Raw genomic sequence first — 72,089 nt, 5'->3', positions numbered from 1 at the left:
GAGATTTGACTGGTATTCAGAAACCTGCATAATAAGACTTGTGACCCATTTCCTCATTTGGTTACTTGTTAATGCTGTCAGTGTTGAAAACATCATTCTTTCTACAATTCTCTGTATGGCTCGGAGGTAAAGTGACTCACTGGACAAATGGAAAATCCAGCAGCCCAGTGTTTATCTTTTTATGCTCCCTAATGATAGTCTAGAGGAAGATGAAAGATAGTTGTGATGGGTTTAAGGCTGGGGCTGGTGGTTATAAGCTTTTATGACATGGGTGGCTTACTCACCACAATGACAACAACAAAACTCTTAAGATACCCAGGAAATAGGATAAGTATAGTTTGTGGACTTGGAAACATTTAACATCACATCCAAGTGACTGAGCATTTGCGTGGATCATGAGGCTTGCATTGGGAGTTTGACATAGGTTTGGCCATGCACACATTATCTCCTGAACTTATAAGAGGCTCATATCTAACCCAGGAATTGTCAACTGAGTCTGGAATATATGTCAAATGTTCTATGTCAGTAAGACAGTGCATTGTGTTGGAATATACTTACTTTCTTCCTGTGATTGTTGATTAGAAAAATTGGCTAATTTTTTCTCACATATCAACAAAAACTAGTATCCTGGATTTATTTAGATTAAAGTAGGCTGGTGTGTTTGAGCATGTGTGGGGGGCTCCTGATACATCATTCTCAAATGCTGACATCTCTCACTTGCATGTTCATGGAAACAGACCTTTAAGTTAGAAGAAATACGATAAGATTTGGTTATTCTCAGTTTGCTTGGCTCACAAGAGGACTTACAAGTTGGCATCTACTTTAATGACATTACTTGCGGCCAACATTAGCCCTGCGTCTAGTGAAAATTTTTTTAAGTTACTGCTTCTAGGTGGGTGCCACCTCATGTGAAGTTATACCACTGGAATAGGCCTCTGCTCTTCACCATGGCAGGGACCCTCGGGCAGCACCCAACTGTGTGGTGGTCCTGCCTATACTGGTCTGCATTTGGTCTTTGGATTAATAGATATATTAATCAGTACTCTTGGCTGAAACTAAATGTGAACTAGCTTAGGTCTAAAAGGAGGATAATGAGATACTTAGCTGAAGGTAGAGGATGGTGCCCCTGGGGCAACAAACAACTGCCATTCATGGTAAGTTGATCTCATTCTTTCATTTCTGCTTTTTCCCCATGTGTAGTTTTGTTTATTACTTTAGACCGATCTTCCTCACAGGATAGAGACTGTGACTGCCTACAGCTCTAATATTATAGAGCACTGTTTGAGTGAAGACCATGATATGCCCTCTACCCCTTAGTTCCCAGGTGAACAGTCCTAGGAAGAAGATCTGACTGTCTCTATTTGCAGTGGGTTCTGATTGTCTCTATTTGACTCACAGTTTGGGTGGATTGGGTACTATGATAGGTCCATTTGGGGCCAGAGCTTGCGTATGGCCAGGGAGTTAAGTTCTGCAAAAATCTGGAAAAGTCTATTCAAAACACAAGCTTAGAATACGAGGAAAGGAACATTTCCTCAGTAAAGAGGTGGTAGAAGTTGGTTCCTGATCCAAAATAATAAAAACAGTAGATGCTTATTTCACAGCCCCTTAAATTCAAGCTTGTTAGTGTCCCATTTCTGAAGGTATATAAACCAACACTCTAATAATGCATAAGAGTCTGCAGCAAATAATTAAAATGCCAATAGATTCAAGAAATTATTTCCCTGTAGGAAAGCTCCAGGAGACACCAAGTTATTAAGGCTCGCTGGTAAGCCTGGAATTGGAGAAGGGGCAGAAGGGGCTGTGCCGACATAGTTTAATGACTCCAACCCAGTGCAGGCTGCTGTGTCTCTTTCTGCAGTAAGAAGGTGCCTTCCAGGGAGAATGGTGATATTTTTCAGGGTTGCACTACCTTGCACAAATTTACCAGCCTATGCCTGCCTGAGTTTCCATCAACTGGGCTTCCTCCTGGATTGAATACATGACCTGTTGTGGTTCTAAAGGTTCAAGTTCCAGTTCCCATTTACTACCTGTGTGAACTTTGGGCAAATAACTCATTAAATGGCTCTAAGCCTCTGTTTTCTCATCAGTGAAAGAGAGCCATGATAATATTTTCCTTAGAAGGTTTTGCTAGAATTAAACAAAATAATCATAACAAGTGCTTTTGTGCTTTCATAGTGTCTGACACATAGGGTGATTGATTTCAAAATTTTCGAATTTGTTGCTAATATTATTGTTACTGATATTGTACATTATTGTTATTGTTATTGATATTGTACGTTTACTCTTGATACCCAGTTTTGCCTCTCTAAGATAACCGTATACTTTTGCTTTGCACTGATTATGTGTATAGTTTAACTCTCAAATGGCAACTTTATTTCCATCTTTTCCATTTGCTTAGGAAGCACTAAGTTCTTGCCCCATGCGGTGAATGCAATTTCATATATTTCTTAGATAGAGCTCTACATTTCAGCTTCTAAATTTAAAGACGGTTCTGTGGAAGAAATTGTTTCACCCAAGAGTCCTTTCTGTCCAGCACAGAAGGTTTTGGATCTGTGGGGTATTCAGGATAGACAGAACAGAGGTCTTCCAGAATAAATGTGAGGCCATTTTTGTTTCTGGTATAGTGCCAGAGATTTATATAAAGGAACAAATGTCATTTCTGTTTCAAGAAACTCAAGCAAAGGCAAATGTAAAACTCCCCCCTTCCTCACCAAATAAAGGTAACACACGGGGCTGGCTGGATGAAAAGCTGAAAGCACTTGAATTATTGATAAGATAAACTAGAGTAGGCATGATCACAGTATGAGACAGAAATTACTGTAAGGGGGAGGGTTTGAAAGCAGGTATTAGATGGTGGCTTTATTGAAAATGCAGGCAGTGGTATACGGTCAAAGTGAGGGGAAAAACTGAAGAGACTTGTTTTTATCAACAAAACCTATTATGGAAACTCCAGGTACTTTCTTCAAGGAGGAATTATTATCAGTTCAGCCTTTGCACAGTCCCCAATTTTATGTGAACAGCAGCTGCCAGGCCAGACGCGATTCGGTGAAGACAGAAAAGCCTTTCAATAAACAAGAATGAGGACTGACTGAGGTAAGCTGCCAAAATAAGGAGCTGGGAAGACTGTTGAGGATAAAAATGCCAAGGCTAAGAAGTAAAAATTTAATAACACTCCAAAATCTTTTTGTCATTAGAACACAAATCAGTGTTTACCTCTACTTCCTATCCCCCATTTTATTAAGTTGAAAGAAAATGCATTTACTTATAATGCCCTAAGGTGCACACTTTCATTTTGGAGGAGTTCCTTGAGTGTTCTCCTGGTCTCTTCCTTTTGTGATGGAGGTTTGGCATTCCAGGCATTCAGACTTTATCATGACGAAGTGTGCTAGATGTTTTTCACAGGTCCTGCCAGATCCACTCTCTGTTCTTTTTAAAATTAAATTTATTGTGATAACATTGGTTAATAGCATTATATGAACTGCAGGTGTACAGCTTTATAATACATCTGTATACTCTGTTATGTGATTTCCTGTCACCGTACATTTGATCTCCTTTACCCTCTTGGTCCTCTCCTCTTCCACCTCTCTTCTCTCTAGTAACCAGCATTCTGTTGTTCGTGTCTGTGAGTTTGTTCTCTATTGCCCTGTGCCAGGAGACTGATTGATCTTAGTGCACTGAAGCCACAGTCTCTTTTGCCCATTGGTTTTCACTTGGGTGTAGCAGGAAACTGGTAGGGAGAAAAAAGTGAAGCTAGCAAATTTTCCCCTCAGCTTGCTACCTGCTAGACTCAGGTTGATTATTGCAGTGATTCGCTACCCACTAGACTCAGGTTAATTGTTGTTGTGATTCTCTACTGAAGTTCACATCTCCTAGTGGATGCTGTGCTCCTGTAGATAGAGACCCATGCCTGGATCTGAGTTCAGTTTATGTCTTTCCAATACATGCAGCTGAGAAATGGATAAGGAGAATGGATAAGGAGAAGTGCATGCTGGCATGGCACCTGCAAGTATTTGAGATAAAAATCAAAATTCTGAGTCTCAGTGGAGAAATTAAATCTCAAGAGATTCACAGGGTGTGTGGAGTTACATAAAACATAATAAAACTGGAATTCAAGACTATATTTTCAGATTTTTAAGGCTGTACCTTTTTAAAGAGTATAGCCTTGTTTTGAATTGCAGTGTACCCATGTAAGGGTTCCAAGTATTTGTTTTTTTTTTTTTTTGAGGGGGGGGGAAGGTAGTACAACATCCAGGTAGACTACTAGAACCAAATGCTCTGGATTGAAATACCAGATCTTAGTATCTATTCCATTTTGTTGTTATAAGGAATAAATGAGATAGCTCAATTTCTTAGAACAGTGTCTGACACATAATAAGTACTGAGAGTTAACTTTCTTACCAGTATCATCAGCATCATCACTATTCATTCATAAGGTTGTTGTGAGGATTAAGTGATCTAGTGAAGGTTGTGATAAATTATTGCATTCAAGACAAGTGACGAATTTCTAGTTATAAGATATGGAATAAAAGAGAAATAAAAAAATCAAAGATTACTTCACGAATTTTTGGATGAGTAACCAGAAGAAATGAGATGTGGAGGCTTTTTTTTAGAAATAAAAATTCTGTAGGATAAAGCAATCTATCCTCTTTTGTATATGAGAGAATTGAAGCTCAGGTGGATGAGGTAACTTGTCTACAATCTCACAGTCAAGAACATTCCAACCCAGGTTGGTCTGATTTTTACAGCCTTTTCTTTAGATTTCAGTTTTGGATAGAAAGGATGATTCAAAAGTTTTCCTGGTAGTTTTTGTAGTTTTTTCCAGATCTAAACATCCACCCTCTCTTTTGTTTCTAAATTGGTAAGTAAATTCATTTACCCTGAATTTGTTTCTGTCAGCTATTATGTTAAAGAAATGTCATTACTCCTCTCTTCCATGCACATTTTGGACATGAGAAAACTAAAACTAAAACAGGGTAAGTGATACCACCTGGGACATACCACCAGTTTATAATTGAGCTGTATTTTGACTTCAGGTTTCCTGCTTCTGTGCCCTATTGAGTATTTCTAATACAAAAGGACAAAAGCAGTATGATTTGGTCAGAAATAAAATTGTCCTCATCTGGTTGAGAAGAAGTATGAGAAAACTAATCTTCTGTATTAGGATGGAAAGAAGTGTCATGTGGACCCTTCTAACATGATTCTGGGGCTCTTTAGTGTTAACTTCTAGATGAAGTGAAGGACATACTGCTGGGGTTAGGATAATGTCATATTGAAAACCCTGCAAAAATAAACATGGTAGAAACCTCTTAAAATTAACACAATGTGCACCAGGTACTCAAATAAATGCCACTGATATTTAATATAGACACTAAAGTCAAATTAGAGACCAGAGGGATAGTCTCCAATTGAGATGATGCTGTCTACCACATACCTCAACTTTTTCCCATGGGTAGGAGTACTACTTTTATTATGAGAGGACACACTAGTAAGGAGATAATAGCATTTTTATTTCAGAGAAAAATCAACACATTCCACCCAATTCCTTTTTCTCTTCCTCTTAGTCATTTAAGCAAGAATTTTTTAAAAATCACATGTTGGCATGAAAGGAGAAACAAGAGAAAGACCATGAACTCATTCATTGTTTCATGAATTCTACAATATCTATCTGACATCTACTATATGAAAGACTGGGTGCTAGAGATCTAAAGATGTTTAAAGCATAATAGTTTGCTATCACAGAGCTCCTGCTGTGAAAAATGTCAAAAAGCAATTGTAGTAAGGTTTAATATCTTATATTGATGAGATACAAAATAATTGGAACAGAGTAATTATTTGGGTGGGCCAGAGAAAGCTTAGGGGAGAAAGAGTACAAGGAGTTAAGTTTTGCAAATAAGTGGGAATGACATTGTAGATATTATAGACGTAGAGGCTGGGGATAAATAGAATTCCAAGAAAAGGAAACGTTATGAGCCAATACAGAGGTTAAATATCTTGGGGAAATGGAAGAAGTGTAGCTATATCCGTTTGTCTGTAATGGGTAGAATGGAAGGCAGGAGGCGAGGCTAAAGAAGAGTCAGGGTCTACATCCTATGGAATCTTCAGCTTTGACTTTGCATAATAAACAGAGGAGAACTTTGGAAATATGTGAAGTAGGGAAGGAACTGAAAAAAAATGGATAGAGTATGAGCTATTTCAATCTATCAAGATATGTATATAGTCAGTTTACATTAGGTTTTGTTGCAGTAACAAAGTGCTCCCAAATCTCAGTGCCTTCCAGAAAGAGATTTTATTTCTCATTAAGATTACATGTGAGCTGTGACTTTGCTCAGTGCCTTTTCACACTAGGATTCAGGCCAAAAGAGGAGTCCCTATCTCAGCTTATGGCCCTAGAAAAAGAGCAAAGGTAGAACATGCAATAGTGACATTTGTTGCTTCCTGTTCCAATTTTATTGGTCATAGCAAGTCACATAGTCAAGCCAGATGGCCATGGGACAGGGACATGTCATCTTATCATGGGGAGAGTGAAAATAAATAATTAGGAACAATTATACTATTTCTAAAAATGTGGGTATAATTTCTAATTTTTTATTTGTGTTCATATTTTTAACCCACAAGAACTTTGTGTGAGAGCATACACGTATGTGTGTGTGTGTTTCTATTGTATATTATGGTGCTGGCCATGACCACGTTCATGTGTTAAACTCCTTCTCTCCCTGTGGCAGTGATATGTACTTGGCACAATGATCAGCATATTTGGCTTACTCAGAAAATTGACTGATTGCTTGCTTTACTGCTATTATAGAGGGAGAAGTAAGGTAAAGCCAAAACATCTTTGTCCTCATGATTCCTCTAAAAATATTTTGTTCACGAACTCTATTTTCTCCCTTCACAACAACTGCAAACCACTTGGCAAGTAACTTACTCCTTTACAAAAGCCACGGGACTTACTATGTTGCCCAGAACCTGCTCCCTTTCAATCACTAGTCTAGTGTAGCACCAAAGCTTCTAGCTGCACACTGTTCCCTTCCTCCTTTCCTTTTGTGGTCAGTTATGCAGCATATTACTCAAGAAGTTGCAAACCAAAATGAAAGAGAAAGATATAAGTACAGAGAAAATAAGTTATTTTCTGCTTGAGAGAACCACGAGCTTGTGGATTTGGGAATGTCAGAAGGGAAGTAAAAGGCGGATATTTATTACTGCTCAACCCATTACTCATTTTGGAGAAGAGAAAGCAGGGTGAAGATATTAATCTTTTAACTACTGTGTCTCTTCCAGAACCTTAGCTACATGGACCATCATTCTAGACATACAGATTAGTGTTTGGCCTTTGCAAAAGCAGAAAACTAGTAGACTTGTTCTAGGCAACTTCATAGCAGTTTCCTGCAAGTGGAGTAGGAGGTTACCCTGGAAGAGGTAGGAGAGAATGTTGCTTAAGGCCAGTCCTTACTCTGTTGCATGATCATGTTAGTCACTTTAGTCCAAGTATGGTTTTCTACTCCCTCTATGTCTTCAGCCTCAGTTGATCTTGGGTGATATGCATTTTGAACACTATTTTCTGTTTCAGTGGTTTAGCCTATTCACATAGCTTACTCAAAGCAATCTTTAATGTCATCGAGTATTAGTAAATAGACTCTTCATCTAGATGTGCTGAGTGCCTACTCTGTCCCAGATCTGTGTGAAGTTATAAGGATACAATAGTAAACAAAACAGAGTACTTTCATTTATGATGTGTATGTCCTAGTGTCCACTAATTTATTTAACTCGACACTATGTATTGTTTACTGTATGCTAGACTCTGTGGTATGGGAGCAGGAATGAATGAAGTTCCTGACCTCCAGGAACCAATATAAAATTCATGCCAGAGAAATTTAATGTATACAGGGTGGGGCAAAAGTAGGCTTATAGTTGTTTGTATGGAAAAGATAATAATTAATAGACAATACTACAAGAATAAAGTCTTGTTTTGCATGCTCACAACTGTAAACCTACTTTTGTCCCATTCTGTAGAGTTAGTGCTGTCAGCAATAAACAAGTTCACTTTCAAATGTTTCACACGTATTTAACACGTACTTCTAAATCTCAAGGAACTTTGACAGGGGATGGGTATAAGCAATAGTTTGTTATACTTGCCATTTTGGGGATTATAGTCCTGATTAAAATTAGTCAAAATATTTTGAAGGTAGTATGACATACATCCCATTACAGAGATATTATTATAATGATGATGGTCTTGGTAATGATAGTAGTCAACACTCATTTCACTCTTATTATGTGCTAGACACTCTTCTAAAGGCATTACATGTCTTAACAACTTAACTACTACAATTCCAATGCAAGGTAAGTATTAGTGTTTCCATTTTATAATAGAGATAACTGATAATATCTCAGACAATTGATAGGGTAAGTGCTTTGCTTGAGCCCACCTGGCTAGTGGGAGGTAGGGCCAGGTTTTCTCCAGCAATAAGGCTGCAGGGCATGGACCCTTAAGGAACCCAAGAATAAATAAGAATCGCATTTTGTAGAAATAGGTAGGGGCTTTATTGAAATAAACATGAGCAGGTTGCTTATGGGAACAGAGAAATATGGGTTATTTCAGACTGAGGTTATCAAGGATGCTTAGTGGCAAGAATGGGGTCTGAAGCAGGCTTTATAAAATGCTCTGAAACTGTGACATCAGACAAATTACTAAGGTGATCTCCTAGGCATGTTTTTCTCTTAAATGGCATTTAAAAATTCCTTCATACCTATTTTCATGAGTAGGAAGGTCTAATTAAATTTGCAGAATGTTTTCAGGAACATCTGAGAGTGAAATATGAATAGTCCTACCTTCCAGAAGGTTTTCTGTTAGGAGGCTCAGAGTGTGAAGAGATTTCACTGTAGAGAGAAGACATGATTTCAGGTTTGGCAAATTTAGAAATCACATGAACTGCTGGATGTAGAACAAATTTTCATCCCTCTTTGGTCTTTCATCCCATTTTCTATTAGATCAGTGTCCACTTTCCTTGTCTTCTCCCGTCTTTCTTCTCCTCTTTTAAAATGTTTATCCTTCCCTCTCTTCCTTCTCCTTCTTCTCTGTCTTGCCTCTTCTACATGCATCTTAAACATGAAATTACATATAAAACAAAGCACACTGTTTGCCATAGTTAATCTGGGATGGTTCACATCTGATTCCTGGATTTCATTTTCCTAGAAATGAGCATTATTAAAAAAATAAAGTCAGAATAAACATATAACTTCATAGAGCCTACAATATTTTGAACAAAGATTAAATTTATGTTCGATTTGGTGAGAATTATGTTCGGCTAAATAGGCCACTGGTTTCTGTTAATTATACTTAATGTCATCCATTTCTTCAAAAGCTCCAAAGAATAAAAATAACTGTTGAGTTTGGATGTATTTGCCTGACTACACTGCATAGGATTTTCTCTAGATGACACGGTACCATACTTGATATTTATGTAAGCAGTGTTGTGAGAATATGCATTTCTCCCTCCAGAATTGCAATGTGTTTAACAGCTTAGGCCTGCCTGCTTTGGGAAAATTTAAGATAGGAGCAAATGAACTTTTGGTGCAGAAAAACTAAAAAGTTTCAAAACAACATTTGGCTTTAGGAAACTCTATAATGGAACAATTTTGTATGCAATGAAATATTCATAATATGATTCAAATTCCTAGATATTTTTTACATACACATTTTTAGTATCTTACCTATAATCAGGATAAAAACAAAACTCTTTATGAAACTTAGTGTTTTAAATGTGATTTACATGGGTGAGGAAATAAGATACATAAATGGAAAAGTTTAATCAGGGCCATGGGTGCAACAATCTAACACCAATATAGGTCCCGCGGATTTTATTCCAGGAAAGGGAAATGTAGCCCTCAAAATAGGATGTGTATTCCCAAACCAATAATTAACTTAGAAAAAATAGTTGAGGCGGATTTACTGGGTCATTGGGATATGGTCTTCGAGTCATCTTTCTCATTAGCTGGGGGTATCCATGAGCACTCTTTGCTGTTAAATGATACGGTGCAGTGCTGGGAGTTTGACAGCTTATTACATTTCAGTGGGATATTTTGACAAAACAGTGCTTTAAAAATAGCATTTTAAAGAGTGGATAAAATGCATAACTGTTCCAAAGGTCCATAGCCATGCTTATTGAAGGAGAATGACTGCCTTCTGAAGTGTTGTTTGAAGTCTTGACTTTTAATACAGGCAACCACTCTAAATGGGTATTATTGTATCAGTTCATAGGAAGGAAGATGGTGGCTGTGGAATGAGGATGATTGTGGAGCATCTCTCAGCCTCTCATCTGCCCTTTTACTAAACTGCCCAGTTCCTTGGTGCCTCTGATGTCTCTTTTTCCCATGAACCCTCCAAGTGGTGGCACTGCAGCAAGCAGGGACAGAGAGTGGCAGTGGAAGACTGGTTTATACAAGACAGGTTCCTAGGCATATCACTCAAGAAAGGATTACTGGAGTTGATTCCAGAAGTCTGGTGACAGTAGAGAACAGCTGTTAAGGAGGCATGCTACAGGTTCAGATGAACCTGGGGTCCAGTGAAGATATATAACACTTCAGAGAGTTTTTTTTTTAGAATTAAATTAAATAGGTATAAGGTTACTATTAATATGACCTTTAATACTTTGCTTTCATCTCAAATTTTACTTGCATACAACTGAGGTTCTGAAAGCCTAACACACAAGTCTAAAGTCATTATTAAGAATTGATAATGAACAGACACATATTCCTTGGCTTCCTCTTAACTAGCCAAGAGAATATTTATGCTATAACCATCTCTTCTTGCTAGGTAAATAAATTAGCTTATGACTGCACCAAGGGAAAAAAAGGCCCCTTGGTTCTCTAAAAGAGACCCAGCTGGATTCATTCCCTGGCTTCAAGGCTTGTTTCTGACAATGGACTTGTGTTGCAGTTACCCTGCTGCGTCCTGTGTAGCCACTGACACATCAGAGGATCTGACCCCTCATCCTGCAACAAAAGGAGCAGGAGAGACTAACCCCAGTCCCATGACAACAGACTGTATTCTCTAAACAACTGCCTGCTCAGCAGAATTGCCACCGTGGTGAAGATGTGGGTAGTATGGACTAATGTTCTGCAGTCCAAGTTCATCTGCCCTTTGTCACAAGGGGAGGAACAAGACAGAGATAAGCAGCCCCCACCACCCAGAGCCTGGTCTGATGCTATCAGCTAGGATTTATTGCTGCTACGAGCTGGCCTAGCACTCCCAGCTGGTTAGGCTTTGTATTCTTCCGCTGAACATCAATAATTTCCCAGAACATCAACATCAAACAAGGCCACTCTGTGATCTTTGTGATTCAAGACAGAAACAAGACCACTCTGTAATTGTGTGTGAACCAAGACAAAACACGAACAGTGTCCAGACCACAAAAGTGACCAAACATTTTCTTATCCTGGCAGATATAAATGACTGCTGCTTCTTTATTCACTGAAAAAGTGTAAGTCTCAACCTAGTCCTTCCTCCTTCGAGACGGGATTTATTAAGATATCCCAGCATAGAGTTACCCCTATTTCTAAACACGTACTATCCAAAGCAAACCCCCGTCTCCTTATACTCTCCGTAAAACCACCTAACACAAGCTTAAATCTGTGTTTTCTAACTTTCTAACCTTGAGATGCCCCAAAGTTTTTCACGGTGTGTGTTTTCCCTCACTACAAATTGTAATAAATCCAATTTTTTAAACTTAAGGTATATTCCCAGTAGTCTTTGGCTCTATTGTATTGAAAAAGGTAAGCAAACAACTTTCTATGTGATTTCAAAAATGCAAACGTGAGTCATGGAATAATTACTTTGCTTTCCTGAATCTTTAAACAAAGTTAATCTCTTTTACTTTATTGGAACCAACATGCATTAGCTTATTTTAGGAAGGAAAAATGCAAATGGATTTTCCATGAGAGGATCTGAGCTCCCTTTGAGAGCACTCTGCACCAGGTAACCTCAGGGCAAGTCTTTTTCCAAAAATAAAGCAAACAAACCCCCCTGGACTCCACACTCCATTTGTAAAACATGTCCTTCTAGAGCAGTACAATTTGGTTACCTGGATTATGATAAGGTTATTGTTAGGGTGGGGGAGTGGAGAGGAGTTCTGGTTTATTGAATGTTCTAATTAATTTGAGTGTTCCGTGTAACAGAACAAAACAACATTGAACTTGCCAGCCTTAGGAGCGGGGACACAGAGTGGAATAAGGAGGAATAAAAGGAGTGATGATGTGGATTGTTCAGCAATATTATAGAAAAGAGAGGGACATTATAAGGGTTGGAAGGTTTCTATGACTAGCAGAGCAGAGTTAAAAAAGCTCACAGAGAGTTGTAGAACAGGCTGTATACAACCCTGCCATTTGGGAGAAAAGTAATGATATCCATATGTATAAGTGTGTAAATTCATGGAGAAAAATCTTTTCCAGGGCTCTTGAAATTCAAAAGGTAATTGAACATAAACGTATAGTTAAAAATGATCTCAGCCTTTATGACTAACTTCAGTCATGCTGTCAGAAAATAAGAAAATAAAAACGGTTTCTACTATTTACTTAGACTTCACCTATAACCATGAAACTGATTTCTTTGGCATTGGGATATTAGGAACTCCCATAATTACCTAAATATTATGCTTCAGTGAAATTCTCAAATTACTCTGATTTCCCAAAGGATTGGATCAGAATATTCCACACATTTCATATTTTGATGGGGGAATTTTTTTCAACACTTACATTGTGTATAGCATGACACAGACTGGCCCATGGCAAGATCTAGGGTGAAGCAGGAAATCAAGAAATCATAGGTGAATTAAGTCAACCTAAATAATAAACAATGCATTTGATCATGTATTTATGCATTTTATCTTAATAAAGTTGAAAATAGAGTACACAGACACATACAGGAAAAGTGAGAGCATCTGAGTCAATACTAGAAAGGAATAATAAGAGGGGTGAATGGTTAAAAGATGGGCACACAATTTGAAGCCAGCTGTGAATTCCTTGCACAATCTTGCCTCCAAGTTATTAACAATCAAGGGAAAGACAGAAGTATAATCAGTTACATGAATCATAGCAATAAAAACACTAGTTCAGGAGGAACACAAGCAACTTTGGTTCCAAGACTTCTTGAATGAGTCCTCACTGAGTAGAAACTTACATTCCAGTGAGCAGTAGATTGGTGTAATGAGACAATGCAATTTCAAAGGGCATTTCTTCTATCATCCTTCTGTGGACTAAAAGCACTATGACCAATGCAAAATAGTAAACCATCATGGGCATAGGTGAAATATGGGAGTAGCAAGGTTCGCAAAATACACATTATTGCTCATTATTGACAGGCTTTTTTCTTCTTAAGGTGTTTGACTATGGGATATAGTTATTTGACATTGTGAACCATGGCATGATTGTTTTTAATTGCCAGAGCATTCAGGGAACACAGTCGTGTTAGGCATTAAAAGAATTGCAAACAGAGGATTAGAGAAAAGCATGTTAATAAATCCATTGAAAGAGCCTCTGTCACATTTCTTTCTGTTTATTTCAGACAACGGGTAAAACTTGGGACCCCCAGACAATTGGCCTTTGCAATTGCTGGTCTTGGTATTTTCTGTGAAGAGGAGATAAGGTCTCTCTGGTAGATTTTGATGTCATTTCTATCATTTAATTTTCTTGGTGACCAGCTATGGAAAAGATGCTCTTCATTAAATTGCCCTCATCAAGACACACACAACATGGTATGGTGGAAGAGCTTGATCTTGGGATCAGATATGCTTATCACCATTGCATACTAGTTATGTGAACTTGGACAAGTTTTGCACCTTTGAGCCTTAATTCCTCATCTGCAACATTAAGCTAATGATACCTATTGTGATAGGATACATTAATTGCTAGCAAATGACAGTGATTAGTAGCCTTAACAAAAAGGGAATTTAGTAGGAGAATGTTGAGGAAATTTACAGAATACTCATATGGAAAGGCAGTAAAACCAGGATTATTGATGGGCTAGAAGCATGACTGCATTCAGAGTGGGATGGAGGTGGTTCAGGAGACAGAAGCGCTTTATAATCTCCTTTGACTCTGTGCCTGTTATGGATGCTGCTGCTCACTATTTTTCCTTCCACCTTTGAGTTACTCTCATCAGGTTTCAGGTTCCTGGAAAGAGAGTCCATTTGGCCCAACCCAACCCTTTGATTTATAGACTTAAAAAGAGTACACACAGCAGAAGTAACTCCGCTAAAGAATGTTTGCTGCAAGAAGGGGAAATAAGTGCCAATCACTCAAAAAATGAACAAAAGGAGTATCTCTGCAACATCTACCACCATGGAGTGGGGGGCGGGGGGTGGAGTGACATTCAGAACGACCTTGGCATGAAAGTTCCACGAGGGAAGACACTTTGCTTTATCCAGTGTCGCATCTGAGGTGCCTGGTATAGTAACTTGCAAAGGTAGGTGCTGAATTAATAGCGGCTGAATGTGGGCTCCTGGTGTAAATTCCTTTTCTTCTCTATTTCTGCTATTCTAATCTTGTTTTCCAGTTAAATCTGATTAGAGGCATCAGTTTTTGGTAAGGTATCTTCTAAAAATGGCACTTGGTAGCATATGCTGCTTGCACTGCCTGGTCTCTACACGACCGTCGGATTTTCCCTCGTGCACTGGGGAAACCATCAGCAGGACATTAGCGGGTGGTGGCGATTCCTCCAACACCTTCAGGAAGGAAACCTTATCCACTTTTCAACTCGAACGTCTGGTTCTGAGCATCAGAATGTTTTTGCTCTGTCTTCTCTTACTTTTCCCCTGATGTTAAGCCACATTTTTTTCCTCTGGATATTTCACAAGACTCCATGATCATGACTTTATTTTCCTGATCAAAGCTGCTGAATGGAACTGGTGTCACATGAAGATCCAACCTGGAAGACTGGAACTAAATAAAGGAAAGCATCTTTAAGTTGTCTCTTTAAAAAGATGGCACCATTTACCTCCATGTTATTTTGTGCTGCTAAACATTGTGACAAGTTTCCTGCCTCTTCATGGTGCTGGGCAGGTAAGAAGCAGGACTTCAGGAAGAACGGAAGTTTACCTTGACATGTCTAAATTGGTATTGGAAGAATGTTCCACATTGTATTATCCAAACTGCTTGTGATAAATGATGCTAACTTCTGCACAGACAAAAGCATACATGCAGTCTTAGGGGAGACTTTGTATGTTGAGGGCTGCTGGGAAGAAATGAAATAACACATAGAAGGAATCTTGGTTTTTCAGTCTTGCCTCTACCTCTTGCTTCTCATTTCAAGTTGTATGACTCTGAGTAAGCAATTCTTTACTCTGAACCTCAGTTTTCTCTTCTGAGAAATAGGCCTATGACTGCCTGGGTGGGTGCTATCATGCTCCATGCATTAATAGTTATAAGTCACCTAGAAAAGTGACACTCATGGATGGTATTAAGTGATAGTAGACTCATGACCCTGCAGAATAGAACCCCTGTCAGTCTGAGAGATATTTTCTATAGATAAAGAAATTCTTACTAATATTCAGAAAGCTTAAGATTGAACGCTGTCTTTGTCACAGAGTCAGTGTCTGAACTTGGATGAGTTGTTTGATCTTTTAGCCTCAGATAACTCATATGTAAAATAGACATAAATATCCCCATTCTGACTATCGAGCAGGGTTTTTGAGGGCCTCCTAAAATATGAAGAGTATTAAATGGTGAGTTCTTATTAAAGTTAACAGCATTGAGTTAGAACATCTTTCTTCTATTTTTGACCTGTTTGCTTCTAAACTCAGTGTTAAACCTAATATATTCATTGTCCCAATAATCAAATGAGGCTGGTAATCATATTCTTCCATTTTGTGTTTAAGGAAACCGGGGCTTAAATCACACAGGAATCTTCCCTGTATTAGGGTCCTAGGGCTTTTGTAACAAAGTACCACTGACTGGGTGGTTTGAAACAGAAAATTTCTCTCTCACAGTTACTGAAGCTAGAAGTCCAAAATCAAGGTGTTGGTGAGGTCCTGCTCCCCGAGGGAACTTCCTGGCCTCTCCCTCGTTTCTGTCGGTGGCAGTCAGTCTTTGACATAACTTGGCTTATAGATGCGTCCCTCTAATTTCTGTCTCTGTTTTCACGTGGGTTTCTCTCTCTGCCTTTCCGTGTCTCTGTTTTCTTTTCTCACAAGGACACTAGTCATACTAGATTAAGAATCATTCTAATGACCTCATCTAAATTGTTTACATCTGAAAAGATTTTATTTCTAAATAGGGTCACATTCACAGGTACCAGAGATTAGGACATCAACATATCTTTTTTGGGAGCACAGTTCAACTCGTAGCATTATGTAAGGCCAGCTATCTAAAAACTGTTACGAATCTGATCTCAGGCATACTCTTTGTAGACCTTAAATTCTTAAAAACAGCAAGACTTGTAGAAATTCACTTATTCAGGTGGTAGCTGAGCCAGAACTAGTACTTGAGCTTCGTAATGCCCTGACTTTCATTTCATATAAGGCTGCCTCTCAGAAAAAACAAAACAAACAAACAACCCCCACCCCCGAAAGTTGCAGACGTTTCTCCCTATTGTCACAGATGTTGGTTTTCTGTTCTGTTTTGAGATCTTTAAGAAGGTGGAGTGAATGGTGGGCTATTTTAGTGACTGGTGAGGAAACATATATCCTTCTTCAACTCTCAGCCCATTTTTAGGGTGGTGCTGGTCTGTCCCACGTCTTGTTTTGAAGGCGGGCATATGACGCAGACTTGATCACTAAGAATATTGTAGCTCCCTGGTTTCACTGTTAGGTTGAAGTATGGGGCAAGCAAAAGCAACATGGTCAATGGGACTCAAGTCCAAAATTTATAATCTAAAAATTTTCAGAAGAAAGCATTAAAACATTTCTCGTCTCCCCTCCCAATTGGAGTTGCTGAGCTGTGAAGGGGAAAACCTGGAGCTGGTGGTGGCCAGCTTCCTACTACACTGGGAGAGATGTTCTGGGATGTACAATGCCCACAGGAGCAAAAGCCATGCTGAGAAATGGAGAGCACCTGGATCCACGTGTTGCTGAGGTTAACCTTTCGTCATGTGAGACAATAGTTTGATTTGTTGCCTAAATCGCTTTCCTCTTATTTGCAAGCAAAGGAATACAGTGGTCTACTGGAATTTAAAGCCTGCATATATTGGTAGGTTATGATTTAGAGCTTGTCCCTTCCTTAAGATTCTTTTCCTATATGAGGGAATGAAAAATTAGACTGTCGTTAGAAAAATGTCTGATCTTAATATAATAAAAGCAGAAGAAAATGCCATTATCTGGGATGTAACTTGAATATTCTTTGAGTTACACGTACCCCGGAGAAAAAATTCAATGGCATTCGCAACTTGTAAATGTGCTTAAGCAGGCCAGCCGGCAGCCACCATGAACTCATCCAAGCAGGTTGATCCCTTTATCTCAGACACGGATAATTCTTGGAGCCTCCTTATAATGGCCATGTTTTGGAGTTAGACCTTTTGTAGAAGGTGCTTCTTTTCCCACCCATTCTCTGTTTATTTTCTGAAAGAATGTAAAGCTACATGATTTCAGAGTCACATTAGTTTTACCTCAGAAAAAAACTGGAGAAAGATGATCAATGGATATGTGCGTCAATGGTTATTATTCACTACATATCAGAGCTGATAGATACGAGGCAGGCTCTCAATTGCCAACCAGGCTGACAAACTGTAATAATAATACTCAGGCAGTACGAAGGGCCTTCTGAGGAGATATGCATGGCTATTAGGAAGATTTATAGCCCGTAGTTTTAAATTACAGATGAACTGTTCATAACAGTGAAAAATATGAGCAGAAAGATAAAAGTCTTGCTACAATAAAACTGTAGTCTTTCTTTAGATTGGAATAAAAGCAAGACAAATAACTAGATGAGTGTTCATTTGAGATGGGTGTCGTTAAGGCAAAGCCCTGCTCCCTTTACAAAATAACTTAGCCATGTTTCATGTTGTTAGTCTTTCCAGTCACGTGGAATAAGTTGGAGAATTGAGGTAAAGATTTAATAGCTCAAATTGCTTCCAGTATTGGAGTAATTAAGAGCATAGGCTCCATAGGAAGAGCTGCGTGAGGTGTAGTCCACTTAACTGGATTCTGCCACTTGTGAATTTTGTGAGCTTGGGCAAGTCATCTAATCCCTATAAATAACTATCTTTGTTGGGAAATAAAAAATAATCATAGCACCTACTTCATAGGGTTCTTGTGACTTTAAAATGAGATAGATTGTGGTATGTTCTTATAGTGTAATTTCTATATTAATGATAAGAATTGTTTAAATTAATATCATTAAAGATTCTGGTAATTGTGGTAAAGTTTGTTTTAAATCATATAAGTAATTATATTTTTGCCTTGTACATTATATTTAGAGGATATAGTTCATTAATATACTCAGCAAATATTTATTCAGCACCCACCTGTGGCAGGCATTGTTTGGTTGGTGTTATTCACTGGGACAGATCAGTGAACAAAATTCACATAATTATTTGCCTTTATGGAATTTTTTTCTGGTAGGAGATAGGTGATAAATCATAAAATAAAAAAAAAGAGAAGTAAATTGAAGCATATGTTTTAATGTGAAAGATTCTATAGGGGAAAATTCTCACCTAATATTTGGTTGATTTTGTTAAACTCTTTGATCTGTAGTCTGCCAATGCTTGCAATTCAATAGTCATCTGAAAAAATCAGACTACCAGTAAATGTTTGATTACTCTCAGATTTGATGAAGGAATAACTCATGACATGGACAAATGACTGTAGACTTAACACAAATGTTGATTGACATTTTCATTTACATTAATGAGTAAAATAAAAGTGAAACAATGAAGACTTTGGTTGCAACTTTATTCATTCTTCAGTCATGCCAGTGTTTTTTTTTTTTCTGGAATGAATAATAGTTTTTCAATACTGGAAGAATATTTTCTCATTTTGGTGGTAAATTCACAATATAATAGCTATAACATGATCCACTTTAAATATGATCTTAATTTTTAACATTTTTCATCACTTTAAATAGAAAGAATTGTTGTCATCAAAGTGATTCAAATACTGTATTTAGCAAAGGGTTATAGGGGAAATCCAAAACTCTTAGTCCTGGATGCTTAAGATATTCTCATTTCCGAAAGTTCTTAATAGAATGGCTTGGTTTTTAAAGCATGAAAATTGGTAATGAGATGATTGATAGCTAAATGAAAACATTTGGTTAAAATGCTAAACTATTTGATATTAGTTCAAAAAGGTGAGACATTACATTCCTGTATGAAAAATATATTGTTTGTCTCAAATGCACTCTCTGCCCTAGTCAGATTGATTGCTTTTTTTTAATGGCTGCTTTTATACTCGGTGTTAATCCCTTACTAAATTATGTCCAATTAACTCATTTCTCCAGATCACTCTGAGCCCAGTTTCAATCCTGCTTTTTCCAAAAAGGCTTTTCCTGAATAACCTGTCCCAGCATTTTCTCTGTCCTCTCTGGAATCAGACAATGCTCTATTAGTTTCACTGTTTTCATGCATTTTATTGCTTAATTAGCAACCCCCTTCAATGGACTCCTAGCATGTCTTCAAATGCCTAGACTGCTAGGGCTGTGCATTATACCTTCTTCCTCTTTTTCTCCTTCTCCTCTTCCTCCTCCTTCTTCTTTTTTATATGCCTTCATATGATAGCCAAGTATTCTTTGCTTCTAGATATGATCAGTTTAAATCTCAGCTGACTCCATGCTTGAGAAACTCAGATATCTCAGGATTGCTACTTCTTTCCATGGAGTTTTGCTCTCATGTTCTTCTCCCTTTGACAAATACATGTGCTTATCCTTTATTGTTTACTCCAGTTCTGATAGAAGATATTATTTATGCCACAGATTTTGTGGATTAGTGATATGAACTGAAGATGCAGGAGCAGGGTCCCTGTGCGTCATTCCGTCACCCACCATCCTGCTGGCGTGCTCACACCTCTCCCTTCTTCTCCTCCCCATGTCCATCCCCATGAACACCCCCAGCTCTAATTTCTTTCTTTTGAACAGAATTCTAGTTCTTTTTAGCTCCTGAGAAAACCTTGCAAACCTAAATCCACCAAAGTGCAGCAGAACAAGAAACTTCAAATTACCAGAATCCATGTTCTTTAGAAAGTACTTGAATGATAAAATAGCTGTTTTTTTGTAGGTTTACTCTCCTGTGTAAGCTGTGTACTAGTTCAGTACCAAGAGATGTGCCATCTCAGGCTATGGTTAGGGATGCTCTAGGCACCTGAATCGCCTACTGCATTTGGCATTCTGGAAAAATAAAAGTACACGTTCAGTTTGGTTCAATTTAATAAATATTTTTGAGGCCGTGTTATTTATTAGACACTGAGGATGCAAAAATAATAAGAGAAAGCCCTTGATTTTAAAGATTTCCCAGGGGAAAAGGCTGGCAGATGAACAGATCCTATGAATATAGTATGGTGAAAATAAATAAATTAGATGAAATGATGAAGTTCTAACAGGGGACTGAATCAAATGTCAAGGTTAGTTTTCTTCTGTGAGATTAGAACAGAGCCAGATTTTGAAGAAAGCAAAACAGTTAACTAAGCAAATAAAGGTTGAGAGTGAGGAATAAAGGGCATTCTAGGCCATTGGGAGTCAATTCACAAAAACGTGGAGGTCCAAGGAAACGTTAGGTATGTGTGGAACACGGCAACAAATTTAGTATTTCAGGAGTGTAAGGTTAAGGGGGGTGCTGGGAGATGAACCTGGACTTAAATAATAAAATGTGTATGCTATTCTATGCGACAGAGATCAAACTTTATCTTAAAGGCAACAGTAAGCCACAGAAGACTTTCAGGAATATGTGTGTGGGTTGTGATCAGAGATGCCTTTTAGATATATTTTTATTTATTTATTTTTAGAGAGAGGGGATGGGAAGGTGAAAGAGTGGGAGAGAAACATCAATGTATGGTTGCCTCTCATGGGTCCCCCACTGGGGACCTGGCCCGCAACCTGGGCATGTGCCCTGACTGGGAATCGAACCAGCAACCCTGTGCTTCACAGGCCTGTGCTCAATCCATTGAGCTACACCAGCCAGGGCACAGAGATGCCTTTTAGATATACAGCTCTGAGAAAGACAGATGGGAAGGAGGCAATACAAGGAGGGGCTAATGGCAGGCACTGAGATGAGAAGTGGTAAGCAGTAAGTTAGGGAAGTAAACATAGGCACAGTCACTGAATACCAGTCCAGACAGACTGTGTTCTGTGACTGTCAGAAGGGCCACCATTTACAATGTGCAGTGTGGCACAGCTGCAGGACAAGTGAAGGGGAGGGACAGACCGAGGCAGTATTTAGGGGTGAAGTTCAGTAGTCCTTAGGAGGAGTTAGTGTTTGGGTAAGGATGGACAATTCTGGGCAGACTATGATGTTACTGGTTTAGAGGAATACAAAACTCTGAAGATTATGCTCCAACAGTATTGTTGTAGACAGAAATTCCAATCACCCTACTTTTACTCTTTTAAGCTGGACTACGTATAAAAACAGAAAAATGCCTTTGACTTTGAGTCTATGGGGTAAGGGTAAATAGCTCAGCGACAGTGAGTAAATGGGATGTTATTGTGCTTCTAAGAAACTTTCTGTTATTTGAATAATGCAATAATCCAGTAGTTTCTATTTTTGATACACCAATATAGTTAAAACATTTTTGTGCTTACATCAATATTTGCACATTGATTTTTAAAGGAAATTGTGCATATTTATTACTTTATCAGTAGTTTATATGCAGATAAAAACATGTATAAGATAACATTTTGGTACAATGAAATAAAAGTAGGAAAAAAGCTCTAATAATTCTTTCATATTTTAATGGATAATTTTGTCTTCTCTTTGGACAGAGCTGTTTTCATCTAAAAAGCCTGTCCCAGTCAATGTACATCATCTGCATTCATTTCAGAATTTCTTTTCGACCCAAAGTCCAGCCAAAAGCTAAGCTTATGCCACTTTCTCTCTTTCTGCCTTTCTCTCGATTAAAAGAATGCTTGTATGGTGCAGTCTAAAATAACAATAATAAATGGCTGGGGTCATTTGAAGCAACATTCTTCCAGTAAAGTAACAAACTATAAAACTGACCGAAATAATACACATGGTGGCAGTTGTTTTTGATATGAACAGTAAGACTCTATGATGTGGTGTTATCAGAACTCCGGTTCTGAGTTCCCTTTCTCAGCTATGCCTGAGAGACCAGAAAGGCAGTGGTCTGAAATGCAGGTTCCGTCTTAGAAGTGGAGGTCCAACAGGTGGCCAAGCCCTTCACAAGCTGAAGCCATATTGTTGCTGATGAATATGATAATCCTTGTTGCAACGCATTTCCTTCTAGTTGAAAGGAATTGATCCCCTCCAGAGTATATGGCACAGTGATGGGGATTATTTTTGCTTTTGACAAAACACTGAAGTGGTAAGGTAAACTCCACAGCATCTGGTGGGGAATTAGCAGAACAAGTAGCATGAAAAGGACCTGAATTCCTTATCTTATGGGCCGGTGTTAGGAGAGGGGCCAGCAGAGTCAAATAAAGGTCTTTTGAGTCGCAGTGAAAGTCAGAGATCAAATGGGGCATGAAGCACTTGGGTCATTGCTTCATATTCCATTTCCCGTCCTTTCACCGACTCTCTGTTTACTCCAAAGGCAATTGGCTTGTTTGGGGACCAAACCTGAGGAAAGCTGGCAGAGGGAAGGCTACTGACAATTAACTTTTTACTGTGGTTAAGATAATTGGAGTTGTTTCTAGAGAAAGGCATATCTATTGCAGAAATCTGTTAAATTTAATTTTCCCCTTCTGTCCACTTAGTCTATGCAGAATATTTTTTATTTCTCAGGAAAAATGGTAGACCATAAATAGGAAATGTCTTAACAGTATATATCTTTTGAGGTTGGAATATCAGCATTTGTTATTAGACTGGCTTCATTTTCCAGCCAGAATGAATCAAGGATATTATCTTTAAGCATTTTAAATTTGCCATGAAATGACAAAAGCCTAGGACTTCAAAACAAAAACTAGTTATTTTTCCTAAGCTTGTGATTCTGAGGTGGAAGAAAATGCTATTTAAAAATTGAAGTTGCATAACATCTTGAATTTTCTGGTGCTAGTTAAGCACAGAAATTGTCTTCAATTTTTTTCCATTACAACTTCTGTTTTAAATAAATGAATAAAGATGATCATAGAAATTGAATTTCTGAATGCTACTGTCACAGGCCAGTAATGAATGGATTTCATTTCTACTCTTTGTTAAAGAAGCAGATGAGATTCCTAGGATTAGGTGATAGCCGTGGGCTCTGTGGGTTTGGGCCTCAGGCTGACAATGGAAAGCTGTGGCTTTCAGTCCTGGCTTGGAGACCAACTGGACCCTAATCCTCACCATCTTGTTCAACCTGCTGAAGACTCAGTATTCCCTGGTGTGCAGTGGGAGTCCTGAACCTTTCTCCCCTGTCACTGTGGTAACAAGAGCAATAACAACAGCAAGAAGGAAATACCGCTAACATTTGCTGAGCAGTTATGGGCCCAGCCACCATGTTACATACTTTACTTAGCTTAGTAAATATTTTTTAAAAAGTGAAGATCACAGAAGATAGATAGTGCGACTAAAAAGGAATCCTTTTTTTGAAGAAATTATTTTTTTCTAAGTTTTATTTTGTCTCAAACACTATGATCCCTAGGCAAACATCTAAAAATGATGTACCCCAATCTTTATTGAGCAGGGATTATATGCCCAGAGCGCTGGTGGGCATTGTGTGGGCTACAAAGTTGGACCCGACTCAGAACTGTTTTCCGTGATCTGGCAGTCAGTTTGAGACAGCAGGAGAGTGGAGCATGGCTGAGGGATTCTAAAGTCAAACTGCCTTGTTTGTGGGCTAGTCTTTCCACCAGTTTGGCAAATATCTAATTGGTTTTGCCTCAGTTTCTTCATCTGTAAAGTGGTACATAATAGTTTTTAACTCACAGTGTTGTTTTGAGAGTTAAATAAGACAATTCAATTAGAGTGTTTAGCAGTGCTTGACATAGGATAAATGCTGAATTGGTATCACTCTTTTACTATTATAGGAGAACATTTTTATATGAAACAATTATATGATTTTAAGTATTAATTCTAGAATAGGGTAATTAATTATACAGAATAGGCTAAGTGGCCAGTGGAAAGAATAGGTAGATTACAAATCAACTTCAGAAAATAAATTTTATTGCTACTAGGAAGTATCAGGAATTAGGACTGGGTGAGGGTGGTTACATTTACTTCTGCTGAGTATATATATATATATATATATATATATGATTTAGATGTGTGAGAATTAAAGAGATATCCCAGGTACAGGGAATTAAAAACACAGAGAAGAAGAGGGTAGGGCCATTAAGAGAAAACAGTGATTGGTCCAATTTGGCTATAAGACAGGGTAACAGAGAAAAAGAAGGCAAGATACTGAGTTAAAAAGACAAGGTGGATCCATTGCATAGAAATTCTTGACTGTGAATTTATTGAAGGAATCTGAGCTTTGGTTTGTAGACAATGGGGAGTAGTGGAAGTATTTTGAGGAGTGATGGGATGTTTAGGAAGATTAACTTAGTGTGCTTAAGGATAAACAGGGTGGACTTGGAAGAGAACAGGAAGCTGGAAGATAATCAATTAGAAGAATTTTAAATTGAGTCTGGCGAGAGACAGTAAGTCCAACAGAGGTGACTAAATCCCACTGACTTAAAAATTTTTTTTTAATTTAAAGATTTTTTATTTATTTATTTTTTAGAGGGGAAGAGAAGGAGAGAGGGAGAGAAGTATCACTGTATGGTTGCCTCTCATGCATCCCCCACTGGGACCTGACCTGCAACCCAGGCATGTGCCCTGACTGGGAATCAAACTGCGATCCTCCAGTTCACAGGCCCGTGCTAAATCCACTGAGCTACACCAGCCAGGGCAAAATCCCACTGACTTTTAAGTTCTGGATGCATTTTGTTAGCTGTATTCTCCCTGATGCATATGCACTAGTCTGGTCACAAGATGGGAAACACAAGCCACCAAAGAGTCCACAGCTCAGCAACTTCAAAATTACGTTCCCAGGCAGAAGCTGACTCAGCCCGGAATTCCAGCTCCAAATTTATTAAGAAAGAGTCTTACAGGCTCATCTGGGACCAGGAAAGGCTCTTTGTCCAATTTCTTCTGAAAAGCTCTGGATGCCATACAGGAAAGTTTGGATTATATTTTATGGAGCAGGGTTTCTTAAATTTTTGTGTGCCATGTACTTCTCTGTCAACCTACTGACACCTATGGACTTCTTCTCAGAATAATATTTTTAAATGCTATAAAACAAGACCATTAGAATTTCAAAGAAGGCATTTAGATTGAACCAAATTATTTTTTAAATCATCACATAATATGTATTGCTCCCTTAGTGCATTACATGAAAAGATTTAGTGGCAGGCCTAACAACTGATAAAATCACCAGAATGGCGATGACAATAAATACTATTTTGAGATATTTTATAACTATAAAGTGGTGTGAAAACATCTGTGCTTTCTATTAGCGACAAAGTTGGAGGCACTACCAATACTTCTCTCGCATTTTGTCTACTTTCATAAACGGAGGATCTGATCTGCTAAAGTGCAATGGAGGTTAGTGAAAATAAAGATGTCATTTTTTCTCTCATCCATGTTTAAAGGCACCCAGAATTCTATCCACAGCCAACTTGCAGCAGAATGAGGAACTTTGCTACTATCAAAAGACCATAATCAAGGGAGCAATGCCATTAGAGCGACTCTACATCAGAATGGTTAAGAGCACAAAATTTGGCATCGGAAAAGTGTAGGATTTTATCCTAGTTCTGTAACTTTGCTATCTTTGTGGAATGATTGAACTGGTATCTTAACTGCTCGAAGGACTTTTTTTTAGTCTACTAAATAATTATAGCTGTAACTAATCTCCTAGTCAGTGTAAGGGTTAGATTGAAATGAGATAATGTCTGTGAAGGTTTGGCAGGAACATTTTAGGGTGAAAATAATCATTGTGGGTATTGCTACTCTTTTTTACCTGTTATATTCTTGGATATTGACATGTTTTTATATATATTTGTAGAAAAAAGTCTTTGGTTATCTTCTTGGAAAGAGTGCTAGACTCTTGCACATTAAACCTTTCTTGGAAGGAGATGGAAGAGAATGATATTTCCTTTTCCTGTTACTTCAGAGTTACAGAGATAAATTCAGTGACATCGTGGAAAGAGTGACTTCTCATATGGATGGCAGATGGGGCTGTCATATTTCTTAAAATACCAACAGCATAACCAGGAAAGGCTCTATTTTAAGTTTGGGATGTAAGCTCCATCTCTTGGGTATGGCAAGCTGTGCCTTCCAGACTCCTGAAACGATTTCTGCTAGCTAAAATAACACTCAAGTCGCTAAAATTTAGTTGATTTTTCATCCAACACCTGGCTCTTGGTTGAATTGTTTATACTCATGGGTTTAATTTTAGATTGAAGTTTCATATTTTTCCTACTACTCTAGATATTCTTGATTTTCTAACTGAATTTGAAATGTTTATGATTTACCAGCAGTGGTTTTAGCCCTTATTGTAAATATGTAAAATGCTACAGCAGTCCATTAGTATGGACTTACTGATTTGCTCTCTGTCTCTTTTGCCATCACACAAATCTTTAGATGCTTTACCAGTTCCTTTTATATTCAACCCCTGATTCACTGACAAAGCCAAGAGGGATAAAGGTAATGAAATGGAGCTGTGTTTATTTTGTTTGTTTGATGAGCTGGCTTTCGGGCAGTTTCTGTTTTTATTCTGTCTATTTGCAAGACGCTTAAATATATTGCAGCAAGGCTTGGTGTTCAGACTGAAAGGCCTCCTTGTTATTCCATAAACTCCCTCCAAGTTTCTAGCAAAGCCATTCACTTCTCAGGGATTTCATCTTATTTTTCCTGCTTTTTGAAGTCTTGATGAATAATGGCAAATACTGAAAGTAGCATTTTGTACAGGGCATCTGGGGTCCTTTTACATTTGAATGTTTATTCCTCCTGCTGCCCTCCTAGCCTGAGGTCAGGTCTGACCTTCTCCTTCACTGTTTCAATGTAGGAGGGGTTTCTTTCTTCAGCTGTCTAAAAACAGCACTCAGCTCACTTTCTGTCCTGAGACTCCTAAATCAGAATGTTAATTAGGCTTTTCTTCCTCTCAGCTTCCTTAGTTCTCTGCCTTGGTATCACTATTGCCACAAATAGTGATGATTACAGATAATATAATTATCTCCACCAAACTCTGAATTCCTTACCACCAGAGACTTTTCAGTCCATCAATCAATTTTTTAAAAGTCATTTATTTATTGAGCACTTCTTGTATTAGGTAAATTAAAGACAGAAGAGTATGTTATTGGTGATAACAGGTCCTGTTCTCACAAAATTTAACATCTAATGAACTATTATTCATTCCATACCCCCAACATTTTCCACCAAGACTGTCATACAAGAGGTAGTCAGAACACGTGGACAAAATAAATAATGAAAAACTAAATTTGTAGTCGACATGTCTGTTAAATAAATGATAGAATTTACTGATATCTAGTTGTAATGGAAAGAAACTATCCTCAGAATATTCTGGGCAAAGGGAAAAATGGAAGACAGATCAAGTGTTGTAAGAAACATATCCTCCTTCTCAGGCTAGACTAGGTTTAATTTTGGAGAAGACCACTGTATTAGCAACAAATTTAGAGGGAGCAATACAGCATTTCTTCAACTTTCCCCTGCTGACCTAGGAAAGGCGGCTGCAGTATTTTGGGCCTGTGAAGCTCTCGTTTCTAACAATTACATTCTGACAGGTCCTCATCAACGTGCACTGTCATCTTGTGACAATGGAATGCACTTCCTCTGCCTGAGTAGATTTCAGTGCTTCATTTACTTGATAGGTTTTTTCCGGGAGACATACAATATTCAACAACTCTCCTCCATTTCATTATTGTTGAAATAACTTATAAACAAAGATAACACAGAATGGATATTACTAATAGAGCGTGTTGTAAGAAATGCACTGAATGTCTGATATGACCGGGAGATTGCGTATTTTATTATTTAAGGCCAAAATGAGGAAGGGACACATTTCTTAGGATATATGTAGATAAAACAAGGGCAATGCAATTCACGTTGCATGGCCCAGACCCCAGGGGTTTGGGGTCAAAAAGAAAGTGGAGCAGAATGAGAAAGAGGATCACGGGTAGGAAAAGGAAGCTGTTCAAGCGTAGACACAGACATTCTGAATTCGATGGAGCCACTGAGTAAGATGATTTGCATTTCCTATGGTCAGTTAGGGAAACTGACAAAGAAATCTGATTTTACCAGAATGGAAGTCACTGACTCTGAGGGATTATAGGCAAATCCTTAATATCCCTGACAATGGTTTTCTCATCTACCTCATCAGGACATAGAGAGAGTAGTTTTTGAGGTCCTTTGTTATTTAGGAATCTCTATGTGTTTCAGAGCACTCAAAGGCATTAAATACTCACTTTGGCTACAATGTGTTATCAATAATAAAACCCATATATAAAAATGTTTCTAAAAGATTTTAATTCCTTTTTTACATATTTAGCTATTAATGTATCTAGGTATCAAACCTGCCATGGCTGTGGAGCATGGCATCCGTCTGTCAGTCAGCAAAGAGAGCCACTGTAAGTTTTATGGAAATGGAGGGTTTATTATAGACATTAGATTTTAGACAAATGAAGGGGGAGGTAGGGAAGTCTGAAAAAGGTAAGTTGGAGCGTCAGAGCAATAGCTGTTAACCAGTCCATCTGACGCACCGGTGTGAGTGTTCAGGTCCGAGCCAATGTGGACAGCGTGGGGGAAAACTTTAAGATATCTCTAGAAGTTGCTGCCTCAGGAAACTGTCGTCCCCACAGAGCAGTGACCCCTTTGTGAGTCTACAACCGTGTCTCTGGAGTTGGGCCTGGTATTGTTGTTGATGTGGATCATTGGAAGGGACTTAGACCCCTTAGGAATAAAGGTTTAGGTGACACTAGGTAAGCTACCAAACCTGCAGAGGTGATAACCGAAGGTGAGGGAATGTGGAATGTATAGTAGAGGAGGGGAATAATCACCAGTTGCAAGTTCAAGACCAACGGCAATAGCAGAGGATGTAGTTAATCCTATTAACCTTTCAATTTTAAGTTTCCTTTTATGTGTGAAGTGGCTCTGTGCAGAGAGAGGGGAGAACTATGGCAGTGATGGAATTCTGCTGTTCAATATGTTAAGACAGAAGCTCCTGTGAAGAGTGTGGAAGCTGATAGTTTCCAGCTACATTGCTATTGAAATATGTGTCCTGTTCACACCAAATCCATGATCCCTTTATCCAGTGACTGAACCCTGCAGGGCTACTAGCCAATGGCTCTGGCCATTTACGCTCAGTGCAGGGCTCCTCTAATGGGCAATTGCTTCTCTGGGCTCCTTTGAGCTGGCTGAGACTTTCTCAGAACTACATGCAGCACCAGGCTCTTCTACTGCATTATCTTCCCTTCCTTTCCCCTACCTGGAGAGAGCTTCCTGCAGCAGTCACAGACCAGAACCACTCTAGAGGTAGTCCCTGCCTGCTCCGTTCTCTCTCACCTTAATTTTGCACTGACCCGGCCCCACTAGCTTGCACTTCTCATTCTGTCATAGTATTTGCTTTCCGAACAGACAGACACACAAAGCTCTACTTTAATTCCTCCCCCTCTTACAGACTATCTTGATGAGATGGTATCTGTTTACTGAAGAAGCTGAAGTAGCAAAGAACAAGACAGTGTCTTTGAAGGGTATCTATGACCTAGTGCTGTGGACAGGTCTGATGTCTTTAGTAGTTTTGCTCCACTAGCTGCTTAGTAGTAGCTTTTCGGTTCCTAGCAAATTAGAATCAGAGTAGGTTTCCAGGCATAATTTGCTTCTCCCTCCTCTCCTGACAACATACACATTGACTAGATCTTAATCTGTTTAGATTATATGATGATCCTCCCTTTTCAATTTGACAGTCATTCCTTCATATGGAATTATATAAATTTCTCATATTCTAGCTTCTTCCGCTTCTAGCTCCTTCAGCTGACCCATTTTCATGCGTAGGCCCTTGTAAAATTCTATCATGCTTCTCTTTTTTCTAGGCAAATTCTGCTCACCAGAAACCACCCCAAGACTCTTTGACCTTGACCCATAGCAGTCCTTTTTAGCCAGTGTTTCAGCACAAACTCAGACTGGATTTAGCCAAGTCATGACATTCACCCAAAACATTATTGCAATTATAGGTAATATATACAATATTTAGTATTTGTCCTCCTTTATAATTTTGGGGTGAATTGTGACTTGCCTCGGCAGAGAGACATTCTTATTTTTCTAAACACAACACAGCTGTGTGACATTGTTTTAAACATTCCTTTCATAGTGACCAAGAATATCCACCAATTCTGGATAATGACTTTAAAGAAGCTGAAGAGCCTTATTTTTTTTCTTACACTTATCTCATTTTATGCAGTATTTTGATGTAACAGCCCAATATCTTAATAATTGTTCGGTAGATATTTAACTAAATAATTCAGTTATTTGGGACTCTGAGTCTTCCTACTCCAATAGTCATCTTGAGAAATAAACAGGGCTCCCCTCAGATGTCCTACCAAAGATATTTCAAAGGGGTCTTAATCTATAAGCACAGTGCTCATCAGAAGTATAGGAAGTCAAGTCTTCTCTTCCTTGGCTGGGAAAGCCCAGGCTCAAATATAATGATAACTGTAAGTTCCAGAGAGCAACACTGATTTTTAGCAAACACAGTAACCATCACCATATCCCAGAATCCACTATGTATTCCATAATTGACATCGATGCCATGAAACCTGCTAAAATTAGTTGATAGTAACACATACTAGGATGGTGAATAAATCATTTATGTAAATGTGACTAACTTTCTGCTGGTGTTTGTAATGAGGAGAGGCAGCCAATTTAGCACCTTGTTTTTCTGAACATTGATTGAAAAGTTAAAAACTCCATCTTCCAGCTGTCTTGTTTAGACTATTCATGTCAAACAGCTAATTCACAGCTAGGTTTCCTCCCATTCTAACCTTTCCCTGCTTAATTGAATCTCATCTTCCTGTAGATATGCTGACATTGAGGTGTTTTTTTTAGACCAAAGCTATAAAAGCCTGTTGGTACCTATATAATTTCCTCTATCTGGGAACCACTCCAGGTAGTTTGTTTGATAGCAAAAACCCAAGTATTGGGCAACTTTTAAAATATAGAATCAACTATTGATTTTGGTGAAAAGATTCAAACTAGATGTGGGTATTAGCATGCCCTGTGTTAGGAATTATAAGCCCTGGCCATCCTCAGGCATAACCTAAATCACAGCACCTGGAATATTTTTTAGAAGGAAACCAGAGTTTAATAAAAGTGTTTAAAATATGTTCAAAGACAACACTAAGTTTTGCTGTGATGGACACAGCTGGGAGATATGGTCCAGTTACTGAGTGAAATATTTATTATTTATTTGGGGTGTATCTTTCTTAAACTTCTGATTATACTTTTTTTCATAAAATCTTAAATGTTTTTCTGACCCATACACTTCACTAGTACTTTGAAAATTTCTCCAACCATAGTCAGCTTCTCTTCCTAGGACTCATTCTTGCATATACCCTTGTTACTCTTATTGTTATTTTAAAGTGTGGGTCATGGGATACCTACAGTGTCTCCTAGACTGATTAATAAAAGTACAAATATAAGTATCCTGCTCTAGACTTATTAAATCATAATCTCTATATGTAGGACCCTGGGCTTCACATGTAAACACATTTTCACAACTTACAAAGCTTAGAGAAATGAAAAAACTGTACATTTTTTCATTTTTTGGTATCTATATGAGGTGATGGATTTTAACTAAACTTATTTATATCTCAAAAAAAGTATGTAAAAAACTTTTAGAGACATGACTATGGTTTGAAAAATGTTACTGTAACTTGTGTATCTAGTGCTGAGGGTTTTATCCTAATTGAGATGTAATTATTTTAATAACAGCTCTATTGAGATACAGTCTTCATTTACCATAAAGTTGACCCTTTTAAAGAGTGTAACTCAGCCCTGGCTGGTGTAGCTCTGTGTATTAAGCTCAGGCCTGCGAATCAAAGGATCGTGGTTTGATTCCCAGTCAGGGCACATGCCTGGGTTGCAGGCCAGTTCCCAGCAGGGGACGCATGAGAGGCAACCATACATTGATATTTCTCTCCCTCTCTCCTTCCCTTCCCCTCTATAAATAAATAAATAAAATCTTTAAAAAAAAGAACCTTAAAATGGGACTTAAAAAATAAATAAAGAGTATAACTCAGTAGTCTAATTATATTCAAGTTGTGATGTTGAATTTTTAAAAATAATTCATTATGCTGGAGACTTCTATTACACTACCTTTATATATCATATAGACCCCTTTATATTTAGTGGTTGAGTCTACTGTATCCCTGAACATGTAGACGGCAGATGACCCACCTTGGGGTCCAAGCCTACTGCTGAGAATATGCCCTTGAATTCATAAACATATATTTTTTATTCCAAATGGGATTTTTCCTGAAGAACTAGCAAGTCTTAAGAGTCAACTCCACTGAGAATATTTCGTGAGATGGTTTATAGACAACCTTGCCTAGAAAAGCAGACAAGTGTTTGACATAATGCACCATTAGGCTGGGTAAAAAGTATAGGGCCATGCTGATAAAATGAGGAACTCGAGATTACACTGGGTTTGGTAAAAAAAAAACATAGGGGTACATTGGGAAGTCAGTGAAATAATATAAATGAATATGTTATGGGTGTTTATGTAAAATTATCCTGACAAGGGTGTACCACATGGGTCAGAGAGAACTGAGCCTAAAATCAGCACCAAAAAGAAGAATATTGAACCAAACCAGGAACTAGATGATTTGGCCTGGATTTGAGTATGATCAGTCAGAAAGGAGAAGAAATACTGCTAACATGTGTTGAATAAGTGGAGCTGCAAAGATCGAACTACACAATACTATGGCGTGGTGGTTGGGTCACGGTGATGCTGCTGAGAATAGAACAGAGTTGATAGTAGAGCTGATAGAGATAAATGAAAACTCCAAAGCCTGGACCTCACAGCTGAGCCCAAGTTGCTAGTGTCATTTCTCAGCTACAAAATGTGATTGTACTGGGATGGAGAACCAGAAGGGGATGACTGCTGGATGTCTGGATAAGCTATATAATGGCAAATAATATTACCTCTGGAAAGTGAAGTGAATGGTGCTAGTGTGTGTTTGTTCAATGAGTAGTGTTAGGCATTTATCCAGTATTTTATACAGAGCATACTCTCTCCAACGAATTCAGTTTCACCTTCTTTACCACATTTTCCCCTAATATTTTTCTTTGTCAATTCTCTTTGCAGTAAGGAATTGTAGAAAGGAGATGCTCATTATATATTTGAAATATATTTTCATATGAATCAGGCCACTCGGCTACAAATACTCCAAACACTTTTTGGGTGATACATGTAACATCTAGGCCAAAGTATTTAAGAAGACTGCGCCATCTCCAGCTGTCTCTTCCCCTCTGGTGGTGACTGTGCAGGCTACAGGTTAGATGAGCCTGGGTCCTTGACTCATCGCGGGGAGAACTTTCCTAGAGAGTTGTCTGATCCAAATCTGAATTTGTGTGAGTGAGAAATAAATCTTTGTTCTCTTAGGCCACTGTATTTACTTGTTACTGAAGTCTTGCTTTTATATTCGGCCTGATATTCTAAGCCAAGGTGGCCTACACTAAATTAATTCATTTATTAAGGTAACAAAACAAAAAACCATATTCTAAATTTCTGAGAGTAACTGACTTTATGAATAGTAGGATTTAGGTGACTCCTTGTTTTTGTTTTGTGTTTCTCTATGTTGACTTTATTCCTAGACAAGCTCTTACTCTAAAGTATCTCTGCTCCTTATATTTATAGTTTAGCAGACTAATAAAAAAGAGTTTTTTAATTTTCAATATTTTCCTCTCTCTGAACCAAAAAGACAAACACACACATACCTGGAATTAAATACCACTGCATTTGTTTAGATCGTATATTTATTTCTCTGTCCATGAATATAAATCATGACTAGAGATTTAATGTGTTGTGACTGACTTGTCCAGGGCCCAAGAGGTATGATTAATTCCACCCAAATCATACAGACTACCAATGAGTGACAAGTGGTTCCACAAAATCAAATAGAATTGTTATTACTAAAAAAGGGTGAATTGATATTGGGAGGCAAAAAAAGGCCACATTAGTTTACATATTTCAGTATAGACATTATCTTTTAATAACTAACTCTAGCCCTGGCTGGTGTAGCTCAGTGGATTGAGCGCGGGCCTGCGAACCAGACAATCGTGGTTCGATTCCCAGTCAGGGCACATGCCTGGGTTGCAGGCTGGTTCCCTGCAGGCCAGTTCCCAGCAGGGAGCACACAAAAGGCAACCATACATTGATGTTTCTCTCCCTCTCTCCTTCCCTTCCCCTCTAAAGATAAATAAATAAAATCTTAAAAAAAATAAAATAACTAACTCTAGGCAACATCGCACAGTTATGCCCTATGGAATGTCTCTTTAGTTAATATTTCCTGATGAAATGAGGTCTTTTTGTGTTTAGTGTTCACTCTTCATGGAGCTTATAGCACTCTCATTTGCAACATTTTCCAGATTAGCTTCGCATCAGAAAATTTATATTTTTGTCCCTAGACTTGAATAAAACATTTCAAACAAAATGATGTAGGAAATGCCTTGAGTTATACTGCAAAAACAATGAAAAGAATGTCAAAATCATGATAAATGTTTTGAAAAGTATAAAGAATGATGAGTGTCAACAAAGAGAAAATGAGGGTGGACGTGTGTGGTGCTAAGAAAAGCATCACAGTGTCACACTCAAGGTGAGCCACTCTCTGCCACTGGGCACTGGTCCTAGATATCTTTCATACTGTTGCCAAGTTTTTGACAAAAAGTACTTGTCGTGTGCTCCACAAACACAAGGAAGTATTCATGACAATTGTGGAGAACTTGCAAAGCAAATGAGAAAGTGATTGCATTGAAATTGAAATGTTACTGCATAAAATTTAATTTTGAAAAATTATTATTCTATAATCACAAACCTAAAGCCTGGGTATTTTATATTCTAACAAGACAATTTGTTAATTTCCTAGAGGCATTTGTGTTTGTGTGTGTGTTTTAGTTATATTTAGAAATATGTTGAGAGTTTTGTGTTGAGCCATAACATAGTTTTTCCTATAAAATAATGGGGAGACTTGTGAGGTGTTGTTTGGGTTTCCCCCCATAGTGAATTTGAGTTTCAGAGGTGAATTACTATCCATAAGTAGGAGATCTCTATTTCTAAGTATTTGTCTTGGTCTTCTTACATGGCTCTTTGTTAGTTTTTTTCCTCTAGAGTCATCTCCTCTGCTGCTCTTAATTTTCTAGGATGATGGAATAACTAGAACTCTTATTCAATGAGAGGTGCAATGTAAAAGTGAGGGCCAAAAGTTAGAAATGGCATTGAATACTAGCATCTATTAGCCATGCTCTTAGGCTATATAGCAACACCATTAACTAACCCTGAGGCTCTCATGGTCTGGTTAATGATCAGTTCAACTTGTGAGTACCATGTAAAGTGTTGGAAAAAAATGATAAAACATTGAGTATATGAAATTACTGCTTTTCTCATTTTTAGGTGAACAACAGGTGTGCCTTCTGGTTTGTTCATTTATTCATTAATTCAACAAATATCCGTTGACTTTATACTGTTTATAGGGCTTAACCTGACCAAAATATTTTCATTTTGAAGAATGAATCTTAACTCTTTGATAGATACTGTCTTCAGTGATCAATTTGAAGCCACAGTTTGAAGAAATGGAAAGGAATTCATTCACATCTTTGGGAACAGAATTCTGGAAATGAGGAATCACTCAGATAAACAATATGGAATGGGTGAAGAAAACAGGCTATTTAAATACTGGAAATGGCTTTCAACAATAGCCTTTGCTGGATACTTATTGCGGGCCAGACACTATGTTAGCCCTTTACATGCAATATGTCTTCTAACTTTCCTAATAAACCCTGTGAGGTAGTTACTATATATATTCTATAAATATACTTATTTATAAATGCATATAAATAAGAAGAGGGTTAGGGAGATGAAACAATTCATTCATGATTATGAATTAAGACAGGAGAGCTAGAATGTGTAACGAGTTCTGTCCTGAAAGATGGTTAGAATTTGCATAGGTACATAAGCACAAAACTTTTGTCACAAACAAAGGCATAGAAAATACACATAAGAAATCAGATTAAAAACCTATTATTATACCAATTTGACTGGCATGAATAGTTTGCATAGGGAAGGTATCACAAATTCACATGCTATTGAAAGATAATGTATGTTTTGGTTATTTACTGCTGTTTAACAAACAACCCCAAAACTCGGTGGCTTTGAATAATAGCAAGCATTTGTTATCACTCAAAATTTTGTACATAGACTGGGCTTCATATGGTATCAGTGGAAGCTATGGTAGTCCACAGGCTTCAGTCAGATGAAATGTAAATATTGACTTTGTATCCTGCTGTTTTGCCAAATTCACTTATTAAGTAGAGTAGTTTTTTTGTGGAGTCTATAGATTTTCTATGTACACTATCATGTCATCTGCAAACAATGACATTTTTGCTTCTTCCTTTCCAATTTGAATGCCTTTCCTTTTTTTTTCTTGTCTGATTGCTGTGGCTAGAACTTTCAATACTATGTTGAATAAGAGTGGTGAAAGTGGACATCCTTGTCTTGTTCCTGATCTTAGTGGGAAAGTTCTAAGTTTTTGCCCATTGAGTATGATGTTGGCTGTAGGTCTCTTGTATATGGCCTTTATTAGCTTGAGGAATGCTCCCTCTATCCTCACTTTGCTGAATGTTTTAATCATAAATGGGTGCTGTACCTTATCAAATGCTTTTTTCTGCATTTATTGATATGATCATGTGATTTTTGTGTTTTGTTTTATTTATGTGATGCATTATGTTTATTAATTTGCAAATATTGTACCACCTTTGCATCCCTCCAATGAATACCACTTGATCATGGTGTATGATCTTTTTAACAAATTGCTGGATGGGGTTTGCTAATATTTTGTTGAGGATTTTAGCATCTATGTTCATCAGCAATATTGGCCTGAAGTTTTCTTTCTTTGTTATGTCTTTATCTGGTTTGAGGATTAGAATGATGCTGGCTTCATAAAAAGAGTTTGGGAGACTCCCATTTTCTTGGATTTTTTTGGAATAGTCTGTGAAGGATAGATGTTAGCTCATCCTTAAATGCTTTGCAAAATTCTTCTGTGAAACCCTTCAGTCTAGGGCTTTTGTGTATTGAGAGTTTTTTTATTACTGCTTTAATTTCATTAGCTGTTATTGGTCTGTTCAGGCTTTCTGCTTCTTCTTCATTCAGTTTTGGAAGATTATACATTTTTCTAGAAATTTGTCCATTTCACCTACATTTTAAAATTTCTCGACAGATAGTTATTTGCAGTAATTTCTTACAATCCTTTGTATTTCTGTTTGTATATCAGTTGTAATCTCTCCTCTTTCATTTCTGATTGTGTTTATTTGGGTCCTCTTTTTTTTTTGATCAATCTGCTTAAAGGCTTGTTGATTTTGTTTATCTTTTCAAAGAACAAGCTCCTGGATTTATTCATCCTTAGAATTGTGCTTTTAGTCTCTATGTTGTTTAATTCTGTCCTGATCTTGGTTATTTCCTTCTTTCTATTTATTCTGGGCTGTCTTTGTTGTTGTTCCTCCAATTCTTGTAGGTGTAGGGTTTGATATAAGTTGTGACACCATAAAAGTCTTAGAGGAAAAAACAGGCAGGAAAATCTCAGATATTCCACACAGCAGTATTTTCACTGATATGTCTCCTAGAGCAAGGGACATAAAGGAAAGGATAAACAAATGGGACTTCATCAAATTAAAAAGCTTTTGCATGGCTAAAGAGAATAGCATTAAAATGAAAAGCGAACCAACTATACAGGAAAACATATTTGCCAACGATACCTCGGGCGAGCGTTTGATCTCTAAAATATATATATAGAACTCTCATGACTCCACTTCAGGAAGACAAACAACCCAATTAAAAAATAGGCAAAGGACTCGAACAGACAATTCTCCAAGGAAGACATACAAAGGACCCAGAGATATATGAAAAGTGGCTCAGCATCACTAGCCATCAGAAGGATACAAATTAATGAGATACCACTTCACACTGGTGAGTATGGCCATCATAAACAAATCAACAAACAAGTGTTGGAGAGAACCCTAGTGCACTATTGGTGGGAATGCAGACTGGTGCAGTCACTGTGGAAAACAGTATGAAATTTCTTCAAAAAACTAAAAATGGAACTGCCTTTAGATCCAGCAATCCCACTGCTGGGATTAAACCCTAAGAACCCTGAAATACCAATCCAAAAGAACCTATGCACCTCAATGTTCATAGCAGCACAATTTACAATAGCCAAGTTCTGGAAGTAACCTAAGTGCCCATCAGTAAATGAATGGATCAAAAAATTATGGTACATTTGCACAGTGGAATACTGTGCAGTAGAAAGAAAGAAGGAGCTCCTACCCTTTATGACAGCATGGATGGAACTGGAGAGTATTATGCTTAGTGAAATAAGCCAGGTTATGAGGGACAAATACCATATGATCTCACCTTTAACTGGAACTTAATCAACAAGACAAACAAGCAAGCAATATATAACCAGAGACATTGAAATTAAAAACATACTGACAGTAACCAGAGGGGAGGTGGGAGGGGATAATGAAAGAAAAGGGGGGGAGTGTTTTTAGGAACAACCATAAAGAACATATGGACAATACCAAGGGCGGGGGGTGGAAACGATGGAGGGAGATGGGAATGGCTGGGGTGGGGGAGTAAATGCAGACAATTGTAATTGAATAACAATAAAGTAATTTAAAAATGTGAGATTTCTTGAGTAAGTGAGAAACATGAGATCAGGTAGTTTGCAGAGGGAGTTCTGGGAAGACTGGTAGTCACTGGGAAGTCCACAAAAAGGGAAGCACCAGTGCCCATAGTGGCCTCTGTTGAATGTTGGTGAGGGCAATGGTATTGTTGATAAAAGTACTGGGTACACTGACTGGTGGGAGATAATTTTATAGCTTGGAATTAGAGCAGAATTCAGTGGCTTGAATGTAATGGTGCATATATTCTTTTGAATTGGTATTTCATAATTCTTAGGAAATATTTCCAGAAGTAAAGTTGTTGGGTCAAAAGGCAGTTCCATTTTTAACTTTTTGAGGAATTTTCATACTGTTTTCCACAGTGGCTGCACCAGTCTGCATTCCCACCAACAGTGTGCTAGTGTTCCCTTTTCTCCACAGCCTTACCAGCACTTGTTGTTTGTTGATTTACTGATGGTACCCAGTCTGGCACGTGTGAGGTGGTATCTCATCTTGGTTCAAATTTTAATTTTTCTGATGATTAGTGATATTGGGCATTTTTTCATGTTTATTAGCCACCTATATATTCATGGCAACATTACGTACAACAGCCCATATCTGGAGGCAGCCCAAGTGCCCATCGGTAGATGAGTGGATGAAAAATGCTGTGGTACATTTACATAATGAAATACTGTCTAGCTATAAAAAAAGGAGGAAATCTTACCTTTTACAACAGCATGGATGGACCTGGAGAGCATTTTGCTAAGTGCAATAAGCCAGTCAGAGAAAGGCAATTACCATAAGATCTCACTTATATGTGGAATCTAACAAAAAAAATAAAAGCAGACAAAATAGAGACAAAGGCCTAGATACATGGAACAGTATGACAGCTGTCAGAGGGGAAGGCAGAGTGGGGGCTGGATGAATGAAAGTGAAGGGATTAGACAAAGAATGTGTATGCATAACCCACAGACACAGACAAGAGTGTAGTGAAGGCCAGAGGGAAGGGAGCAGGGCCTGGGAGGAGGGGGGCCAAGGAGGGGGAGTGGTGATATCTGCAATAGTGTTAACAGAAAAAATGAAATAAAAGGAAAGAAAAAAAGAAGCTAGTGGCTTGAAAAATCTACATCATGTGTCCAGTTGATTGGGTTTATATTAAAATCAGTAGAACATGGTTGAAAACCAGAGCCAGGAGGGAGGGAAGGCAGGTAAATCCTAATAGGTCAGGATCTATATCAGTAAATTCTGGATGTGTGTGTCAGTTCAAGTCCTCCAAGAAGCAGATGCCAACAAGAAATTACACTGCAGGGAATTTTATTGGGGGTGAATCTCTGTGAAGGATGAAAAGGTAGGGGAGGCCAGAGGATGAAGGGGAGCCTTCGCTCTGTGAATCACATGTATCACATGAGAATAAGAGGCAGAGGAAGGACAGGGCAGGAAGAGTCTAGGCTGGAGGCAGTTCTCACAAAGTTCTGGCCAGACTGAGCTCAGGAGTCCTTGAGCAAAAGGCACTTGTTAAAATAATACTGGGTCTTACAGGAGGGACCTACATTACTATTCCCGCTATGTTCAGCCATTGACCGGGAGCAGCCCACAGGAAGCAGGGCTTAAATTGGGGCATCAATTCAGAAGGGCAGCTGCTAGGTCTGTCAATCAATTATACTTCCCACAGATCTGAGCTGGACCCCAGCATGCCTACTTGGAGACATATTGGGTTGAACAATAGAGAATATACCCCTTTATGATAAAGCCTCTGGATAGCAGATTTTTCTAAGCTCTTGGGGAAGATGGGATAATGACAAATGCTACGTTTTGAATTAGCCCCAACCTAGGAAGTTTACGTGCACTATCCCATTTACATTGTATAAGAAAGCAATGATGAAGAACTCCTTGAATTTGATCTTATCTGAGAAGCATTTTATCTGTCCTTCCATTCTAAATGGAAGTTTTGCTGTTCACCAAACCCTTATTATACGAAATGTTAAAGGGACTTATCTAAGAAAAAGAAGATAAAAAATATGAACAGTGAAAGGACAGCAAACTCACAGATATTAACAACCACACCTAAAACAAAAGAAAACTAAAAGGACAGCTAGATCAGGAGTGGAGACATAGAAATGAAGATCTCAAGGAGGGTTAGCAACAGGGGAGTGGGAGGAGGAGAAGGTACAGAAAATAAGTAGCATAGATGGTAGACAGAAAATAGATGGGGGGGCAAGAATAGTATGGGAAATACAGAATCTAAAGAACTTGAGACACATGGTCATAAACTAAAGGGGGGTAATGGTGGGGACGGGGGGGTAGGGTGGAGGGGAATGAAGGGGGGAATAGAACAACTGTAATGGCATAATCAATAAAAAAATAAATAAAAATTTTAAAAAAGGAAGCAATGAGGTAGACATTAGCATTTTAATACTTATTTTATAGATGTGGAAATAGACTTATTGAGATTATGGTTTTTACTCAAGGTTGCATCTGTTAAAAATGGCATAATTGTTAACCACTGTCACAAACAAAACCTTGTTCAACACCGCTAAATTCCAGTTCCACCTAGGAATTTTGAATCTCATGTAGAATTTTTTACAGCAGAACTTGACTATTGAGGGTTGTGAGACCTTCACAATGTTGTGACCTTCACTACAGTCCAAGGAAATCATTTTTTCATATTGTAGTTCTCCAGTGTTTTCCCCGCTAGTTTTTATAAAAAGATATTTTGTTCCAGAATCATTATATTTTAGTCACTCTTCCACCTGTGCTACACCTTCTGATGTTTTCCTCACTATATTTAGGCAGTACACACATGAGGCTCTTGGTAGATGCCATGGTATATAAGAAGGAAGGGAAACAGAATTAAGACACCTGTGCTTACAGTGTTTTTTAAAAATTTATTTTAATTGTTCAAGTACAGTTTTCTGTCCTTTACTTCCACCCCAGCCCATCCCCCCAGTGCTCCCCACCTCCCTTCCATTTCCACCCCCTTAGTTTTTGTTCCTGTGTCCTTTATACTTGTTCCTGTAAACCCTTCCCCTTACAGTGTTTTAATGTAACCAGTGCGTCATTTCCGAAAAACTCCTTGAAGTAGCTCGAAGTTTTAATGTCTACTAGATTTTACATTCTTTGAGATCTGACACTGTGTGTTACTCAGAATAACACCCAAGAAAGACCCTTGTCTAAAGTATGTGCTCAATCAGTATGTTCTTGATGCCCCCCCAAATGATGAAATTAAGGATTATTTTTCCTACATTCTTTAATAAAAATAACTAACATTTTTTGAGTTTTCTTCCTACACCAGGTGCTTTTCTAAGCATTTAATATAGCTATATTAGCCCATTTAATCCTTACCAAACTCCATGAGTTTAATGATTATTCTAATTTTATGGATGTGTAAGCTGAGATACAAAAAAAAAATACAAAAAACCAGACCACTTAATTTGTCCAAAGTCAGCCAGCATTTGAAGCCAGGTGACCTGACTCTGGAGTCCACTCACTGCATGACAGAGCCACCTCTACGCTCAGTAATGGCTAATTACTTAGTAAGGAAGTGGTATACTATGTGTTATCAATGAATTACTCAGCAGTCTGTGCAATAAGTAACAACGAGGTGAGTTTGTCAGAATTGTTTTCACTCTCCTGTTGGGATGGTCATATAGGAATTTCAGTCTGGAAGAAAAAATATTTATTTTTCCTTTCTTTATTCACAAAGAATGTAAAAGAGTGAGCTGAAAGGGGTTGGAACAAATATATTCACTCTGACCCTGCTTTTTCCAGGCTGATGGTCGTGAACTAATATGAAGGTGGACCCTCAAGAATGGAATTATCTATCGTCTGGAGGGCGGGCCCCTTGTAGTATAGGCTTCCCCCCACTAGGTGAGTGTTCTGGGAACCCATCTGTATCATTGTACCAGCTCACCTTGTTGTGAGAGGCTGCATTTGGCTTCAGTTAAGTTTTTTGAAGACTCTTTTAACACTTTTGCCCGTTTCACAATGGGTGATTCACAAGCACACTGACCCACACTGCTCTGAGTGTTCAGCAGTTTTTGACCAAAAATGGCATGACCCCCATACCCCATCCTGCTTATTCTTCCAATCTTGCCTCAGTGAGTTTTTATTGTTTCCCTGGATGAAAAAAGTCCTCAAAGAGAAACATTTTGCCAATGTGGAAGAGATAAAACAGAAAACAGCAGGAGCGCTAAAAGGCATCAAAATCAACCAGTTCAAAAACTGTTCTGAGCAGTGGAAAAAAGGTTTCCAAGGTGTAGTGCATCAAAGGCAGATTACTTTGAAGGTGACTGAAGGTGGAATATGTACGAATAAACACCCAATTTTTTATAAGTAAATTCCATTTTGGGGGGGGTCTCCCCTCGTATTTTACTGGCTTCACTGGGAACAAGAGTAAATTTGCAACTTCTTCCTTCAGGCTGCCGCCATTCCCTGGGGCCAAAGGAGAAGCCTGGCAAGAGGGTGCAGGAGGCAGAACTTTCTTTTGTGAATGAAACACACGTAGTGTCAAATGTATGAGAGGACATTGCTGGTCACTCGGAGGAATGAAGCTCATGCACGGGGCTGACTATGCACCTACTTCTGTAAATGAAGTTTTATTGGCACTCTGCCAAGCTCCTTCATTTATCTATTGTCTATGGATGCTTTTGTTTTATACCAGTGGAGCCGACTGGTTTCTACAGCAACATCATGGCTCATGAAACCTAAAATAATTACTGTGTAGCATATATAAAAGAGTTTGTTGACCCCTGCTATTGAGCATGACAGAGGGTAATTCTATGGCTCTGGAACTGGGTTGTCAGTGTTGAGATGCTGGCTATGTCTCCGCTCGCTATGGGATCTCAGACACAGTTCTCACACTTTCAGCATTGCAGTTTCCCCCTTTTATAAAGTGTGCTTATCATATTTACCTCTTAAGGTTTCTCCAAATTGTTTTATTATATGTTAATCCATTAATATGATAGGGGATACATAGTGAATACTAAGTGTAAGCTATAATCATTTTTATCATCATTATTCTTTATCATTATTAAACCTTAAGTTCTTCCTTTGCTTAGCCAAAGCCATGATCCTTAGAATTAAGCGGGAAAAAACATAGAAGCAGCTCTCTTTTGAATTAGACTTTGTATCAGGGACAAATAGTATTTATTTACTCAGCAGCCTGTAAACTGCCAGTTCATATCTGCCTGGGCTGTTGTCTGTCTCTACTCACAGGAAGAAAAACATAAATTTTTTAAGCAGCATACATTGGTTTTCAGTAAGTTTGTAAGCTTTTTATAATTAGTTACTTCCTTGAAATGAATAAATTGATTGATCAGTAATCATAAGTGTGGTGGTTTCTATGGTCTCCTCCTCTATAGATAAGAGTGATATATATATATATATATATATATATATATATATATATATATATATATATATATATATATTTATTAGTGGGGTAGGAAATATAAAGAATAAGGAAAGCTCTGAGGGATATTTGGTCTGATGTACCAGCAAGTGGAGTGAAATTTAGCCCCTGTGGTCCTTTAAGGGGTCAAAGAGCAAGCAGATACAGAGGTTCTGCTGAGCTGTCTGTGGCTTTCGGCGAAGCTGCTAATGGAATAATGATAGTTCCTGACAGAAAGCAGAAGGTGTTCTATTTTTAGGCGAGAGAAGCTATGCACTAGAGATAATCCAAACACATTCTTATCAGAGAGGATACTGAAAAATGCCCACAGTTTCCTAACCCCTGTTGCCATAAGTAACATGACAGTCTCCTGGAGAAGAGCCACACAGACAGTGCTAATGATACTACCATTTGTCAAGCATTTACTATGTACCTTGAACTGTGCAAAGCGCATTATCCCAGTGAATCTGAAAATAGTCCAACGAGGAGGTGCTAATATTGTTTCCATTTTACAGATGAAACTGCTACTTACAGGAGTTAAATAAGTTTGGGGGTGTGAAAAGCAGAGCCATTTTCATATCCATTTGTGGTTGCCTCCAAATTCCAAGCTCAATTAGAAAAGGAAAATAAGATATCATTAGTTTAAACTCTCAGCTCTCAAATCAAATTAGAGAAATGATCCCCTTGCCTTCCATTATTTTCAAGGCATATTGCTCTGTCTTCCATGGACTGGAAATGTATGAAGCAATTTAGAATATGATAATAGCCTTCCATGTCAGGGAAAAATTCAGTCAACAAGGGATCAGAATCTGAAGTTAGACCTGTGGGTGGTGGAAGGAGCTAGGACATGGTATTCCAAGGAAATAGGAATAGACGATAGGATCAAGCCAGCAGTTGCCTTCAGTGAGGTGTGGTGGGTTTCCCAAGAGCAGACACTATTTGGGTTCTGGGAAGGTGGCTACAGTGGGGTCAGGCAGCAGTGCAAAGTTAACACCTGGCTGGGTGTTGGCCTCTCTGAGGATTTTGGTGAAAGATCGGCAAGTCCTTATACAAGGGGACTAGAGTCATGGAAAATTTTCAGGACACAATATTAACTAAAGCCTCAGTTATCAAAACAGAGGCCCAAATACTCAGATTATACCAGGAAATAAGAAATAGACCAGCAAAAATTTCAAAACAAAGTCTTTCAACAATTTCATGTTGACTGCCTACTTTGTGCAAGGAAGTGGGTCTGTTACAGAAAACAACTCAGCCACTTTCGGGTGTACGGAGTGGAACTTTATTTATGCATACGGACCCAGGGAGGCAGTCTCCCTGGGTCCCGAGCTCGGGCAGGGGCTTGTTTATATAGTGTGGCATGCGGAAGCGATTTTACTAAGCCTACGAGGCAGAAGCAGGTTTACAGAAGCAAGAAAGCAGGGCTGCTGATTGGGTCATACAATGTTCTTTTGTTCTTACTTCTTAGTTACTTAGTTGCTTACCCTTCCTTATCTCAGTGGCTCAGCAAAGGGACCATGTCCTTCTGACTTGTCTGGGCTTGTCTAAGCAGGTTTCCTGCAACAGGTCCAGGGTGCTCGGCCATGTTTCTAAAATTGTCCTTGACTCCAGTTATGCAGGGCTGGTTGCAGAGTCTGGGAAGAAAGATCAGTGAACTTAGTGACAGTGAGGGAAAATGAATAACGTGTTTGTACCTAGTAATTTTAGATGGTATATGGGTTTAGCTCCAATTACGGTGGATATACAGACTACAGCTGTGACGGGTAAGACCTGGGAGGATTCAAACCTTAGAACTCTGTGTATGTCATTTACTCATAATTTACCCTCTCATTCTCTCATTTCTTTCAGAGAAATTATTGATTCCCTTATGTATGAGACACTATATCAAGGCTGGGGATACAAGATCAAGTTAGATTTTGTTTCTTTTCCCAGAGAAGCCTAGAATATATGGTAGAGGTTCACGGATGTTGGTAGACATAAGGATGACTTGCGGCCCAAGTTCAAGCTTCATGTGTACACACCCATTCTGAGATGCAGATTGGGTCAGTCAGAGTAAATAGACCAGGAATACGCATTTTCATCAAACACCACCAAATATGCTGATCAGCTTAATTTGAAGCCAGTATTTGGAGAACTCTGATTTAGATACATATGCAAGTCTTTGATGCAACTCTTCCTGTGTGGAGTGTCATATTCCAGGGCAAAAGAGGGAAAATATAGTATTTTAAACTGCACTGAGATAATATATTAGGTAGAAAGCAAACTATTCATTCCTGGGTTCAAACAACCATAGGTATTCACTTGCCTAAATTCTGTATAGGAAGTTGAACTCCATATCTTTTAAAACATTTCCAGCACTGAAATGCGTGCTTCTGTGCCACCAAAGTTTAACTCACCTCGAATTTTATACTTCCGTAAAGAAGTAATAATTTTGCCTTTCTGCCTGTGGATGCTGCTGAGTTAGCAGCGTTGAAGTCCCCCCTCCTGCAGTCATCACATGTTGGTTGGAGTCTCCCAAAGAGCCCGAACCGCTACGGAAGCAATTTATTGGAGGCTCAAGCTTTGAAACAACAGGTGAGAGTCGGAGGAGCCATTCTGAGCAATGGGGAGCGTCACAGACTGCGTGGTGATGAGAGATCCAGACACCAAGCGCTCCAGAGGCTTTGGGTTCGTTACCTACGCCACTGTGGAGGAGCAGCATGCAGCCAGGAGTGCGAGGCCTCATGAGGTGGGTGGAAAAGTTGTGGAACCAAAGAGGGCTGTCTCAAGAGACGATTCTCAAAGACCTGATGCCCGCTTCACTGTGAAAAAGAATTTTGTTGGTAGTTAAAAAAGACACTGAAGAACATCACCTAAGAGATTATTTTGAGTAGTATGGGAAAATTGAAGTGATTGAAATCATGACTGACTGAGGCAGTGGCAAAAAAGAGGCATTGCTTTGGTAACCTTTGATGACCATGACTCTGTAGATAAGATTGTCATTCAGAAACATTGTGCTGTGACTGGCCACGTAAGGGAAGCCCTCTCTAAGGAAGAGCTGACTAGGGCTTCATCCAGCCAAAGAGGTCAAAGTGGTTCTGGAAACTGCAGAGGTGGTCATGGAGGTGGTTTTGGTGGGATGACAACTTTGGTTGCGGAGGAAACTTCAGTGGTGGTAGCGTGGTGGCAGTAGATTTGGTGGCGAATGGGGTTGGCTATAACGGATGTGGTAATGATGGAAGCAACTTGGGTGGTGGTGGAAGGTACAACGATTTTGGCAACTACAACAATCAATCTTGAAATTTTGGACTCATGAAACTTTGGAGGCAGCAGCTCTGGCCCCTATGGTGGTGGAGGCCAGTACTTTGCCAAACCATAAAACCCAGGTGGCTGTGGCGGTTCCAACAGCAGCGGTAGCTGTGGCAGTGGGATCGGTTTTAATTACTGGCAGGAAACAAAACTTAGCAGGAGAGGTGAGCCACAGAAGTACAGGGAAGCTACAGCAGAGTTGTGAGCTCAGCCAAGCACGGTGGTGGCAGGGCCTCACTGCTGCAAAGACTATTTTCGACAGAACTGCTGTGAATGGGCAACACACTGGAGGACTGGGTCTGTGACTAATTGCATAACAAGTTATTTTGTTTCTGTTCTGTGGAAAGCATACAGCATTCCAACAATGGGTTTTAATGTAGGTTTTTTTTTTTGCACCCATGTTGTTGATTGCTAAATGTAATAGTCTCATCATGACACCGAATAAATGTGTCCTTTTAATAAAACAATGTGCTGTGTACAGTTAGTCTATTCTGAAGCCGTCTTGGTAAATTACCTCAACAGTGTGATGTTAGAATTCCTTCAGAGTGCTACCAGGTGCCATTTGAAATTTATTTACAACTTACTTGGGCACACAAGTCATTGTCTTCAGAGACCTCAGTGTAGTTGAATTAATAAGTTACTGTGTTGTGACCTGGAGTTCACCATTAAAAGGTTCATCCCAGCAGAGTCATGGAGTTTATTTGGTTTTTAAAGATCATTGGCACATTCTGTACAACATATCTAAACTGAATTATGGTACCAGATAAAACGATAGATGGGAATAAAGCTTGTAAATTATCCATTATCATGTGTATTCAATAAACAATTTAGTATCTTTTGCAGGGGGAAAAACCAGAAAGAAATAATTCCTTTTTATTCATTTCAGTGGATACTTCTGGCTTGGTTGATCCTTTGTGTTAATTGCATTCTTTTGTTTTCCTTTTATTATCTTCCTTCTCCCTTTCCCCCTTCTTTCTCCTTCTTCCTTCCTTCACCTGCCTTTGAGTTAGTTACCACTTCCCTACTACTGTAATTCAGATGTTTCTTCTGAGAAATTTCTAGCCAAGATTTAAATATATGGTGCAATAATATTACTTGAATGTAAACTAATTTAGAAAGATATGAAGTAGCATAAATTAAAGCGTTATTATTAAGCTGTATTTAAATACTCAGAATCACCTTTAATTATCTCAATATCCCTGGATAATTTTATCCCTGGAAAGGGGATGAAATTGACATTATCAATTCCCCATCACAGATGGGTTAGAGATAGATGAAGGTTGAGTACTTTCACAATGAATTTCATTGTTTCAGTGATTTGTGGATGTATAACAAACCACCAAACTAAACTCTCCAATTTTGGCTTAAAAAAACCGATGTATTGTTTCTCATGATTCAGTGGGTTGACTGGTGGTTTTTCTGCAGATTTCATGCAGCCACTGTCACCTGGATCATATGGAAAGGCTGGAATAGCCCAGGTGACCCATCTTTTTCTACTCCCAGGGTATTTCATCATGTTCTTTTCCAAAGTATAGAAGTCTGAGGTTATGAAAGGAAAGAACCCACAATGCCAATTGAAGCCTTGTCCTAGACTCACTTCCTCCTCTTTGTTTTGGTCAAAGCTAATGGCCTTGTGACTACAAGACCAGCCAAGACGCAAGAGACGAGAAAGTAGACCTGACTCCATGGCAGGTTTCTCACCTCAAATGTCTTGGAGCCTGTTGGTGTATACTCATCATGCTAATTATACCTCTCACTTTTATAGTGAATGATATTTTCTCCACAGAAAGCAAAAATAAAATTATTTCAAAAGAAAAAGAAAAGATTTAATTCTCCTGTAACTATGCTTTGATATCACTCTCGGGCATGGAAGATTGTCTCTATGGACATTCTTTCCAATTGAGTTTTATAATTGTAATTATGCATGCTGTGAAGTTCTGTCTTAATCATTTCATGTACCATTTTGTGGAGAGCAGGACCAATAAAATGGCATTGGTCCAGTTAAGATAGCATAAAGTATATAACACTAAGTTGAGTCACTCATGTCAACCAAGATGGTTGTGAGTCATCCATAACACTTCAGTTCAAGGGGGAAACTATCTATCATGCTAGACACACCTGGTAAGGAGACATACCTAAGATATCTACATACATGACCAGGATGGCTGTGCCTGAAGAGCAGGACGACCCATAGATAGGATCCTGGGGAAAGTCCCCACTTGCCTCCAGGGGTGCCGAGACACCCCAGGAGGATGGAGTACATCACTCTCAAGGGTATAACTGAGGCAGGCTCCAGGCCACTGTGGAGACAGCCGAGAGCTCCACATACCAGAGTGCTGCTCCATGCCACGCTGAGCTCCCTTAACATTGGCCACTGGAAGCTCTGCCCTGCTGGACTGAGGACTCTGTCTGTTCCACTGCCCACCTGGCTCCAGAGGTCCTTCCCTGCAAGACTCTGGCAGCTCCTTTGCACATGGTGCTGTCTCCCAGACTTGTAGACTGAGACTCTGGGACTCGGGTTGATTATCCCCAATTTTCTCATGTGATGTTATTATTGATTATTTCTGAGTGATTAGTATTGTATTAGGTTAGTATAGATTTGGATTAAATCTGCATTAATAAAAGCTGAGTGAACCTGCATTAATAAAATCCAAGTGAATGGCACAGTCACCTGTGTTGGCTGCCTGTTATTTCTCAGTGACAACGTCTCCTGGAGGACTGATGGTCGTACAGGTGACTCAGCGGTTCCAGTTTTTAGAGCCCAGATCAGACATCTGCCCAGGGACCAAAGGCTGAGTTATACAAAGACTATATCGCTAACATATGCTTGCAACGTACTTTTTGTCAAATAGCTCTCCCACTGCTATTAACTTCTCCATGCTTTGTTTTCTTAGTAGTTACACATTCTATAATAACATTCGTAGAGTTGTATGTTTACTATCTGTCTCTAAATCACACTACCTTGTCATCACCACTGGCAGAATGTAAGGAAGTTTTCTACTTTGCTTTCCTCCAAGTCCAGCTCTCCCGTTAATGTTATTGTTAGTTTTGGTGGTGATATTATTATTCTTACTAGTCACGTGCCAGGCACTTTATTGTGTGCTTATCCACATATCCATGTATCTTTAACCCTTATAATAAAAGTTCAAGGTAGATATTTCGACTTCCACTTCTGTACAAATAAAAAAAAAGCAAAACTAAGTCTCAGAGTAGGTCATTTGCTTTGTTCCTGAAGTATGGCCAGTGCAAAGAAATACACCTGGCACATGGTAAAGTGGAAAATTGGAAGTGTTCTTCAGCCACTGAAATTACTATAGAAGGGGGGCGGGAGTGTTAGTTACAAACAGTTGCCTCTTAAGGCCAGCAAGCTATAGTATTTAAAGGACTGTTTGTTCAGGTGAATGCCTTGATACCTCGGTGAGTTATTTACTGTTTACTGTGTGAGACCATCATGACCATCATGGTGCTTGGACTGGACTGTTTGTGATTCTGTACTTTATTTTGGTCAAACTATTTGGGAAGTATAGCTTTAAGAGATACATCGAGAAGCAAAGCATTAGAGATATCACCAAAAATCTAGACTGAGTTTTAACTTGTAATAAAGCAGTCATCTTTTTTGTGTGTTTTGCCCTGAAGTTTAACAGGACTCACCACTCTCAGAAATCTCATCCTTCACAGCAAACACCCAATTATAAATTTTGGTATTGCAGGAGGTCGTCAAGAATATGTGACCACGTGTTGACCCTCAAGCTGGACTTGGGCACTTGGAAGGTCCTCACCCCTCCCCTGTCTTTAGGGTGTACATTGTGCCTACTGTTTCCACACTAACACTAATTTTCAAGGACTCTGCCTTGAGAGAGCCATGTGCTGTGATGACCATCTGGACAGTATACATACTCAACCCTGTTAAAGCCTCTGTACAAACTGTTAAGGTTCTGGTGGGTAGGTGCAGAGAACTACTCCTTTTACAACCACCAAGACAAGCCTCGTATATAAGTTTCCTTGCTTATTAAACCTGCCACCTACTGATCTGGAGTGGTTAGCTTTTCTCTTTGGTTTGTCCTTGCCCTCTATGTTCAGGGTCAGTTTCACCTGAGAAGCTCCCAAGTTTGCAAGGCAAACTATCTCCAAACTTGGGGATAGCTTTGCGGCACGGTGAAAAGCACATGAATCTCTGTGTCAGGAAAACAGGGTTCTAAGCCACACACCACCATTTGCTTACTCTGTAGCTTTGTCTTTAATGAGACAGTTGGTCATTTATACCACACGTACGTACTGAACAGCTATTAGGTGTCGGGTGTTGTGGTATAATCAGGATAAAAAGGAGCATAAATTGAAACAGTTCTGACCTTGAGGAGTTGACCGGATAAGGCTAGTTTGGGACATACAGCACACACAGAGAGTGTGTCTTCCACACAGTAGAAACTCAAAACATTGTGTTTTCTTCTCCTTGATTCCATGACACAGTAACTTTACTTTTCTTGTCGTTTTCTTCATCTGTGGAGTGGAGGTGACAGGATGTTGGGGGTGGTAACATAATGAAGAGGATGATTTCTAAGATCCTTTCTGGTTCCAAATTTCAAAAATTCATCAATTTCAGGATGATAACCAGGGACCCATCCAACATTTAATGTGTTCGTGATGGATGTTATTTGGCAATAAGAAAGCAAGAAGTTGCTTTTTCTGTTTAATTTTCACTTCATTGTCATAATTTAATGCCATGAATTATTAATCCGCCCAATATGCAATCCAGTTGATTAGTTTAACTTGTGAAGAATCTAAAATATGAGACTTGAACACACAGTGAAACACCCCTGAAAAAATTGATGGGCCTGATCCACCTCCCCCAACTCCTTGCAAGTGTCCTAGCCTTTATCAGTGGTAAGAGGTGAACTTCACTTGCTCTTGATAAGCAATCTTATATAAGAAGCATTTTATTTTTGGTAATGAGCTTTTGTACATAAACTGTAAACTATGAGATGTTTTCCATAACAGTTACCAGAATATACTCACAGTTGCAAATCCTCTTCCTTGAATATGGTCAGAATTCAAGTGTCCTTGTGCAGCAAGGCCATCCTATTACACATCCGTTTAAACAAACACGTTTTCAGTGGTTGAATATTTCTCCATGTCCCTGTTGACGATTTATATGTCTTCTTTGGAGAAATGTCTGCCATTCAGGTCTTCTGCCCAAAGTCATTCTTGGTCTCCCAAACTAGAAGTATTTTTTTCTCTCCTTGAACTCTAAATTCCAAAGCACTCTATTTGCAAAAGCTTATGACATAAATTTTAATAAAGCACAATGATTAATATAGAATGTAATAAAATTCTGGTCAGTTGTACATTCTTTGCATTTCTAAACTTTATTTTTCTTGATGATGAGGTAAATTTCTGATTTCTTATTATAGTTTTAGTATATTCTCAGGGAAGGCAATATTTGTTGAATGAATAAATAAATAACTGAATGAACGAGGTATTGAATAAATGAATGAGGCATTTACAGCAAAACGTCTCTTTCAATACTACAGTCAATGTGCAGTGCACCATAACACTACTTTTTATAAATTGGTCAAATGATTGGAATCTTCAACTATGCAAATACAGCAAAGAATCTGCAATTAAGTAAAATGTTTATCTGAGCATCACAGAAAGGAGCTATTGCAAAATTTATTTACATTGGTGCATACCCTCAAGCTAGCTGGAGCTTATTTGGTTAGTATTAGGTGTTACCTTGGGTTACTGATTTAATGAGCTCAGTTACTTAGTTGCCATAGAAACTATTAGCAAGAAGGGACAGCATACCATGAGGGAGAAGGAAGAATGAAAGCAAATAGTGTGACATATCATATTAGCCTCGAGATCATGGTTGTTGCAGCGTAAGAGTTCTGAGATTATCATTTTTATAAAATATGTCTTATTGGTATGTGTATTTTGCAAATATTTCCATCAAGGATGGCCCTCAAAAGTGAAGTTTGTATTTAAAGAGATCAACTTTAGTTATTGGGGCATGATGTTTGTAAGAATACCTCACAGCTGTAAAACATGTTGACAAACGATTATTATTTCCAATTTAATGAGTGGGAAGAGAGGCTCAGAGAGGTAATACAACAAAGCTAAAAACTCATCCATTAGTGAAAAACATAACCAAGGCCCAAATCCACTTATTCTGTACCTCCAAATCATTTCTTTTTTGCTATGCTATAATGGCACTTATATTCAATGCTTTATTTCATGTTGCTTTTGAAAAAAAAGATATGATTCTCTTTTGGATCAACATAGCAGCAAAGTGACAGGCTGGCTGGGATCCATGTGATGTGGTCATTTCAAAGGCTACTTAAATCTCAAGGTTATAAGGAAACCACCTGCCCTAGTTCAAAGCTATGCCCTGGAAGCTGTTATCTTCAAGTACCTGAGTTATTAAGAATTTCAGATGTCCACTCAGTGGACACCATTCAGCTTCCAGTATATGCATCCCTTTGCTTAAGGGTTCTTTCCCTGAGGCTGCTCTGCCCATGGACAGTTGGCTAGAAATGCTGGGAACTTAGCACCATCAACTAGTTAGTGAAGCAAGTGAATGTAGACATTCACCGATCCTGTGAACTTTCAGGTACTGTGCAAGCATTTTCGGGGGTTCCCTGCAGGATTTAGCTTCAGTCACCCACTGTGGTGACTGACTTAACTCAACTTGAACTGACATCCTTCTCTCCTCCTGTTACTGTCTTGTTTCCCTGAAGGTCATCTCTACACCTTCCACTTAAACTACCTGCACTCAGATCCTTGTCTTGGTCTACTTGTGAGGGAATTCACATGAATATCTGGGTGATTTACTGCATTTTAACTATCACTTCATCTGGTGTAACAAGAAGAATGAATGACATCCCAATAATGGAAACTTTTGAGACATTATATCATAGAGATGGCTCTGAGTGTTTTAATGTTTCTTCTTATTTAATTATCGCACAGTCAGCCAGGTGAGGTAGAAAATATTATTGTCCCCATTTTACAGAACTGCAAACTGATTTTGAAGAGAAGTCATTTGGCCAAGGTCACTCTGCCTGGCTATGATGGTACCAGTAGTTGAACCTAGGCTTTTTGATGCTACAGCCTATTTTATAACCCTAAAAATTAAATTGCTCTCTCACACACACCGTCTGAATGAAAGGGAGCAGCTTTCTGGGCAGTGCACAGAGAGGTAGATTCTTTCCTTGAAAGACCTCCCTGCAGCAACCTAAACTCGCCATGGCCGTGAACCCTTCTCTTTCAGAGACCCAAAAAGCAGTTTGAATGTGTAAATAGCAAACGGAAATAATGAAGCCTGGCAAAGCCTGGTTTCTCTGCTGTTCCCCTCACTGTAAGGGAATTGGTGATTAGAAAAAAATAATTGGTCTGAAAATAGCTTCAACCCCTTTGTTCAGACAATTAGGCCCATCGATAAAGTGAGTTTATGGGAGGGATGACAGGCGCACCGGCAGGTTGCTGTCTTTGTCTAGGCTCATTCTCTTTTCTTCTTCCTTTCTACCTCGATGGCTGTTTGCGCTGTCACTTCTCAGCGTCTTTTGGGAGCTGATGTTTCCTGCAGCAAATTTGTTTTTTTTTTCCATCTCCATTTTTCTGCACAGACCTATTTTATTAAATTGCTGCTAAAAATACATTTGCTATCTTTTCTACACTTTGTGATAACTGTTTGATATCTTCTGGTTTTGATCTGCTACAGTCATTTTTTATTAAACGTCCCTCATACTTCTTGAATTGGTATTGACACATCATAACCACATACAGCCAGGGGAGTAAATTATTAGCAAATGACTCTTGTATATGTAAAGGAAAGAAATAATCACAACTGTAAAAGACTACTGTACTTTAAACTCTGGCTAGGTGGTAAAGAATTCCTTTCAGCCAGAGATTTGCGTTGTTGCTTTGGATAAAACCTCTCTCTGGCTTATTTGCTTATGAAAAGCAAAGTCTTCCATCTCTTGTCCTGCTCTTTGTCCCCCTAGTAAGAAACTTAAATAAATGGAAGCAGGATGTTTGAGGCTGCCTGTGATTGCTAGTGAGGGGTAGGTAGACAGGAGCTTGGGGGTGGCGACTGGAGGGGGGGTCTTGAGACTTGGAGACAGTGGAGGAGAAAGATCTCAACAGATAAAATGAGGTTCTGTGGCAAGATAGCAGGGTTGCAGGACTGAAGGTAGGGGGAAGCCAGTGAGATAATCCTAGGAGAAATTATCCAGGGAACTTTGAGACTAAAGTCTAATGCTGTTCAATATCCAGTTTTTGCCTCATCTGTACTCTGCTTAGATCCCCTGTCATTAGTAACTATTAGTAGAAAATGCACTACCTACTGCCTGTGTTAGCAGTGTTTAGAGGACTAAAGAAAACAGGACAACGGTCAGAGTGGGCATCCAGGGATGAAACAGAGAACCGTAACCGCAGGAGGCATGTTGATGAGTGGATGGTGGCAGGTCAAGGGGAGCAGAGATTCAGAGCACGCAATGGGCAGGAGAGCTTGTTTGCGCCTCTACCTCGTCCCCACAACTTCGCACACATCTAAGCAAAAATGAAGTTTTAAAAAGCAAAGCTGACCACCTCATCTCCTACTCAGAACCCTTCTGAGGCTTTCGTGAAAAACTTCTTACAATAATTTGCATGTTCCTTTTTAGTCCTACTCATCTGTTCAGCCTCATCTGGCAACAAGTTTCCCCTCCGTGCTTGTTCTTTATCTACACTGCCATCTGTGCATTTCCTCCAACTTGCCATGACACCGTTCGCCACAGGGCCATTCCACACACTGTCCTGTATGCCTGGAATATGTTCCTTACCTACTTTGAAAAGTGGATTCCTATTCATCCTTTAGATTGCAAGTCCTATGTCTCTTCTTCAGGAAGCTGTCTTTGCTCTCCCCGATCAGACCTTCTCTCAAAGCTGGGTGCACCTCTTCTTCAGTAAACCTGCCATAGTTGTAACCTCACAACAATTTGTGGGGTCACTTGATTAATGCCCGTTTCCCCCACTGGTTGCAAAGCTCTATTTGGAAGGTACATCCTGCTTTAATGAGAGTTTCATACCCAGGGTCTTGTCCAGTGTTTCCCACATCATAGGCAACCAGGAGACATTTTCTGGAGGAAGGAAGGAAGGGGAACAAGGAAAGTACAAAGAAGGTGATGTACACGTATCAGGGGCCTCAAAAGTCTTCTCTGCCTGCTGCTTCTTGAAAGACAAAGATTTGGAAGAGTCTTTATCTTTTCTGGTTCTGAAAACTGCCTAAATTCTGAGGCCAGCTGTTGCTTGTTTGAGAGGATTTAGGAAGTTTTGAAGCAAGAGCCAAGACCAGCCATTCATATGGAAATGCAGCTTGGGTGGGCCCTTCCGCTGGGTGAAGCAGACTCTTTGGGGATCTCCAAGGTGGACCAAACAGTGTTAGCCAGGTTAATGGAGTTTCAGATATGGCACCAGCTCGCTGGCTCTGTGGGGGGAGGTTTTAGAAAAGGGACAATGGCTTCTCTTCACCTTGATGCAGACACTTCAGTTCCTCCTTTTATGCCACTGGTGCCTTTCAAGCTGCTATCCTGCTGCTGGAGCTCAGAGGGAGTGAGTCTGAGTAGGTGAGTCTGTATGTGGGTTCTTGAAGAAGAACTGCTTGGGGCTCCAGAAATTGCTTCCACTGACCCAATCCCTGCTGGTGTTTGTAGCCAGAAGTTGTGGGGACTTATCTTCCTGGCATTCAAACCTTGGACTGGGTGACCTGATGTGGGGCTGGGACTCCTTGCTTCCAAGATATCCCTCCAAAAATTTTATTTACTACACATGGGTATGGGACCAGCCCACTCCACATTTCTGCCCCTTTTACCAGAGAGGATGGATGGGGTTTCTTTAATTCTATAGTTCAGACTTCCATTCAACTTGATTTCTGATGGTTCTGAGTGATGGTTGTTCTATATTTTAGTTGTAATTTTGATGTGATTGTATGAGGAGGTGGGTCATATCTGTCTACACCACCTTCTTGATCAGAAGTCTCTGGGGTGAGTTCTTAATGAGGTGATGTGGAAAGCCAGCTCCAGAGTAGTTGCTGAAATGTCCTTTTCTTGTCTCCTCTCTTAATTCTATTTCCTAAGCATGTTTTCACCTTCCTAGCTTCTGCCAGAAGTGAGTTGGCTCATCAATTATTGTTCCACAATGCAGGTGGGTTGCCTTTCTGTACTCTGAAAGATAGGAAAAGAAAAATCACATTAGTAATCTTTCCTTAATTGACCTTGCTGAGAAGAATGAAATGCCAAAACTGAGTTTTAGGAGCAGCTTCAAATACAAAGGCCTGAAGTTAAATATCAAATTCTCATAAACACAGAGAAAGGAGAACTCTCTGTGACCCAGGACATCTTTTGATTAGTAATCCAATGTAGCATCTCTGAGAGCCAGACACATGGAAATAAAGAACAAACTGACAGTAACCAGAGAGGAGGAGGGAGGGGGATCATGGGAAATTAAGGGGAAGGGTCAAGTCAAGGAATATGTATACAGGACTCATTTAGGTTTCCATTTTATTCGTTAAAAAAGGGAACAAAGATCTTCCCTGGATTCTCCTTCCACCCATACTTTCCTCCCCTCCTTTTCTGGAAGCTGCTGGCCAGAATCTTTAGAGAAAGAGTGCTACCTTCTTTCCCCATTTTTTGCTCTCCTAGGATTCCCTCCAGAAGAGACCTCTGGGCAGGACTTTTCTATTTACAGTAACTCATCTAACTGGTAAGGAATGGACAAAGGCAACTCCAGTGATTTCATCTATGCTTCTCTTTCTCTCGTTTAGAACTGCCATAATTCCCCAAATTAGATTTTGAATGAGTCACTGTTCACTGACCATGGGGACAGTGAATATAGACATAAATGGAATCAAACCTCTTTTCTCAAGCGATTTATCTAGCCTGAAATTGTCTTTTAACACTGAGGAAGAGCCTGGATTCTGACTCCAACTTAATAGTTAATGCCTGGGGTTTAAATGTCTTAATGATCAACCAAAAAAAAGTTTGTTTTATAAAAATAAAACTAAGCTAACCTGCTCCGCTGCTGGCCTCGCTCCTCGTACCGGTCCAGCCGAGTATCTAGTTGTCCTTTGGACTCCGTATTGTCGATTTTCCGTGTGGCTTGGTTGTGACTGCTGTTAAAAATAGTTGTTCTTAGATTTGGTTGTGCACAGAGGCGAGGTGGATCCTCCATCTAACAACCACACCTAAAACAAAAGCAAACTAAGAGGACAGCTAGATCAGCAGCAGAACCATAGAAATGAAGATCACCTAGAGGGTTAGCAACAGGGGAGTGGGAGGAGGGGAAGGGGGGAGAAGGTACAGAAAATAAGTAGCATAGACAGTAGATAGAAAATACATAGGGGGGAGGGTAAGAATAGTAGGGGAAATACAGAATCTAAAGAATTTGAGACACATGTTCATGAACTAAAGGGGGAAATGGTGGGGGAGGGGTATGCAGGGTGGAGGGGAAGGGAGGGGGGAATAGAGCAAATGTAATGGCATAATCAATAAAAAAATAAATTAATAAAAAAAATTAAAAATAAAACTAAGAAGGAAGATGAGACTATTATGTCATTGTCCACTAGTGGTCAGGAGAGGAGTTGATTGGGTCAAGTAGCGAGTTTATGAACAACTTCCTGGAAAGTAAAAATGAAATCTCTGCAAAATACTATTGTATTTAATTCTCTGCACCAATAATCTGTTAAAAGTTAGTTACCATTATTAAGCCCATCTATTTTACACACAAGTTCTGAATAGAGTTGACAGAGAGATTCAGTAAGATGTTGAGGGTCTTATAATTAAGTGATGGGACACAATTAGAATAAGAATTGCCTGACCTTGACAAAGCTAGAGCCCAAGTTCTGACCACCCCATTAGAGTGTGAGCTGGTATTCCTTAAATTTTTGGAGACATCTCTGAAATGATAGCTAACAATACCAGGTGTTCTCATTCATCAATATGAAGCAAGCAGCATAATCCACAAGCACTGAGGACATCTCTGATGAGGTTTTGTTCATGACGGCAGCCTATGGCATCAGACCCTGGAACTTTACATGATGTCTCAAGTTCACTAGGGTAACTGAAGCCAGTTTCCTGTTTTAATTTGCCCCATCCATGCAGGTAGATGAAACTGTAGATCTAATAGAAAGTTTGGATCCCACTCATAGGTTTATCCCACTGTCAAACTCTCCCACTCACTTTATCCCAGTGAAAGGAGTTTCTTAAAGGGAAAGATGCCAAGATTTTTCTTATAGAAGGTTTAAGATGGCATATTTGGAACCACACGGATAGACCATTTCTACGTCTACTTTTAAATTTCCATTCATTCATATCTCTTTATTGAGTTCCTTTTGTATCCAGATGCCATACACTGCACCCTTCATTTGGTCTGCTCATTCTGCATACCATCTATTCTGCAGTAGTCCTTAATAATTCTCTGAAATTGGCCACATTTCCACATTTTGTAGAAAAATAGATACTGTGGTTCAAATATAGACCAGTTACTTATATTTCTTATTGGCCATATCTGTAACAAAGAGAGTCACGTAGAAATGAGTGGCTGAGACTAGGTGGAATATCAGATGGCTTCTAATTCTGAAATCCCTTGATTAAGCAGCTTTGTTCTAGTTATACTTGGCAAAGAGATCTTATGAGCTCATTCAGGTTTGAGGGTCTTAGTGTTTTCATTTGTAAAATAGAGTTTTTAAATTGTTGTTCAATTACAGTTGTCCCCATTCCCCCCACTACTCTCCCCTGCCCTACCCACCCCCACTCCCCACATTCAATCCTCCCCTCCATTGTTTTTGTCCGTGAATTCTTATACGTGTTCATTGACTTGACCCTTCCCCTTTATTCCCCATTGTCCCCCTCTCTCCTTCCCTCTGGTCACTGTCAGTTTGTTCTTTATTGTCTTGTCTCTGATTCTATTTTTCTGACTTGTTTGTTTTGTTGATTAGGTTCCACTTGTAGGTGAGACCATATGGTATTTGTCTTTCACTGCCTGGTTTATTTTAGTTAATATAATGCTCTCCAGTTCAGTCCCTGCTGTCTTGAAGTGTAAGAGTTCTTTCTTTGTTTCTTTCTGCTGTGCAGTATTCCATCATGTAAATGTACCACCGTTTTTTGATCCATTCATTTACTGATGGGCACTTGGGCTGTTTCCAGCACTTGGCTATTGTAAATAGCACCCCTATGAACATGGGGGTCCATACGTAAAATAGAGTTTGGATGACTTTCTTTCAGTTCTGAAGTTCTGTGATTTAACCAGACTCCCGCTCCACTTTGCTCTGAAGCACATCCTTGAGTAAGAAAAGGGTGACTACGTCTCTGCAGTCCCCATGCATTATGGGAAAGTTCTACGTCTCTCATTGAGAAGACACTGCTTCCACAGTCTGAGCTAAACATTGGTCACATTTCTCTTCTTCCTCAAGGGAGGCGGTGTTGAGGGAAGGGAGTTAGGAGCAGGAGTTCCAGCTTCAGATTGCCAGGGGTTGAATTATGACTTCTTACTTGTTGTGTGCCAAGGGATATAGCCTCGGTTTCTTCATCATAAAATTGAGTTGACAATTTACAGGGAGGTGGTGACCACTAGAGGCAAGAATACTTACAGAGCACTTGAGATTGAGCCTGAATCATGGGGAGCAGTCAATAAGCTAATAGCTATTGTTTTCTCAAGTACAAGTGGCTGGTCAAATATTGTCTCCAGGTTTGGGAGTCTGTGTGCCTGAGGAAATAGAGCAGGACCACGGCTTGGGAAACCGGGTCTGATTAGAGGGCAGTAGGAGGGTTGGTGGGGAAGATCATCATGGGGCTTAGACTGTGGCTTCGGTATAAGCCAGTGGGAAGAATAAGAATATGTGAGTGCATTTCCAGAATAGGAAAATATATTTTCTAGATCTTCCAACACAGAATGACATCCCTCTTTGCTCCTGTCCTGTCCCCTGTCTCTATCCTGTCTTTTCATTCCTCTTTCTCATCTTTTTTATTTTCCCTTCCCTCCCTTTTTAGCCCCTTTGACATAAATTCTAGCCTGGGCACAGTGGTGGGGCTGGGACTATGTGTTAGAGGAATGCTAGGCAAAAGCAAGAGTCTATTCAGCCTTTTTTTCACCTTTGAGCCGTACTTCTATGAAAGCTGGGAGAGGCCAGATAGGCCTGTGACTTATTGATCAATGACGGACTAAAACTCATGTAGGCAGGAGGCAGGCAGCTCTGCATCCAGATGAACCTGGGCCCCATGGTGGCAGCCCTGGAAGGGAAATGCCAACTGTTCCAACGGAAGCAGGCCTGAGCTTTGGAAGTGAGCCAGGAGAGAAGGGCTGTACCATGGGGCCCTGTCCAGGGGGAAATCATAACATCCAGCTGCTTAATTTGTGGTGGTGGTAGGTGGGCCACCTGGCTTAGGTAAAGACTGGAATCATGGTGCTTTTGGAGCAGGAAGTGGGTAAGTTCCTAGAGAGAACACAGAGGGAAAAGCACTGAGATTTCACAAGCATTGCCTTTACCCTTTCCAGTTTACAGAGAAAAATGCAAAATGCAGCCTCACCAGCTAATCCCAAACCTTGCTCAGAATTAATTCCTAGGTTTAGAATGTCACTATAAGAAGCACTGCCATTGTGTATTGGGAGCAGCAATTTGATAGGATGGCTGCATCTGATGGCAGGGACAGAAATAGGGAGGAAGCTGTAACTGAACACGTGAACACATTGGAGACGTGCTCATCAGTTTCTTTTCTGCCTGCTTCACCCTGTTCTGCATTATCTCTGATTTTCAAAGTGACCATGATTTATAGATCTCTGAGTCATGAGGAAATGCATGGACATGATCTGACATAACTAAACCTCATAAAAAAACCAGACTCTGCTCTCACAATTTGGTAGAAGGGACCTTGGGTGTCTTCTACAATTTCTCTGTCAAAGCAGGAAGATTTCTACAACATTTGTTTAGTACCTACCACAGGCCACAAAATATGCTAGTCATTTTTTTGCATGCTCTCATTCTTAACAGGAAGTATAGTGAGAGCCAGGTATCACAGGTTAGAAGGGACAAATGGCTTTGGAGTCTCAGAAACTTTGGTTCAGAATTCCAGCTCTGCATTGCTAACTGTGTGACCCAGAACTAATCTCTCTGAATTTTTTGCCAAAGCTCTCCTAGGGGCTAATAACAACTCCACAAGCCACTGTTGGGAGAATGAGCCCTGGGTGGAATTATGTGGTACTGGTACTGTCTCTAGAACGTACTAGGGACTCAATAGCCTTTCCAACAAGCCTTTGAGAAAGAACTTGTTTTGCAGGTGAACTTATGACTTAGAGACTTAGTCATAATTCTAAGACTTCGATGTGTTACATATCTTATCTTGGGTCACACGATGGCAGAACTAGACTTCCAATCAAGGTCAGTCTGTTTCCAATTTAAGTGCCACTGTGATGGCAGAGGTGAATACTTATGACGCTGACCATATAGCCTGAAAAACAAAAGTATTTACTACCCAGCCCTTTAAAGAAATTCATGGTTTGCCATATCCTGAATTGAAAGCAGGAATGTAGACCCTGGGCTTATTGAAGAACTCTGAAAGACAGAAAGCTTTCATCAAGGCCTCCACACAGTAAAATAAATTTAGTTTGTGGCAGAGGGAAAATTATTTCATAATTTGCCTTTGATGTGAAGAAGGAAAAACATAAAGCCATTCAACATGTGTTGTAATTAATAAACATGTAGTTCAACTCTATAATTTCTGGGTACATTAGAAGAGAGGAACTGTGTGTTATATGGGCTGACTGCTTTCCCTTGTGGGAAAATGGTAATGGGCGTGTCGTTCTTCAGTCCAGCAAGCGGCTGCAGTCCCATTGTGATTCCCGGGCAGTAGTACCCCATCCGTCCCAGGAGGCCTGAAATACTGCTTCTGCTTGATCATCAAAAACGGAATGTTCTGAGAGGATACATGGTGCTTCACTCAATGTTAAAGGATGTAATAATGTCCAGGACTCTTTGAATTTTTTGTTTGTTTTCTGGGTAACCACAAACAATTCGATGCTTTAGTATAAAGATCAGAGCACTCTATTTTGATTAAATCAGATGGTTCTTTGTAAACAGCATCCCGTGGAGTCTTTTACTTCCTCTATCTTAAATGTCTGCTTAATAAAATCACACATTCAATTATTTTAAAGAACCAAGAACCAACAAGGGATTTGCTGACCTAGTGCTTAAAGCTTAGAAATCCAATTTGCCTCTATTTCACTGTTGGAAGATCAGACCCAGGTCGAGGGTGATGAAAGCTATTGGACGTTTTCTGCTCCTTTTGAGGAGCTGAGAGCTTTGGCTCACCGAGTCTCATCTGTAGCTGAATAGAACGAATTTTGTTATTAATGGTATCACAATCGACATTTCCCCAGGTTTTTCACCTATTGTAGCTCCAGATGCAGTACCTCTTTTCAAATGGCTAATACGCTAATGTACTGAGTTCTGGCAATTTCCACTGTGATTTTTGTCTACATAAGAATTCTCAGAAATGCTGTGGATTAACCCATCACCAGCTGTTAAACTAGAAGGAAGGGTAGTCTGGAAGACTTGCAGCCTGTTTGCACCTTGTTAAAGATGTCCAGCTTTCCCAAAGCATGCATTTCGCTTAAATAGCTGCAGGCTTTTCCAAGTATGACTGAAGAATATGAAGTTGACATTTTTTTCCACAATTAAGTTTATATTCAATGCTTAAAATAAACATCACCTTTTGTTTACAGAAGTATTATGCGGATTATTTGTAAGTTTACCTCAATTTTAACTTTACCTTGACAAAGCAATATTTTCTTTCAAATTCCAGAGACACATCAACATAATGTGGTACTATCTGTAAATATGAATTGGACTCTAAGTTGACACTTTTATTAAATAATTTCCCCTGATATTTAATAAAATTTTTTTCACTTAGATTTGTTTTATCATAAGTGATGGTTCAACTAACCTCTTAAGAATGTAAGCTGATGGGCAGTAAAGTCACATGGTATGTATTTTAAGAAAATGTTGTATAGTGATTTTGTTCCCTACAATTATTAATATGTTAGCTTATCATGGAGGGCCACGAACAGCTCTTAAACCAACCAGGGTGGATTTTCGTGGAAATATTTGGAAGAAAAACTGCACTATTTACAAAGTTATGGAGCTAACAGGATGCAGGCTCAGGAAAAGTGATCAATAAAGTAATTATCCTTTTTCTTAGCTGCATGAGCAACACATTTCTAGGTAACTTAAAATGTTTTTATAATCCTAGGCCCAAATTGTTTATGATGTTGCATGCTGTAACTCTACACCCAGATCCTATGCTTCAGCCAAATAAAACACGTTACAATTTTTTGAGGCAAGTATTTGAATTATTTGAAGCAATAATTATTTAAATTACTATTCATCTTTACCACTCTGTTAGCTGTCATTTACACATTGTTTTACTATTGTTTTAGTGGTTGCTTTATACTAGTGGTTCTCAAAATGTGGTTCCCAGACCAGCAGCATCAGCTACATCAGTGAACCAAGGAGCCTATCAGAAAAGCAAATTATCTGGTCTCACTCTGGGAAGTGGAACCCAGAAATTTGCATTTTAAGTACTCTGAGTGACTAATTCAGGCTGAAGTTTGGAAACCATTGTCCTATACCATACTTGTTGCTTTTCCTTATTTTAAACTATATGCTCTCTATTTTTCTTTTTGATTAAAAACAAAACAAAACAAAACATTTTTGTCTCATCTAAAAAATGGCTTTCTTGGTTTCTCCCTTTTCTTAATTTTGTTATACCTAAAAATATAAAAATAAAACCAATCGCAAGGCATATATGTATTAAACCTTGCTTTATAGTCGTTGGTAACTTCTATTACATCATGGGCAATAAAGCACGCTTCCAAATCTTGTCTCTAACATGTATCCTCTAGCACCACAGACTGCAACTTGCCTGATATCGTTCTATCTCTCTGCAATATTTATTACTACCTCTATGGTATGTAATTCTTATTAAGCTCTGACTCAATACCATTCCTCTCAAGAACTTCCCAGTCAGAGTTGTATGAATTCCTGCTTCTCCCGAAGGTTACTTTACATGAGACCAACTCACTCATCAAGGACAACTAAAAAAAGGTAGCTAGAGTAATTAAACCATTCTAAGGTATCAGAGAGCTATTGAGGCATCTGGATAGAGAGGTTAAAATTTCAGAGAATGGAAATACTCTGTGTTGACTGATACTGACATATTATCCTAGTTTTTCCTGAGATTTTTTGATGATTCCAAACAGTCATGAACCAAGAGGGTGAGATCTGAGTAGCAAGCTGCTGCTAAGAGGTTTTTGACAGTCTCATGAGCCAGTGAAGACAAAAACATTGGAGTTTGAGGTTGCCCAAGTGATTTACTTGGATGAATCGGGAATCTTTACCTACTTATTAATGTAAATCTATCTAAGTGTTATGGGCTAAATTGCTTCCCCTCAAAATCCATATGTTGAATCTTAGTTCCCAGTGTGACTGCATTTGGGGATAGATAAGGCCTTCAAGGATATATGAAGGTTAAATGAGGTCATAAGGGTGGTACCCTAATCTGATAGTCCTGGTGGCCTTACCAGAGGTCCCAATGCCAACCCTCTGTCTCCATGAGCGCAGAGAAAAAGCCATGTGAGGACACCATGAAGAGCTGGCTATCTGCAAGGCAGGAGAAAAGGCTTCATCAGAAACCAACCCATTGGCACCTTGATCTTAGACTTCTAGTCTTTAGAATCAGGAAAAAATAAACTTCTGTTGTTTAAGCTAACTAGTCTGTGGCATTTTGTTATGGTAGCTCAGGAAGACTGATAATTCAACATGGAAAATCTAATGGGTTCTGCAGAAGCAGTAACTGAATTCACTAAAATTGTATGACATTAGGCCAATATACAAAAAGCACGTGTATTTCAATATACCAATAACAGAAACTGATGGACATTAAAAAAATTATATTCACAGCAGCACTTAAAACATAAAATACCTAAGGATGCATCTAATAAAAGATTTATTAGATATGTAAGAAAAGTAAACTATAAAATATTAAAGAATCTTTGTATTCATGGGGAATATACCATATTCAGGTATCAGAAGTCTCAATATTACAGAAATAAAAATTCCCCCCAAATTTATCTACAGATTCAAAGTATATGTAATGAAAATATCTGCCATAATTTGGTGGAGATTTAAAAGCTGATCCTAAAATATATTTGAAAATGTAACATAGAAAACATCACCAAAATAATCTTGATCAAGAAAGTCTGAGTTATCAATACTTCTTAGAAGGGTGTATTAATTAAGACAAGTATCTTATGTAAATAGATCAATGGATTAAAATAGAAAGTTTAGAATAGGCCCACTTGAACTACAAAGATGGCGTGCTTCTGTGCAATGAGTAAAAGATGATCTTTTCAATAGATGGTTCTGGGTCAATTTGATATCCATAAGTAAAGACTGAATCTTGACATTTACTTTATAACATACACAAAATGATTTCTTTCAAATATATTTCTTTAGACTATGGAAACAATAAAGTTTCTAGGAGTTAAGATAGGATAATATTCTAATGTTATCAAAGTATTAAAATATTTCTTAAAGAGGCTTTAAAATAAAACTATAGAGGAAAAATTAATAAATTAGACAATATTGGAATAAACTTTTGCTTTTCAGAAAACCTCATTCAGAAAGTTAAAATACAAGCCAGGGTAGGAAAAGATACTTGTAATACATAAAACAGAACTTCTTTTTTTGATCTGAGTGATGATAAAATTGATGTATCTACTATGTCAAAGTTTATTGAGCCTGTGTATTTAAAATTTGTAGTCTCTGTATGTATGTTATGCTTTTATTTAAATTGATGACCTCAGCTTTTCTAGAACATCTAATACATTTGGGATTCATTAATTTATTCAGCACTTATTGAGCACCTGCCTTACACCAGAACATGGAGCTAGGCCCAGAGTTTACAGCTGGGAAGAAAATGCAGTCTCTACTTTCCTGGAGCTTATATACTTTGGATTATTTGCAACTTTTTATAGTATACCCATGCAAGATTGGCATGGTTAAGCAAACACACTATACAGAAGAAGGAAATATGTCACAATTTACAATAGCCAAGTGCTGGAAGCAACCTAAGTACCCATCAGTAAATGACTGGATCAAAAAACTGTGGTACATTTACATGATAGAATACTATGCAACAGAAAGAAAGAAGAAGTTCCTACTTTTTGCAATAGCATGGATGGAACTGGAAAGTATTATGCTAAGTGAAATAAGCCAAGTGTTAAAAGACAAATACCATATGATCTCACCTATAATTAGAACCTATTTAACAAAACAGATCAGCAAGTAAAATATAACCAGAGAAACTGAAATAAAGAACAAACTAAAAGTAACCAGAGGGGAGGGGTGGGAGAGATAATGGGGAGAAATAGGGGCAGGGTCATCAAGGAACATGTATAAAGGACACATGGACAAAGCCAAAAGGGGGTAGTTTCAAGGGTGGGGAGTGGGGGAGTGGTGGGGAGAAAATGGAGACAACTCTACTTGAACAACAATAAAAATAAAATAAAATAAAATGACAGGTTATACTTTTTTTTAAAAAGGAAAAAAATATGCCAATATGTTCAATTCATATATAGTTTAAATGGTAGTCATATTAAGAGCAAGCATAACAAAAGCCAAAACAGCTAACATTGCTTCAAGGTAGATATCCTCCATCTGACCCTCCTGATTCACTTTCCAGTCTTCTCCTCTCTCCACTGGAAATCTGATTTGTATGGATGACATCAGGCATCTGGAAAACTGTACCCTGATTATGTAAATAAAGTTTTATTAAAACCTAGGTACTCTCATTGCTTACATGGCTGTTTTCAAGAGACCCAATAACTTGAGAGCCTGAAATACTTACTATCTGACTCTATACAGAAAAAAAAAAAAGCTGAATCCTGGACTACATCGATGGCTTCCTTGTCTTCTAAATTTTACTTGGGCTGGTTAATGGAACAAAGAGATAGAAGAGAGGGAAAAGAGTGAGTTGCATGCAAGAACTCCTAGTCTAGGGAGTCCCTCTATCAAAGCTCTTAGCACTTCTTAAGGCACCTTTCTCTTCCTTACACTCTGCTGCTGGATCACCTGACTCCATGCCTTCATCCCTTTCCATACAGTGATGGTAATAGTCCTGCACTGTCGCTTGTGGTTTTCCAATGCTCTCTGCACCTCTTTGCAAATTGTCCTTTTATTGAATGCATCTCAAATTACTCTAACCTGCACAAGCCACATATTTTCCAATGAGACCCTGGCTGATTATTAAGTACTTATTGCTTGCTGGACATGGTATTAACAGCTTAATATTCATTATGTAATTTAAACCTGACAAAATAACTCTGCAAGATAGTTCTTATTATTATCATTCTCTTTTTACAAATGAGGCAGCTTATGTTCAAGTGTGGAGGCTTTACGAAGTTTACACAGCTAAATACTAGCAAACCTGACACTTGTATTCACTGCTATTGATTACAGAGCCCCTAGAGGTGAGGGTTTTAACCATCACCTCATTAGTTTTCATCGAATTACAGTTTTCCTGACAATGCCTTATTAAATCGATGCTTGGTATTTGAAAAGTTCTCATCTTTATTACTTCATTTAAGCATATAGAAACAGTGGGTCTGAAAGTATTGCCTTATTACAGGTAGTTACACTGAAGCTAATATAAATTAAATGATTTTTTTAAGGATTGCACAGGATAAAATTTAACACAGCCAAGTTTTATGCCCCTAGGCCTGACATTATATGTCACTATACCATCATCCTTTATGAAAACATCTATTTTGAATGAGACTTAGAATTGCGTTTGCTAATAGTTATCATTATATATATAAATATATATATATTCATACATATACTCTAATTACCCTAACAGTTTATCATCTGTGTAGAGTAATCTGGTAAAAATGTGGCTATGTTATATGTGTGAGATAGGAAGGAGAGAGGGTTAGGAGAGGAAGTTAAAAGGTTGAACACAAATTTTCCATATGAGTTGGAAATTGTTAGATTTTTGGTCTTAGAATATTACAAGTTAATTGATTAGAACCATATTTTAAAAACAGAGATGAAGTGCTTTTCTATGCTGCTGGGATTTTATTGGTGAAAAGCAATGTTTTGGCCAGGTTGCCACCTAATGTGTGTCTAACCCCTGGTTTCTTATAGTTCACTCCTTCTCATGTCAAGAGAGCAGGAGAGCTCAGGGATTCTGCAGTGCATGTTTAATTAGCCCTCTGAAAAGATGAACAGGTAGCAAGCCTCAACCACACCCTAGTGACTTCCTCTAGCCCTAAGGCAGGAAACGCTGTGGGTTGCAATAAAAACTCTTCTCATTGGTTTGTGGAAAATACTTTTGTTGTCAGTTTCTTGTTCTGGGCACAAATGCTCCTAGTTGCCTCTCTCACATTCAGAAAATGTATGTTTTAGGAAAATTTGTCTAAAAACAAAGATACACATATTGAATTCTATTTGTTGTGCTCAGTCTACAGAGGTTTCTTTTTTTAGAAAAAAAAAACTGTCTCTTGAGATTAAGAATCTGTGTATATGGTGAGCATGTATGTGTATGTGTGCACGTGAGTGTATTTAAATCCCTTGTCTTTGATGATATCCTTCTATCAGGTTCTCCTTTCCTGGCTTTTGGGCAGAGTGGGGTGAAGAGAAAACCTGATTTTAGCTCTTGTTTGTAAAAATGACATCACCCTATTCAAAGCAGGACAACCAGCCTTTGCACATCAGCAGTCAGTGGGGAAGACATTTCTGTGTGTTAGTGTAAGTTCTGGAATCACCAAAGAGGGCTATGTTAATATGCTCCATCTCCCACATGTCCCAGAAGCAAACGAATGTCAATAGTGGGTTCTAAGAGAGCCATTAAGATTCTGCTTTAGTCTTTAAAAAGGACTCTTCTTTCCAGGACTTATTAGATATAGTATATTGGTTTATTTTTCTGTTGAGTTTTTATATTTCTAGTGGGATCTGTCAGTTGGTCTGTCAAACATTAAGTCCAATGACCTGCCTGCCAGCTGATCAGTCAGGTAAGAAATGCAGGTAGTTGTAGTTCATGTTGCTTGCCTGGTACAGGAGGCTCTGTCCCCATCTGGAGGAAGCCTGCTAAATACGGTTGGCAGAGCTGACACAGGCAGTGAGAGAATCTGGGTCACCGGGTCCCCATGTGTTTAAAACAAGCACTGGTATTCTGCAGGCTTTACTGAGATATCTCGTACCTGAAATCTCTTAACGTTAACATTTCTCTAATTTCCAGAAAAATATTAAAAGTGACACAAAGTGACAAAAGCATATATGTTTCATAAGTATGTCTGGGGATGGCTAATTTCTTCTGATAGCTTATTCGTGAATACATATTTATGATAGTTGCCTTTTTATAGGTATTAAGTGTATCATCTGGGGTTTGGTTCAGAAGGTCTCCTTCTAGGCCTATCTGCTGGATTCAGGAGGGGTTCTGAGGGAGGCAATTACCCCATTTCAGGATAGAGTCATTCAGGCCTTGTCCATCAAGGAGATCTTTCTGAAGCTAGATCTGAAAGGTAATAGGCTTTTGAAAAATGGAGAGGGATGGTGACCAGTAGGAGTGTGGAGAGCAGGACCAATAAAATGGCATTGGTCTGGTCAAGGCAGCATAAAGTACATAAAACAAAGTAGAGTCACTCATGTCAACCAAGATGGCTGCAAGTCAGCCTTGACACTTTGATTCATGAGGGAAATTACCTAAGTCAGAGCAGAGACATTTGTCAGGGAGACACACCTAGGATATCTGCTCATGAGATCAGAACAGACCTGTCTGCAGAGCGGGACCACCCATAGATAGACTTCTGGGAAAATAGCTCATTTGCCATCAGGGGTGCCAAGACACTTATTAAGAGACCCAGAAGAGGGGAGTCCACCACTTTCAAGGTATAACTGAGCCAGGCTTCAGACCAATGCTGAGATAGCTGAGCTCCACATGCCAGAGTGCTGCTCCACGCTGTGCTGATCTCCTTTGGCATTGGCCACCGGAGGCTCTGCCCTGCTGGACTGAGGAATCTGTGTGCCCCACTGCCCACCTGGCTCTGGAGAGCCTTCCTTCCAGGACACTGACAACTCCCTTGCCCACCGTGCTGTCTCCCAGACCTGCAGACGGAGACTCTGGGACTCAGGTGCATTATCTGCATTGGTTGCTCTGTGTGTGTGTGTGTTATATTTTCTCAGATTGTTAGAGTGTGAGTAGGATATTAATGTATGTTGATGTTCTACTGTGAGTGAACTGCATAGTTACTGTGTGTGACTCTTGTCTATTCCTTGGTTCTGGGCTGCTCAGCCTGCAGCTAGACGAGCAGTTCCCTGGCTGACTTATAGGAAAGACTATACCATGG

General features: G+C 39.0%; 1 pseudogene; it reads left to right on the top strand.

Moving 5' to 3' along the window:
• The first annotated feature begins 46,086 nt into the window (after positions 1-46,086).
• On the top strand, positions 46,087-47,865 carry LOC119035336 (heterogeneous nuclear ribonucleoprotein A1-like; annotated as a pseudogene).
• The last annotated feature ends 24,224 nt before the right edge of the window (positions 47,866-72,089 follow it).

The sequence above is a fragment of the Artibeus jamaicensis genome, unplaced genomic scaffold (genome assembly GCF_021234435.1).
Source record: "Artibeus jamaicensis isolate MK-2021 breed Jamaican fruit bat unplaced genomic scaffold, CSHL_Jam_final contig_797, whole genome shotgun sequence".
NCBI classification, from domain to species: domain Eukaryota; kingdom Metazoa; phylum Chordata; class Mammalia; order Chiroptera; family Phyllostomidae; genus Artibeus; species Artibeus jamaicensis.
Note: the sequence above shows the minus strand (reverse complement) of the source record. Positions and strands in the feature narration are given on the sequence as shown.